Source organism: Garra rufa, chromosome 6 (assembly GCF_049309525.1).
Source record: "Garra rufa chromosome 6, GarRuf1.0, whole genome shotgun sequence".
Classification (NCBI taxonomy): Eukaryota; Metazoa; Chordata; class Actinopteri; order Cypriniformes; family Cyprinidae; genus Garra; species Garra rufa.
This window is the reverse complement of record NC_133366.1, coordinates 9,782,798-9,854,886: the sequence shown is the minus strand read 5'-3', so window position 1 is coordinate 9,854,886 and position 72,089 is coordinate 9,782,798. Positions and strand designations below refer to the sequence as shown.

General features: G+C 35.6%; 4 protein-coding genes across 4 annotated transcripts in view; 3 read left to right on the top strand and 1 right to left on the bottom strand.

Annotated features, from left to right (window-relative positions):
- nfixa (nuclear factor I/Xa) overlaps positions 1-40,387 on the top strand; it is a 98,905-nt gene extending 58,518 nt beyond the window's left edge. The window contains exons 3-11 of the mRNA XM_073842841.1: positions 12,975-13,037; positions 13,255-13,329; positions 14,756-14,876; positions 15,017-15,052; positions 15,163-15,290; positions 22,071-22,202; positions 26,150-26,319; positions 31,536-31,627; positions 35,760-40,387. Of these exons, the coding sequence (XP_073698942.1) occupies positions 12,975-13,037; positions 13,255-13,329; positions 14,756-14,876; positions 15,017-15,052; positions 15,163-15,290; positions 22,071-22,202; positions 26,150-26,319; positions 31,536-31,607 (797 nt within the window). The 3' untranslated portion in view covers positions 31,608-31,627; positions 35,760-40,387. The remainder of the gene's footprint in view (positions 1-12,974; positions 13,038-13,254; positions 13,330-14,755; positions 14,877-15,016; positions 15,053-15,162; positions 15,291-22,070; positions 22,203-26,149; positions 26,320-31,535; positions 31,628-35,759) is intronic.
- Positions 40,388-43,073: 2,686 nt separating this feature from the next.
- On the bottom strand, positions 43,074-50,959 carry rad23aa (RAD23 homolog A, nucleotide excision repair protein a). Its single transcript, XM_073842840.1, has 9 exons — positions 50,728-50,959; positions 50,189-50,350; positions 49,923-50,107; positions 48,919-48,965; positions 48,669-48,796; positions 48,451-48,526; positions 46,895-47,025; positions 46,628-46,801; positions 43,074-44,702 (listed from the first exon to the last, which is right to left on the bottom strand). The coding sequence occupies exons 1-9, from the start codon at positions 50,791-50,793 to the stop codon at positions 44,589-44,591; spliced, it is 1,083 nt and encodes a 360-aa protein (XP_073698941.1). The 5' UTR covers positions 50,794-50,959; the 3' UTR covers positions 43,074-44,588.
- A 2,396-nt stretch (positions 50,960-53,355) lies between these two features.
- On the top strand, positions 53,356-58,909 carry rnf11a (ring finger protein 11a). The gene is made up of 3 exons (XM_073842470.1): positions 53,356-53,799; positions 56,676-56,845; positions 56,930-58,909. The coding sequence occupies exons 1-3, from the start codon at positions 53,701-53,703 to the stop codon at positions 57,099-57,101; spliced, it is 441 nt and encodes a 146-aa protein (XP_073698571.1). The 5' UTR covers positions 53,356-53,700; the 3' UTR covers positions 57,102-58,909.
- Positions 58,910-59,238: 329 nt separating this feature from the next.
- get3 (guided entry of tail-anchored proteins factor 3, ATPase) lies at positions 59,239-66,482 on the top strand. Its single transcript, XM_073842472.1, has 7 exons — positions 59,239-59,404; positions 60,029-60,176; positions 60,501-60,649; positions 62,588-62,738; positions 62,889-62,996; positions 63,079-63,276; positions 64,930-66,482. Exons 1-7 carry the CDS (start codon positions 59,262-59,264, stop codon positions 65,056-65,058), a joined length of 1,026 nt encoding a protein of 341 aa, XP_073698573.1. The 5' UTR covers positions 59,239-59,261; the 3' UTR covers positions 65,059-66,482.
- The last annotated feature ends 5,607 nt before the right edge of the window (positions 66,483-72,089 follow it).

Genomic DNA, 72,089 nt, shown 5'->3' with positions numbered 1-72,089 from the left:
GCGGCTGTCCATGCTACAATGCTAAAGTTGGGCAAATCCCCCACCTCGTCCCTCCTCATCCAGAAAACAATCACTGTAGTCCAATGGAGCTGTTCATTGTAGTTCTTGTAAAGGGACTTTTTATCTCCCTTTGGAGTTGACTTTGAGATTTGTAACTTTGTATATGTTTTTTTATGCCCAGACATACACACCACACACAATTCAAAAAGTGAAAAAGCATAATAGGACCCCTTTAAACATTTAAAAAAATCTTCCAGACTGCAAACTTGAATGGTGGTGTAGCAATAAAGGATAAGACAAGTCAATAAATAAGCTTGACACTTGACCATCGCAACCTCTCACGAGCCTCAGAGAGACCCTGTGTTGCTCTCTGTCTCTCCATCTGATTTCACTTATCTGGCAGTTTCAGTCTGAAAGGATACTGATGGCCTAATAATCCCACTTTCCTGCAATTATCTCTTATTTTCCCTCTCATTCCATCTTCAGTCCCTCCCTCTCTCCCTCTGTCGACACCCCTGATGAAAAGGGGGAAGCGAGTGGGACGCTCTTCTGTAACAGTGAAGTGTGTGACAGAATTCCTGCGCTCTCTGTGAGAATCTGCAGATGTCGGTGTGGCCGACAAAAATACTAGTCCATGAAAAGAACAGCGGATGGAAAAGGAGAGGAAGAAAAGGAGGGAAAACCCAGCGTCTCGGCCGCAGGGTATGTGCGCGCGCTGCCAGCGAGGTGAACGCCACCCAACTAAAACAGAAAACTAAATCACTAAGCAAATGTTTAGATGTCTGAGCTGCATCTGGAGTTGCGAGCCGAAAGGTTGGACTGCTGCTGCTAGTAGCTGAAAAGAAATCAAATCGCATAGATCAGATCAAATTAAGGAATACAACTGAACTCTGGCAGCATTAAGGGAATAGTTCATCCAAAAAAAGGAAAGCTTGGTCATTATCTGCACCCTCGTGTTGTTACAAATCTGTAAGCTATTAAAAGGAGAATTTTTTTAATGACCTCATCTGTCAAAAAGTATTCATTGGTACATTCAAAAGTCTGCTCACCAAGTCTTGACTAAAAATACAATAAAAACAGTAATATTAGGAAATTCTGTTTTCTATTTGAATATATTTTAATATGTAATTTATTCCTGAGATGCAAATCTGGATTTTCAGCAGCATTACTCCAGTCTTCAGTGTCACATGATTCTTCAGAAATCACTTTAATGTGCTGATTTGCTACTCAAGAAAATAGTTTTTTAAACACAAAAAGACATAGTAAAAGTAAACTACACACTGCCTGCATTCTGTTACCAACGAGCCGTTTTTTAGAAAGTCGTCATGCTCTGGAAAGCGATGTGTAATGATATATAGCGCTGGCAGTGCATGACATCTGGCCTTGTAGGTGTTTCTGAGAGGCGGTCTGTCCCGCTCAACCCCGAGGGCTGCTGAGGGCGGGAATAGAGCCGGTTCATTTGAGGTTATTGTGATTCGCTTCATGCCAGATGATAGACAGCACCTGCCTCCCAGCTGTGCTCTACTGGCCCGAGAGTCACAGAGTTGATGCATCTGTGGCCTGTTCCTGGACAGAGCAGATGTCTTCTCCTCTATTCCTCACGTTGAACATGAACCTCACTTCCTGCTCGCTTCTGGAAAAAAAAAAAGAAATAAATAGAAAAAGCACAAATTAGTTGAGCAATTAAAATCTGGAAATAGCATTAAAATATAGACTGTTTCTGACTTTTGTTAGTTCAAAAGTTTGAAAGTCTTTTCTGCTCACCAAGGCTGCATTTATTTGATCAGAAATGCAGTAAAAATGGTAACATTGTTAAATATTATTACAATTTAAAATCTATGTGAATGTATTTTAAAATGTAATTTATTTTTGTGATGCAACGTTGAATTTTCAGCATCATTACTCCAGTCTTCACTGTCACATGATCCTTCAGAAATAATTCTGATTTGCTGCTAATATTATTTATTGTATTATGATAATATGTGACCCTGGACCACAATTATTTGAAATTATCTGGAATCTGAGGGTGCAAAAAAGTTAAAATATTGGGAAAATCACCTTTAAAATTGTCCAAATGAAGTTCTTAGCAATGCATATTACTAATCAAAAATTACATTTTGATACATTTGCGGTAGGAAATGTACAAAATATCTTCATGGAACATCATCTTGATTGCAGTGATTTTTGACAAAAGAAAAATTGATAATTTTGACCCATACAATGTATTTTTGGCTATTTTTGCAAATATACCCATGCTACTCAAGACTGGTTTCATGGTCCAGAGTGACATATTATAAATTAATTTACTTTCATTTTCAATTAATTTGATGCATGCTTGCAGAATAAAAAATCAAAAGCACATCAGATGTGTCTCCTTTCTTTTGGGAGTGATGCAAATGGCTGAAAATAATCCATTGGCCTTGATTCATTCACAAATTCTGGTGCAAATCCCAGCAGGTTAAACCACTTGCATCAGTGTTCCTTGTGCACTATGGCAATCACTTTGTCAGCTATTGCTTCAGGATTGATTTTTGCATCCGACACACACGCGTACTGAAAACTTCAGGGATTCACTCCAGCTTTTAAATACAGTTATCACACCAAAACTTTGCAGTGTGTACGTGGCCTTTGTTTCTGACTGCAGACTCCCTCTGATTCAGCCTCTCTCTCTCTCTTTCTCCCTCTTCCAACGTTTCCCCTTTTTTCCACATAAAGCTGTTTTTCATAAACTAGCCTGGAATAGCAGTCCCTGAGGCCGAGGCCTGAAACACTAGCTCTCTCTGAGCTTTCTCTATGTGTGTGTGTGGAGGCTGAAACACTAGACTTTTCTGAGCCGCTGCCAAACAGATGCAGTCACTTGCAGTTCCACTAGAGAAACCTTCATGGCTCTTTCTCTCTCGTTCTCTTCATTTCTCTGCATCTCGAACTCCCATTCTCACATCAGCCTCTGTTTGTGGCAGATTTTGAAAGACTACCAGTTTGCTGTTTTATGATCACTCTACAGCTCCCTAAATATCGGTCGTTCATACAAAATGATTTGGACACAAAATTGCACAATGACTTTGGAATTGATTTGTGGTGTTTGCTTAGGCAATCTTCGTATCTTTCATCAAACTGCAATAATTTGCTGCTATTCAGAAAATACTTTTTTCTAGCTGATGTCACCAAGTCCTTATAATGTTTAACCCCTTCCATCCCACACTTTTTATGATCCAATCAATTATAAAGGATTTTTTGTTGTTGTTATTGTTTGTCAAATATAGTCGTGATTCCATAATATTATAGTCATAATATGTTAGGTATCCCAGGTATATTTGCAGCAATACAAATACATTGTGGATTTTTCTTTTATGCCCAAAATCATTAGGATATTAAGTAAAGATCATGTTCCATCAAGATATTTTGTAAATTTTCTACTAAAAATATATCAAACCCAAATTTTGATGAATAATTTGCATTTGCAAGAACTTCATTTGGACAACCTTAAAAGCGATTTTCTCAGTATTTTTTGTTCACCCTCAGATTGCAGATTTTTAAGTTTAATTTTAATTTAAGACTTTTGAGTTTAATTTTTTGATGTAGACCTGGCAACCGTGTAGTATCCCTCTAAACATCAGAAAACTTTAAAAAAAAAAAAAAAAAAAAAAGGGCTGCATGATTTCAGTCTTGACCACAATTTCTCCTCTCAATTAATTAAATCACATTTTCTGTGATATTGGCCTGAATTTTTTTTCAAAGGATTTTGTCTTGCATTATAATTTGGGTTGCCAGATGATGCCAAGAGTTTAAATCTTAAATGCATGCATTTTTTTCAGTCTTTAATTCATCTTCCTAACCTGGCCTGCAATCACCCAAATACACTATAGCATTGTGGTGCCATGTTTTTGCATGGGAAAACACTACTCATATTTTGTTCAAATTTAATTTAGCATGTTTGCTTTTGGTTTCAGTTGAGTTTCTAACATTTGAAAGGCCTCCTCTGAAGCCTGGGACCGTCCTACATCCACGTTCCTCAGACTGGCTGCCTCGTGTCAGGCAGCGTCTAAGAAGAGAAGGCCCCAGATCAGATGAACAGCGTGAATCTAGACGGGACAAGCTCCTCCTCAAGCTCCTTATCTCATTTAATAAGATAAAAGCCAAACCATGCATGCACACGCATACACACACACTGAGATCAGGTCAGCACAGAACAGCTGGTCGTTAGACTCTGACCTGCACTTCCTCGTCAAGATGTTTATTGTATTGTGTACGTTTACACTCGGATGTTTGCTTTTTTTTTTATTTTGGATTACGTAGGATTCTGGTAAAAGCTTACAGGATACTGTAATCATGTACTGAGGTTTATTAGTGCGGTAGCACTAAAGGATCATAGCGATAAGCGCATAAACACACGCATGCATGCATTTTGCTCCAATTTCTAGTGGATAAACTTCTGCGAGGCCTGTGTATCCATGCATGAAAGTTTCTTCTCGCGCCCAGCTGTCACGATTGACAGTTCGCTAACCCTCTGTGACCTCAGATGACCATCCGACCCGCTGCACAACACGCACTCATGACATCATTGAGCATCTGTGTGCTCCAACTACACAATACACAAAGAACAGCAAGACAGGCAGCTCAGGGAGGCGGGGTTTGGATCGGAACCCCCATATGTCATTGGCCCGTGCGTTCGGTTTCCAGCTCAGGGATTGGCTGGCAAAGGAACCCCACCTTCCACATGCAAGCATGTTAGGTTTCTGGCTCTGTGACTGGGGGTCAAAGTGTATGTGTGTTCATGTATCAGTGTGTGTCTTCTGTCTGTTATTCTGTTTGTTCTCCTCCTCTATTAGTTGTCTGTTCGCTCTGTTCTCTTTGTCTAGATGTATGTTGTGTACTCCTCTCTTCTCTTCACTTTCCTTGGCAACAGATCCCGTCTGCCTTCCCCCTCCTAATTCTCTCTCCCGGCTTTTTTGGCAGAACCCTCTGTTCCCAGACCTCCTTCAGGCTCTTTCTCTTTGTATCACTTTCTTTCTCTTTCTGTGGCACAAAGTGCCATTTTTACATCATATGATCAGTTCGGTGGATCTCTGTGGCACTGTCCAAAAAGATCTGCACATTTTTTAACGATCAAGAGTGCTGGCCTGTGCAAAACTCACTGCTTTGATGATAGGATGTTTTTAGCACTGAAAAATTTTGAGGACAGTTTGATTCATCAAGGATGCATTAAATTAATCAAAAGTGACATTTTGAATGTTAGAAAAGAGTTCTATTTCAGATAAATGTGTTTTAGTGAAAAATTTCATTGATGAATCCTAAATAAAATCCCAGTTTATACAAAAATATTAAGCAACACAACAGTTTTCAACATTTATAATAAAAATAAATGTTTCTTGAGCAGCAAATCAGCATATTAGACTGATTTCTGACAGATCATGTGACACCGAAGACTGGAGTAATGATGCAGAAAATTCAGCTTTGATCACAGGAATAAATTACATTTTAAAATATATTCAAATAGACAAAAGTTATTTTGTATTCTAAAAATATTTCACAATATTTACTGTATTTTTGTTTAAATAAACAGCCTTGGTGAGCAGAAGAGACTTCTTTGAAAAACAAACAAACAAAATCCTACAGACTCCAAATTATTTTTGAAGTGTAATACTAAGGGTTAGGTGTTTGTTCAAATCACTAACTTTGAGTGTGCAATACTTATAGCAATGCTTAAACACAGAAAGCAGCTCTGAAATCAACAAACATATGTATAAACTCTGTTTATCATGCAAACTGTAAACAACCTCTACAAAAAGACAATAAATATGCTGTAAATGTTGAAATTTAGGTCAATATGCCAATGTATGTGTGAGTGAGCAATTGTGTTTTATACCTGGTATCCTGTACAACCCTTCACACACTGAACTATTGTGAAGCCTGTTTAACAGTCACATCCTGTCTGGGTCACGGGGTGTTCTGAGGACACACACACTCGCACACATACACACAAATGGATGTACATCCTGCCCTATCTCGCCAGATTTAGCATTAGATAGTAAATCTGAGAAGCATTATCAGTGTGTTTCTCTGTGTGCATTGCGTAAGAGTGTGTTCATGATATTTATTGGGCTTGCGCTTGCACTGTGCAGGGAGAGACAACTGCAGCGATCAAACCACAAGTGTCAACAAACTGTGTTTATTTTTATTGACACTGAAAGGTGATGTTTGTTGATGTGAAATTGCACACCTGTGACTGCCCTGAAATGGCCCAAATCGCATCACCTGCTGTCTCCAAAGCTCTAGGGCTTTTCTCTCTGCTGTTTACACGTCTGACTTCCTCACTGCCCTGAGGAGCCCCCTACTGGCCAGAAGTGGAACAGACTTAAAAAGCCTGTGATGGGTAAACCTCACAAAATCAAGTCTAGGTTGCAAATTGAATGCAAAAACAAACAAAAAATGCAAAATTTAGGATTTTATATTTATATTTTTTGCATCATTGTAGGTTTTTACATAACTTAAGATTTAGTATTCTACATATATGTGACCCTGGACCACAAAACCAGTAATAAGGGTCAGTTTTTTTAATTGAGATTTATACATCATCTGAAAGCTGAATAAATAAGCTTTTCATTGATGTATGTTTGTTAGAATAGGACAATCTTTGGCCGAGATACAACTATTTGAAAATCTGCAATCTGAGAGTGCAAAAAATCAAAATATTGAGAAAATTGCCTTTAAAGTTGTCCAAATGAAGTTCTTAGCAATCCATATTGCTAATCAAAAATTAATTTTGTTATATTTACAGTAGGAAATGTACAAAATATCTTCATGGAACATGATATTTACTAAATATCATAATGATTTTTAGCATAAAAGAAAAATTGATAATTGTACCCATGCAATGTATTATTAGCTATTGTTACAAATATACAAATATACCCGCGCAACTTTTGTGGTGCAGTGTCAAATATTGCATAAATCTAATTCTCATGAGTAAAATGTCACAATGTATAATCAGTGTTAAAATTATTGTTAAAAATAAGAAAATATTAATGTTTCTTGCACTCTGTAATTCAAAAATGTGGGGGACTGTAAGATTTTTAATGTTACTTTAAATGAAATCTTCTTTAAACCATTTTCTACAAAAATACAGGAATGACAGTAATATTGCAAAATATTATTACAATTTAAAATTTGAATTTGAATATTTTTGAATATATTTTAAAATGTAATTTATTCCTGTGATCAAAGCTGAATTTTCAGCATCATTACTCCACTCTTCAGTGTCACATGATCCTTTAGAAATCATTCTCATGAAACATTTATCATAATTATTATCAGTGTTGCGGAAATCATGATAATTTTTTATTTTCAGGTTTCTTTTATGAATAAAAAATGCAATTATAAATGTATTTACTGTCACCTTTTTAATCAATTAAGTTTCTTTCTTTGAAACTATTTGAACAGTATTGCACATAATTCACTTTCCTTGAATATGAGGTAAAAATGTGACCTTGACAGGCTTTTAAAAAAGATTGAAGTAAAATAGAACAAGTGATTAATTTCACTTCTGTAGTGATTTGAGTCACACAGTGTGATTATTATTCCTACTTCTCTTTCTTTCTGTCCACCCATCCCTCATTCTGTCTTTGTGGACGAGGGTCCTCCTGGGGTTCCTTTGAGATCTGATGTGCCCATCTAATCAAAAGCTTGTAAAGAGCCCAAATCACATGTCGTCTTTAGCCAGGGTGCCGCGCGCTGGTGTGAGTGTGTGTTAAAGCTATTTATGTCAGCACACTGATGGAGACGCTTGGATTCATGTGTGAAAGATGCATCTTTATTTTTTTCTGCTCTCTTCTCTTGTCATTCTGCCTGTGTGTGTCTCTTTCTCTATTCTCTCTCTCTCTCTTTGTGTGTGTGTGTGTGTGTGTGTGTGTGTGTGTGTGTGTGTGTGTGTGTTGGCAGACTCTGGCTGCAGACGGGCACACAGATGGGTGACAGGCTGTGCCGAAACCACTCTCACACACCTGCTCCTTCATACACAGACTTACACATGCATACATAGAAAAATGTACACACACAAATGCACATTGAAAAACAGCTTGCTTTTAATGAAATAACCTCACAAATGAGTTTACGTTTGCTGAGCTGCTCCCCAAAGCTCTTCATGTGTAAGTGCAGACAGATGTTTGTCTCGGCTGACTCTGTAACTCCCTAGCATCCGTAATCCACCGCGCTCGCAGTCGAACGGCTCCGGTGCCGCACATATATATACACGGATGTCCTCCGGCTATGAGATATTTCTCATCGTGACACTGAGCTCGGGATGAGAAATAAATAATTAGAGCCGAAAGAAAGCCGGAGAATGATGACTATTGGCTGATAAATGAGTGCGGAGAGCCGCGGAGTGAGAAGGCGGAGAGGATTAGGGCGCTTTGGAACACTTTAAGAGCATTATGGATTAAAAAAAGGTCAGAATGTTTAGCAACATAATGCTAAACCTCTTAAGCGAAACCCAACTGCATGCTGATAAATGGGGACAGAGGGAGGGGGCGACGGAAAAGAGGCTGTATGGGGTTTAACATCTGTTTGGGTCAGAAAAAGAGAGAGACGTGTTTAAAAGACAGAGAGAGTCGGTTTATAGGCACAGACATACACGTACCTAAAGTCATTATAAATTATAATAAAAAGGACATGTATGGACATCTACTCACACGTAGTCATTAAACTTGATGCGACGTACATCAAATTTCATTTGACAGCTGCAGCGGATGGAGAGGCTTTTAGTGAATAATGCCATTTTGAATAAATGTAAAAAGATTTAGACTTAAGTTTTGGCCTGTTTCTCATACAAAACTGTCGTTATGACTTTAGAAGTACAGTCAAATCCAAATTCATTCAGACACCTTCAACATTTCTCACATTATCACAGTTTAGAAAGTGGTAATCAAATATGACAAGAACTCAAGAGTTAAACTGTGTCAGAATAAATTCATCTTGATAAAGTCAGATAACTTTGATAGAAAGGTATGTAATGGATTATAATCAACCAAAAAACAACTGTTAGTATGACAATATATCAATACTTGTCAACCAATTACCAAGCAAAGCTTAATTTTGTTCAGTCTGTGGTGTAAAAAGAGAGCATTAGCAATTAAAGAAAAAACACTTAAGCAAAACATTGTCAGGTCAAAGTATCTGAATAATTTTTGGTCCCAGATTTGTATCAATTTTACTTGTAGTCCACTGTATGAAGAATTTTTGGGTATAATACGTCACAAAAAATAAAAAAATAATATCTGGTGTGTAATAATTTTTGGTTTAACTGTAAATGTAGGTTACAGTTTATATGGCCCACTTTTATAAAACCTATAAACTAGAAAGTTTATTAAATGTCCTAAGACAAAGTGAAAGAGACGACATGGACACTTTAACATGAGGGTGAGTAAATAATATTCACTGGAGTTGACCAGTTTTGGAAATTCTGTTATTCTAAACTTTTTTTCTATGGAACAAATGTCTATAAAATGAAAATGCATGAGAATAACTGGCTGTGAAGTTTAATAGCAGATTTGTTTGGTTTACGCTACTGTTCAAAAGTTTAGGTTCTATTCTGTTCTTTTCTGCTCTATTCTGTCGTAAAAGCATATAAGTAAAATAATTTTTGCATAAAGAAAATTATACTAACTACTGTTCAAAAATATGGGGGTCATTTTTTTTTAAAGAAATTTTTTAATACTTTCATTCAGCAAGGAAATATTAGATTGATCACTGATCAGTAACGGCAATAATAATGTTGCGAAAGATTTATATTTCAAATAAATGTTGTTTCTCTGAGATTCTTGTAAAGAAAAAGTATCATTGTTCTCAACAGTGATAATAAGCAGCGAATCAGCATATTAGAATGATTTCTGAACAACCATGGAGTAATGATATTGAAAATTCAGCTTTGCATCACAGGAATAAGTTACGTTTTAAAATGTATTTACATAGGAAAGAGTTATTTTTATCTAGCACATGTTAAAATAGTTTAAAAAGTAGTAAAAATGGTAACTCTTTAATTTTAATTGCAAAAAAGGCATATAATAGTAGTATTGTTTCTTGTTACTAGTCAAAATATCTAAAAATTCTCAAACCAAGATGTATTTACTAGAAGTACAATTTTCTGCCAGTGGGGTAAGAAAAATAATCTTGTTTAAGAGTTTTTTTTTTTTAATACTCCACTGGCTAATCATTGTACTTGTTTTAAGCAAAATTTCACTTAATTCAGATTTTTCTCCCCAGGAAAGTAGACCAAATATCTTACATCATTTTGCTTATCTAGTAAATGCATCCTTGAATTTTTAGATATTTTGACTTGAAACACGACAAAAATACTAAGTAAAATAAGCCTTTTTTTGCAGTGTTGGTTGTGTCTTTTCTCAACTACTACTCACAATGCCATAGAAGAACCTTTTTTGTTTAAATAGTTCTATAAGGAACCTTTAACATCTGAAGAAGGTTCTTTGTGGCGAAAAAAGGTTCTTCAGTTTATAAAAAAGGTAAGAAATAGATGGTTCTTTAAAGAACATTTGACTGAATGGTTCCTTGTGGAACAAAAAATGGTGGGAATCTTTTAAAGCACCTTTATTTTTAAGAGTGTAGGAGGGTCAGGACTGCCAGTGATGGTAATTCAGAACAATATGAGCATGAAGCTGTTCTAGATTAACAGTACATACTCAGGGTATCCGCGGGGTTTTAAAAAGTATTAAAAAGTGATAAATCAAAATTGTCAAATTTAAGGCCTTTAAAAGTATTAAATGTGGTCTCAAAGATATTATTTTTTCCAAATTAGGTATTATTTTTTCAGACTATCAGGTGTCCTATTCTGATTGAAATTCTATCTGCGTTCGCGTTAGTTCGTTTAAATATGGACCTCCTCTGCGACTGTCAATCATTCTCCATTCAGTAACGTTATCACTGATCATGACCAGTGAACGTTATTCAAACAGCGCGCGCACCTCTTCCGGTTACAGCAGGATGCACGGTAAAACTCTCCAATATGATATATTCACATTAAAATGCTTGATCTGTAGAGAAAAGGCTGTGGATTTGCATAAAATGACTTTATTTTGTTGGAGTTTGTTGCTGTTTTAAACGACTCGCTACCGTGTGCCTGTCACAAACACACAAGGACTATGAATCGGCATCAAACGCACAATAACTGGAATTTAAAACTCTTGAAGAAACAATTGATAAATAAACTGTTGGACAGATATACACTAGGATTTGTGCGCTCGACATTTCTTCGCTTCGTGCCGTGAACTTTTAAATGCGCACTGGCTGTGTCTCCATGTTGCTTTGAGCACATCATTCTGCAGCCGCGATGCGCATATGCGCTTTGTGCGCTCTGTTTTGAAGCGTTTCATATTATCATGGTTTTGCGCACTGAAAGATGCACAGCCTTTTCTCTACAGATCAAGCATTTTAATGTGAATATATCATAATGGAGAATCAGCAACTTGCAGTGAATGCCAGCCAGTGTGCTGGAACTATCCATTCTCTCCATTGCACATTTTATGTAGTTTGTTTTATTTTTATTTACTAAGTGAAATAAATATGTGCAATATGTTGTCAACGTCAGTCTCTAAATCTATTCTTTTTTTGTATGTTATATATGTCAAAATCTGTGTAAATAATGGAAAGGTCGCTGATTAACACTTGGAATTCAGTGTCGTGATGGTTTTAAAAAAAATTCTGAAGGTAGTAAAAAAGGTATTAAAAAGTAGTAAATTTAACTTAAGGATTGCTGTATATACCCTGATACTGTAGAATATGTTTTTGGGGATTTGTTTGTGGCTGAAATTATTTGTAGTGTTTACAGTCTGCATGTGTTTGTGTAACTTTTGACACTCAACACTCTTAAAAATAAAGGTGCTTTAAAAGGTTCTTCACAGCGATGCCACAGAAGAACCATTTAGTCAAAAGTTCTTTAAAGAACCATCTCTTTCTTACCTTTTTAGAATCTGAAGAACCTTCTTTCGCCACAAAGAACCTTCCATGAAGCAAAAAGGTTATTCTATAGCATCGTGAAGCACCTTTATTTTTAAGAGTGAAGTCATTACAAACAAATGACTTTCTTCCCTACATGAAGCACAAAAGGAGACATTTTGAAAAACATTGCATCTGCACTGTTCTCCAAGCTCCAAAATGACAAAAACGTGATTCTTTTGAAATAGCAACACCAGCCTGGGCTTCTTTCATAATCATAGTGAATTCAAACGGTAGCTGTTGCTCATCTCGCCGGGAATCTCCAACACTCTTCGAGACTGAAAGACTTGTGGACATGAGAGCACTTTTGCTCGTCGGTGAGCTCAAACAGGACTTGGGATGCTGCACGCCATGTGAAACACAACCTACTGTACACATTTTCCAGCCTTGTTCATGGGTTTGGGCCTATGTTTATCCTGTGTGTGTATGTGTGTGTCGTCAGCTAGCAGGAATGTGTGTGCACCGCCAATACTAAGATGGCTGCCAAAGACTAAAATGGCTGCCAGGACTCCAGAAAAAGAGAAAGAGAGAGGGAGAGAGAGGGAGAGATGCAGACAACACACTAAACGTAGAGAAAAAAGAAACCGTCTTGCTCTTTCTCCTCCGTTTAGACTGCTGCTCTTTTGTTTGTGCGAGTGTATTTGTCCTAATCTCTACACACTCTATCAAATCATGCTGGCATGAGCCAGTGTGTTCCCTTATCACCTACAGCCGCCCGATAAACACCTCCACAAACACACATGCACATGCAGCCTGCCATAAACTGGGCTGATAACGCACACTTTCATGCATATGTACTCGTTTCTCTTTTTCTCTCTCTCTCGTGTTCACACGGCTCGACGATATCTGCTCGCAGCGTTGTTGTTTCCAAGTGCCTAAACATCACTGAACAAACCAATTCGAACAGTAGTCATTGAACGTGAGCCATTTTCTGCCATTTATATGCATCTTTTCTCTGTGTCTCAATGCAGAATCTGGGCAATCAGACAATTCCAATCAACAAGGAGAACCGGACATCAAACCCCCACCAAACGGTGAGAAAAATAAATCACACGGACTTATAAACTATTACACTGCTCAAAAGTCTTTTGCCTGAACTCAAGTTACTTGATATTAACATTTTTGTATAAATTATGCATTATATTTTGATCCTCGATGCATGTGGTACTGGTCTCTTATCACAGAGTCCGGGTTCCAGTTGGGTGAGGATAGTGTTTAGTTTAGGAGTGTGAATTTGTTTTGTTTCTGCAGGACATCTGAGTTTTCAGGACTGCTTTGTGACTTCAGGGGTGTGGAACGTAGCCGAGCTGGTACGAGTGTCACAGAGTAAGTGCCAGTGTTTTCTTGAATCATCAACCCACTGCAAAAAATATCGTTTGTGTTGCCCAGTTCAAGAACAAATTGCTTATTAATGAATCAGTGGAATGTTTGGGAAACAGACTGAATCAAACAGAGGAGTCAGATAATGGTCACTGCATCATTTCAGATGACTCGCCTGCAATTATGTCTGACTCAAACTGCAAATGTGTTGCCTAATTTGTTAGGTTAGTGTATCTTAATCAATTTTGGAGTTATGTTGTAATGGTGTTCAACAAAAAGGTGACTCTGGACCACAAAACCAGTCTTAAGTCTCACGGGTATATTTGTAGCAATAGCCAAAAATACATTGTATTGGTCAAAATTATCGATTTTTCTTTAATGGCAAAAATCATTAGGATATTAAGTAAAGACCATGTTCCATGAAGATATTTAGTACATTTTCTACCGTAAATATATCAAGCTTAATTTTTGATTAGTAATATGCATGGCTAAGAACTTAATTTTGGACAGCTTTAAAGGCGATTTTCTCAATATTTAGATTTTTTTTCACCCTCAGATTCCAGATTTTGTAATATGTCAGCCAAATATTGTCCTATCGCAATAAACAATACACCAATGGAAAGCTTATTTATTCATTTTTTTTCAACATTTTTTTTAATAGTTGTAGTTTTAGTTATAGTTAATGTTAATAACCCTGCATAATAATAAAAAAGTAATACTGTTGTTTAGCAAGCTGTAAAGCTATAAAACCTAGAAAACACTAGTAAACACATATGACATTCATTTAGTATAGATTTAAATCATTGCTTAGTCCATAATTGTATGGGCTGAGTGTGATTTTTTTTTTTTTTAGCAAATTATCATTTTTGGGTGAACTGCTCCTTTAAAAAGTCTTAATTGTCATTTAAGAGGTCTTAAATTTGGGGACAGAAAAACAAAAACCGTGCGCAGCTGGTGTAGTAAATATACCAGCTGGTAAATCAGACATTTCGAAATTAGAGTCCCAGTTGTTTTGGCTATTGTTAATGTACTATTATAGATTTTATTCATATTTTAAAATTAGTTTGTATTTTATTTTGAATGTTATTTTATTTATTTTAGTTTACGTTGAAGTTAAACTAAACAAAAATGAGAAATGTTATTATTTCAGTTAATGTTTGTTTGATTTCAGGTAATGAATTTTTTTTAATGGTTGTAGTTTTAGTTTTAGTAAACGATAACCCTGGATCATAATAAAAAAGTGATACTGTTGTATAGCAAGTTATAATACCTAGGTTTGGCATTGATAGTCTGCAAAAAGAAAAAAAACTTTAGAAAACACTAGTTAACACATCTAACATTCATTTAGCATAGATTCAGTCAACTTCTTTCTCTCTGTCTTTGCATTTTATGTTTAAAATTTCAGTCTTCAACATGTTTCTCTCTTCCGCAGCCCCTGTTGCGACAGCATCAGGTCCTAATTTCTCTCTTGCGGATCTGGAAAGTCCCGGTTACTACAATATCAACCAAGTAGCACTCGGCAGACGTTCGCTTGCCTCTCCTCCATCCACAAGGTGAACAAACACACACACACATATATTCCTGCTCTTTGTGCCTGTTTCAGTCTCTCTTCAGTGGAAATCTGATCTGTCTTGCTCTCCTTTTTGTCCTTCCTCCTGTTTCCCTTTTGTCTGTCATTCTTCTTGCGCTGTAGGTCTGAGGTGGAGCTGTACGCCAGTCTTCCTCGGAGGTACTAAGTCTGTCAGAGTCGTCTGTATCTCTGCACTTTTTCTCTGTTTCTCTCTCAATCTGTCTACAGGGATATTGATTAACCCCCGGTCTCTCTGTCTCTCTCTGTAGCTCAAATAAGCGTAAGTCTATAGATGACAGTGAGATGGAGAGTCCTGTCGATGATGTTTTCTACACCAGTCGTTCTCCAGCCGGCACCAGCTCCCAGTCCAGCGGCTGGCCGAATGATGTCGATGCAGGTGAGCATCACATATACACACAAATACGCCTTTTACACTGAAATGGTGCTGATACCAAAGTCTGGACTGTCTCACTGTAGCGGTCATCTTTGAGAACTTACCTTCATTTCCACTGACTTGAGAGATGATTGAGGACTTCAGTGACTGTGCCTACAAACAAACGTAGTGTCCAAAATAGGGTTCACCCAACATATGTGACCCTGGACCACAAAAGCAGTCTTAAGCAGCACAGGTATATTGGTAGCAATAGCCAAGAATACATTGTATGGGTCAAAATTATAGATTTTTCTTTTATGCCAAAAATCATTAGGATATTACGTAAAGATCATGTTCCATGTTGATATTTTGTACATTTCCTGCTGTAAATATATCAAAACTTAATTTTTGTTCAGTGTTATGCTTTGCTAAGAACTTTAAGACAACTTTAAAGGTTTAATTTTAGATTTTTTGTTTGCTCCCTCAGTTGTATCTCAACCAAATATTGTCCTGTCCTAACAGACCAAACGTCAATGGAAAGCTTATTTATTCAGTGTAAATCTCAATAAAAAAAATTTACCCTTATGACTGGTTTTGTGGTCCAGGGTCACATATTGTATGTGAAAATCTGCATGTTTGCAAGAAAGAAATCTTATCATTAATGTTTTTTTTAATTATTTTTAATGTTACCAAAATATGAGTCCATAATTAGATGGACTGAGCTTAAATTTTCAGCGAATTATCTGTCCTAAATGGTATAAAAAAAACATCTTAATTGTAGAGGTCTTAAATTTGGGGACAGAAAAACAGAAACCATGAGCAGCTGGTTTAGTAAATATACTAGCTAGTAAATCATAGACATTTCAAAATAAAAGTGATGTATTTTGTGCCAGTTAATAATTAAAAGTCATGCGTTATGGATAACATCTGTTTGTTTTTTTATTTAGTGTAAACTTGACCGCAGGACGAAGTAAGAACAGGTTTTGAAAGTCTTAAGTTTAAAAGCTTTGCAAGAACTGTTATTGGAACAAAATGTGATGAAATAATTTAATTCTAATATTAAATATGTCAAACGAATAAATAAAAGAGATTAATTATACTGTAATAGGAGTGATTTGGCCTGACATGCTAGTGGCTTCTGATATGTGACCCTGGACCACAAAAACAGTCATAAGGGTACATTTTTAATCTGTTAGGATAGGACAATATTTGGCTGAGATGCAACTATTTAAAAATTTGGAATCTGAGGTTGCAGAAAAATCTAAATATTGACAAAATTGCCTTTAAAGTTGTCCAAAAGTTCTTAGCAATGCATTTTAACTAATCAAAAATTAAGTTTTGTATGATAATTTTGACCCATACAATTTATTGTTGGCTATTGCTACAAATGTTACCAGTGCTACTTAAGACTGGTTTTGTGGTCCAGGGTCACATATAAGACCTTCGAGAAGTGTAAGAAGGTTTTTGAGCCTAAAATTGAGCCTAATATCAGTTTCGTCAGAGGGAATGTGTGTATTGGGGCCAGACTTGGCATCAGTGTCATATCATTGCAAAAGGGATAAATTGCACAATGTTCATGATCTCAACAAAATGTTTTCCCCTTCTTCCTCTCTCCTCTCGTGTTAATGATTCCCTTCTCCAGTTGCAGTGCAGCACCATTTGACGAGTGTTCAAGAGAGGAAGATAAAACATGAGAATGATGGTGTGCAGTTTCCTTACCATGGTTAGAATACATACTACACACACTTACACATGTACACAAGTAGTGGGAGTAGACAGGTTAGCGCCAGAACAGTAGGGTCAGATGTCGACCTTGAAGCTTAACATCGTTTGTTGAAATTACATTTAATGATACTTTTCAGTGTTATTTAGAATAATATGAGAGGTTTACTGTCAACAGTGGGTGCTTTAACCTTTGGCAGTATGTTAGACACTAAACTAAATAATCGCTGTGGTCACAATCAGCTTAGAGTGTTGGAAGAGCCCAGATGGGACAGTCGAAGTCAGAGCAACATACACGCAAACAAACACTGAGAAAATGCACTACACAGGTGCACCTTCTGTCCACGCATTAGCCACACATATACACACATGTACACACACACACTCTCAGTCTGTGTTCTGGTCCCAGATGGCGCTTCCGTGTATCTACAGTAGTGAGAGACATCTGCTCTGCGTTTGTGTGTGAATGTCATAATCTGAAAGCAATGCTTTTCATTTCAAACCTTTGAGCGTTTTTAAGAAAAGGGCTTTTTAAAAACATTTTTTTCTTATGATGTCTATTTTATGAAAGTTTCAAGCACCGAAATTATTATTTCCTTGTGCACAATCATTTTTCAGCCTCTTTCTGACCCTTACACCAATGGGTCAAATGAAAACATTTCCTATGTTACAAAAGTTTCTATTTAAAAAAATGCCGTTCTTTTGAATTGAAAAGGTATCAAAAGTATCACAGTTTACATTTGTAATAATAAGAAATGTTTCTTGAGCAGCACATCAGCATATTATAGTGATCTCTGAAGGATCATGTGACACTGAAAGCTGGCGTAATGACGCTGAAAATTCAGCTTTGTGTCACATGAATAAATTACATTTTAAAATATATTCAAGTAGAAAATTTTGAATTTAAACTGTAATAATATTTCACAAAATTGCTGTTTTTACTATATTTTTGAGCAATTAAATGCAGCCTTGGTGAGCAGAAGAGACTTTTTTTTTTAAATAGAATTAAAAAATCTTACCAAAACAAATTTTAACAGGAATCTAAGTGCATTATTAAAGGAGCAGTTCACTTCCAGAACAAAAATTGACAGTAGAAAACGTGCTCACCCCCTGGTCATCCCATGTCTTTCTTTCTTCAGTCTTAAAGAAATAGTTTTTTGAGGAAAACATTTAAGGATTTCTCTCCATATAGTGGATATCTATGGTGGTGTTTGAAAATCCAAAATGCAGTTTAAATGATTGGTTATTTTCCAAAAAATAAAAATAAAAATTACACACAATTACATACTTTTTAACATCAAACACTCATCTTGTCCAGGTCTGCGTGAACTGTTTTTTCCGGTTCAAGACAGGGTATGTCGAAAAACTCCCATCTCATTTTCCTACATCGCTGTTTTACCTTTTTTTGTAAAGGGTGTTTGACTTTCTTTGCATGTTCACTTTGTAAAACTGGGTCGGTACATCTGCAGTGATTTAGGATGATTTTGAAGTTGGAGGAGAAAATGAGATGGGAGTTTTTTAACATACCCTAACTGTCTTAAACCAGAAAAACTGAGTTCACGCAGACCTAGACATGACGAGAGTTTGAGGTTAAAAAGTATATAAATTGTAATTTAAAAAATAAATAACCGATCCTTTTGCTAGATAAGACCCTTCTTGGGTGGGATCATTTAGAGCCCTTTGAAGCTGCATTTAAACTGCATTTTGGAAGTTCACACTCAGGGGCACCATAGAAGTCCATTATATGGAGTGGAATCCTAAAATGTTTTCCTCAAAAAACAAAATTCCTTTCACGACTGAAGAAAGAATGACATAAATATCTCTGATGGCAAGGGGCTGAGTACATTATCTGTACATTTTCGTTCTCGAAGTGAACTACTCCTTTAATTTCAAACATGCTGGATGTTGTCAGAGGGTCCCAAACGTCTGTAACTGTACTGTAAGTTAAGCTTAAAACTTTTGAAAATGCTTAAAAAGCTTTAAAAATGAACTAACTGGCATTCATAAAAGTTTTCGTAAATGTTTTGCACTGAGAATCTTTGAATGCATTATTTTTATAGTACATCAAATTGGTATTTCAAAAGAAGCAGGAGGCGAGAGTGTGTTGTGTGCATGTGTACACGTTTTGTGATAAATATACATATACAGACTTAACACTTTCACACGCATTTGCACACTCCCACACACACGGGTGTTCTCTCTGGCACACACGCACATACACACATGCGAGAACAAACGCACTCGAAAGTGAACTGAGAAAGGGGAATTAAGCTGAAATGGGATTTAATGCCTTGTAATGTAGAGAGGAAAAAATAGCATCAAACTGAAGTGAAGTTTAACTGTGTGTGTGTGTATGAGAAACACTGAGCAATGGGTGCCAGGAGGAGACTCTATCTGTGTGTGTGTGTTTTGGTTATCTTCCAATTATGAGCCATCCCTGCTCTGTTATCACTTTCTCCTGCAATTTCTCACCTTTTCATGTTATTTTCATCTCTCTTTCATCTTTCTGGTGATGGATTGATCCAGTTGAGGTGTTGCTAATTTAATAGTTAAGGAACACTTACAGAAGACTACAGCCGGGTGGTATGATGCTATACACATTGTGCCACGGTAGAAATGTGTCAACGTTTGTACAGCTACAGGCTATATTTGCATGGCTATTTGTGGACAGGACTGCTTTACGTTATTTACACATTAAGGGCGGCAAAGAAACATGGAGGAATGTGAAAATGCAAAGCAGAATGTGACCTAAACAAGTCAAGACGAGGAATAACTTGATTTGAGTTGTGAAGCTGAGTTTAGTTGTTTACGCTTGGCAAGCAATGTTGCAATCCGCTCACAGGTGTGTGAATATTGGATATTTCACAATGCGGTTCATCCAGTCAGATTTTAGAGTCAGAACTCACTTTTTTAATAGGAATTACACTGTTTGTAGACTTTCAATTCAAGTGTTTTGTAATGTGAAGCTGTTTTTGCACAGATAAAACTTTAAACTAAAAATCTTAGTTATATTATTTAGCTTTTAATATTCAAAATATATGACCCTGGACCGCAAAACCAGTTATAAGGGTCAATTTTTTGAAATTGAGATTTATACATCATCTTTGTTAGGATAGGACAATTTTTGGCTGAGATACAACTATTTGAAAATCTAGAATCTTAGGGTGAAAAAAAAAAAATCTAAATATTGAGAAAATTGCCGTTGAAGTTGTCCAGATGAAGTTCTTAGCAATGCATATTACTAATCAAAAATTAAGTTTTGATATATTTATGGTAGGAAATTTACAAAATATCTAAATGAAACATAATCTTTACTGAATATCCTAATGATTTTTGACAATTTTGACCCATACAATGTATTTTTGCCTATTGCTACAAATATACCCATGCTGCTTATGACTGGTTTTGTGGTCCAGGGTCACATATTAGAAATTGTCAATGAAATTCCAAATAAATAGCTAAAATAATTAAATATGGTTAAGTATCTTTGATTTCATTCACTCGAATATCCAAAAATACACATGACCAAAAAGTTATTGTTAAATTATTTTCAAAAGTTACAATTATATATAAAAAATAATAATATCACAACTTGTTGATTAAGTTCCAAAGAAATTGAGAAACACAATCAACTATGAACTTTCGTTTATTTAATTCACTAGATTATGCAGAAATTATCAAATACACTCTTAAAAATAAAGGTGCTTCACAATGCCATAGAAGAACCTTTTTTGTCTAAACGGTTCCATAAAGAACCTTTAAGTTTCACAAAAGGCTCTTTGTTGTGAAAGAAGGTTCTTCAGATTATTAAAAAGGTAAGAAAGAGATGGTTCTTTAAAGAACCTTTGACTGAATGGTTCTTTGTGGAACCAAAAATGGTTCTTCTATGGCATCACTGTGAAGAAGCTTTTAAAGCACCTTTATTTTTAAGAGTGTACAGTGGAGTTTAAAGGAGAAGTCCGGTGTGATATTGACCTAAAGTGTAATGAATCATGATACCGAGTGTGAACTTACCTTTCATAGCTCATCTCGGGTTGTCCCCTGCACTCCGAAATCTGGCACTAGTTAGCCGATGCTAACAACAGGTTGTCGTTGAGGGTGCCTCGGGCATCGGACTAGCCATGTAAATAAATCACTGTTTTACACCATTTACGAGGCACAAAGTAGCTCCACACTTCATTGGTAGACTTCCAAGGGCCCTGACATTTAAAACGAGACATTGAGAACTTTGAAAAAGCACTGGTAGTTTATTTACAAGAAGATTTATACAGACAGTACCTTGAGGAAATTTACAGTTCGCCGCCATCTTGAATTTAGTCACGATAAGTCGAGTGACGAGCAGGAAGGAAACTACAACCTGATAAGTCACGTGAGTACTCGCGTTACTTTTGGACTGGAGTTAGTGCAGACAGTTGGCAATTGCAAGGATGTTGGACGATGAAGCTACTGAGTTTTATGAAGTAGTAGTTTAGTTTCCTTCCTGCTCGTCACTCGACTTATCGTGACTAAATTCAAGATGGCGGCGAGCGGTAAATTTCCTCAAGGTACTGTCTGCATAAATCTTCTTGTAAATATTCTCAATGTCTCGTTTTAAATGTCAGGGCCCTTGGAAGTCTACCAATGAAGTGTGGAGCTACTTTGTGCCTCATAAATGGTGTGAAACAGTGATTTATTTACACGGCTAGTCCGATGCCCGAGGCACCCTCAACGACAACCTGTTGTTAGCATCGGCTAACTAGGGCCAGATTTCGGAGTGCAGGGGACAAGCCGAGATGAGCTATGAAAGGTAAGTTCACACTCGGTATCATGATTCATTACACTTTAGGTCAAAATCACACCAGACTTCTCCTTTAAAACTCTAGTTTGGGTTAAATAATCGATTCTTATCAATTCCTAAAATATAAACATTTTTGTTGTTAAAATTCTATCAAAAATGACCTGTACATATCGTATCCCTTCAAAAACCAACAATGATCATTTAAGGAGTAGTTGAGTTAGTTAGTTGATCTAGTCAGCGAGTGTTTGATTGGTGTGTGCTGTGCCCTGCTGCTGTTGTTGTTGTTGACGTGTGGTTTCTGGCAGGGCTGTCCTCTCCTGGGTCTCTAAAGAAGCCAGCGGGGAAATTCGATTTCAGCGCCCTGTCAGCACAGACGAGGTCCCCCCGAATGGCCTTCACACACCACCCGCTGCCCATGCTGGCAGGCGTGAGACCAGGTGAGACAGACACACTCCAGCAGGGAGAGAGAGAGAGAGAAAGACAGGATGGAGGGGGAAAGGAGGGATTTAAAGTATTAGATTGCAGCGTAGGCTTCTGATTGGTCCAAAAGTCCCATTATGGCACCACACTAGTCCAAAATTGCCCTCAGCGGCATTCGATTGGCTCTAAACAGTGGCGAGTTATTGATGGAGGCCTCTGATTGGCTGGGCAGAGAGACAGAGAGAGTAAGGAGCTGCCACAGTTCATGAATGACACCATCCATCCACGTTCCCTCTTGCTCTCCATCTTTTCCTCTCTTCTCTCATCATCATCATTTCATCCACACTTTTTACCTCTATGTCTCAAGTGTGTGTTTTATGGATGTTTTCTCATGTTTCTTCGATCTCATTTGAAGCAAATTATGCGTCACTGCATGTAGATATCAGATAAACGATGTTCTGTTAAGTCCTGTGCACATACACTCTTAAAAATAAAGGTGCTTCACGATGCCATAGAGGAAACTTTTTGTCTAAATGGGTCCATAAAGAACCTTTCTGTTTCACAAAGAAGAAAGAGATGGTTCTTTAAAGAACCTTTGACTGAATGGATCTTTGTGGAACCAAAAATGGTTCTTCTATGGCATCACTGTGAAGAAGCTTTTAAAGCACCTTTATTTTTAAGAGTGTACAGTGGAGTTTAAAACTCTAGTTTGGGTTAAATAATTGATACTTATCTAATTTTAAGTAGTCTTTAACAGCTGTTGAATGTGATTGTGTTTTTCCACCAGTGTGGGTGAAAACCATAGTATAATACTCTAACAGTCTTTTGCTATTAAGTGTGTACTTAGTGTAGTCCAGTTCACAAACAAATGACTTTTATGAGTTGGTTATTTTAAGTGAATCAATTATTTTGGAGCACTCAGATTTACTAAATCACAAGTTCTAAATCACTAAATCACAATCTAACTTTACGTTACACCATAGAATACTGTTGTTCTTAAGGTTTTTAGGACCATTTTTTGTTTTGTTTTATTTAATTCTTTTTCATATATGACCCTGGGCCACAAAACCAGTCAGTATTTTTTTTAAATTGAGATTTATACATCATCTGAAAGCTGGTTTGTTAGGATAGGACAGTATTTGGCCAAGATACAATGATTTGAAAATCTGGAATCTGAGGGTGCAAAAAAAATCTAAATACTGAGAAAATCGCCTTTAAAGTTGTCCAAATGATGTTCTTAGCAATGCATATTACTAATCAGAAAATAAGGTTAGATGTATTTACAATAGGAAATTTACAAAATATCTTCATGGAACATTATCTATAATTAACACCCTCATGATTTTTAGCATAAAATCTGTAAATTTGACCCGTACAGTGTATTGTTGGCTATTCCAACAAATATACCCGTGCTACTTAAGACTCTTCTCTGTGATGAACGTTGCTCATTTAACAATTAAACGACAGTGTGCAGAGACTGTCAGAAAGCTGATTCGCTCATTTTGTTCTCATTTTAAACATTCTCATTTCAACTTCCTCGTGAATTACCAGAGACTATTTGCGGTCGAAGAAAAGAGAAGGAGAGGGACGGAGACACAAACGGGGGAAGCCATGAGGGAACGTTTAGAAAGCTTCCCAATGCGTAACAGATGCGTGACCAAGAGAATCGTATAAAAACTGTACATTTCGGCTCTCTCCGTTTTTAAAATTAGCCAGCGAGCATGTTGCTTGTTATACAGACATGCTGTCATTCATATTGGCACAGGACAAAATGTGAAGGAGAGCATGTGTATGTGGGGGATGATGATCGTTGGGTGGGGTGGAGAGTGCTCTTATCGGGCTCTTCTTGGCAGGCGCATTCGGAACGCCATGAAAATCCCGTCAGTAAAACGGCGATGATATTCAGAGGCATTAAGACCGCAGTCTCGCAGGCCGCTGGAAACGTCTCCGTTCCCACCCAAAGGAGAGCGATTCAAAGCTCCCTCCTGTGTTCTCCCTGACGTCCCGGATGTTTAATCCCATCCGATGGCCCTGGGAAAAGCGCAGAATTGCTATCCGTTCGGGTCCGGCTGCAGCCGGCGAGCCCTAATCAAGTAAAGGTCAGCGGGACAGAGAGCAGCGGCTTTAAATGGATTATACGTGCGTGTGATTATGGAAGTTTTTCTCCGGCAGACGCTTCTGCTTAGAATGTTTATGTAGAGTCGAGACAGTGGAAAAAGCAAGGTTTGCGTTAGGCCGGGGGATGAGCGCAGGCTGCATGCGCATGAGAGAGACGGTCTCGCTGCCGTTTCTAATGCGTTTGTGTGAGTTATGGATGGATGTTGGCCGCTGTTGTGAAAGAGATACTGTGGTTTGCTTTTGTGAGTGATGAATAACTCTTGTGGAGATTGGGAAGATACCGTTTTTGTTTGTGTGTGTGTGTGAGGGCGTTTATGAGTGCATTTGTGTGTGTGTGTGTGTGTGTGTGTGTGTGTGTGTGTGTGTGTGTGTGTGTGTGTGTGTGTGTGTGTGTGTGTTTGTTGGCACCCCATAGCGCCTGGCTTCTGCCCAGTACCTAATGAGATTAAGAAGCACCAAAAAAAAATAGAGATTGAAGAAAAAGAGGGAGTTGGAGATAGACAAAAAAGAGGGACAGGATGAGATACAAAAAGACAAAAAAGATGATGGTGGAAATGGCATAAAAATGAAAATTGTGCTATCATTTACTCATCCTCATGTCATTCCAAACCTTTATGACTTACGTGCATCACAAAAATAGATGTTACGCAGAATGTCCAAGCTGCTCTTTTCCATACGGTAGAAGTGAGTGGGGACTAGAGCTGTCAGGGTGCCAATAAAAAAAGCACTATTAATGTAGTGAATATTTCAAAGTTTTGGGGTCCGTTTTTTAAAGAAATTAATGTTTTTATTTACGCATTAAATTGATTGAATGTCACAGTAAAATAATTTACAAAAGGTTTGTTTAAAATAAAATTGTGTTCTTTTGAACTTTCTATTCATCAAAGTATCCTGAAAAAATATATATCACTTTTCCACAAAAATATGAAGCAGCAAAACTGTAGCAGCAATAGCCAAAAGTACATTGCATGGGTCAAAATTATTGATTTTTCTTTTATGCCAAAAATCATTAGGATATTAAATAAAGATCATGTACCATGAAGATACTTTGTAAGTTTCTTACTGTAAATGCATCAAAATTTAATTTTTGATTAGTAATATGCATTGCTAAGAGCTTCATTTGGACAACTTTAAAGGCGTTTTTCTCAGTATTTAGATTTTTTTTTTTTTTTTGCACCCTCAGATTGTAGATTTTCAAAATAGTCCTTACAATGGAATGCTTATTTATTTAGCTTTCAGATGATGTATAAATCTCATTTTTTTTTTTTTTTTTTTATTGACCCTTATGACTGGTTTTGTGGTCCAGGGTCACATATTAGAATGATTTCTGAAGGATTTTGTGACACTGAATAATGATGCTAAAAATTCAGCTTTGCATCACAGGAATAAATTACATATTAAAATATATTAAAATAAAAAATGGCTATTGTAATAATATTTTACAATATTATAGCTTTTACAGTGTTTTTGATCAAATAAATGCACTCGTGGTGAGCAGAAGAGACTAATTTCAAAAACTTTATGATTAAACCATTTTTAATAAAACATGAGATTTGAGAGTTTTTAAAAGGTTTCCTTTAACAGTCAATTCCTCACAAAGCAATGGTATGATAAAATATAGCACATGGGTTCATTATATAGAAATTACCTGGGTAAATGAAGATGATTAAATGTCAAATTAATAAATGATGTCAAAATGTTACTTTTTTATTGAGCTATTCGATGAAGGTTAGGAGCGACAAAGTTGAAGAATTTAGATTTACATGAGCACACACACACATGCTAATACACCGTGTGTCTCTCACATACTTCACTCACTCTTTCTCTCTCTCTCTCTCTTTCTCAGGGAGTCCGCGTGCCTCAGCATCTGCCCTTCATTTCCCTGCTCCCTCCATCATCCAGCAGTCCAGTCCATACTTCACCCACCCCACCATCCGCTATCACCACCATCAGGACCCACTCAAAGAGTTCGTCCAGTTCGTCTGTGCTGATGGCTCAGGGCAGCCGGGGGCACAGGTAACACACACGCAGACACACACATACCATCAGGATTCACACAGCAAGAGTGGAAACACACAGACACTCACACACTGACACACATCTCTGCTAAAGTTCCTCTCTCTTTCTCCTCTCTTCCTTTTCTCTTTCTCTCCATTATCTAACAATTGACAGTCTCCGTTTTTCTTGTTTTGATTTCAGTTTCTTCGCCTCATTTGTTATACGAAGTGTCATGAAACTCTAAAACTCTTTTTTTGATTGCATGTTATATTTTTCTTCCTTTTTAAAAGGTTTAGATGTGATGTAAATCTGTTACTAACTTGAAAATGATCTGAAAAGAGGTGCAGGACACATTATGAGCCTTATCAGTTTAGACATCCATTCCGTTAAGCATTCAATTATATTATTTCCGAAAAAATAAGGGGAAACTTAATAAAAAAAAATCACAAAAAAGTATAATTAAATATTGTTTGACTTCACAAGACATATTGCAGTTGAGGTCAAAAGTTTACATGCACCTTGCAGAATCTGTAAAATGGTAATTATTTTACCAAAATAAGAGGGATCATGCAAAATGCATGTTATTTTTTTTAGTACTGACCTGAATATGATATTTCATATGAAAAACATTTACATATAGTTCACAAGAGAAAATAATAGTTGAATTTATAAAAAAGTTCAAAAGTTTACATACACTTGATTCCTAATACTGTGTTGTTACCTGTTTTTTTTTTTTGTTTGTTTAGTGATAGTTGTTCATGAGTCCCTTGTTTGTCCTGAACAGTTCTCATGAACAACTATCACTAAACAAAAAACAGCTGTGGATTTGAACAGGGTCATTTTTGTAAATTCAACCATTATTTTCTCTTGTTGACTATATGTAAACATCTTTTATGTAAAATATATATTTTATATGAAATAATCTGGTTAGTACTAAATAGAAAATAACATGCGCTTTGTATGATCCCTCATACAATTTTGCAGACCTCAACTGTATGCATGTCATATTAACTAGTATTATGATGCTTTTATGTAACAGCCCCATTATTATATGGATTATTGAAAATAAATATTTAATTCATAATAATTACATTATGAAATATTAATAATTACATTAAAATAATGATTTTAAAAATAACTCAAATTTTATTTAAAAAATATTACGTAAGTAATATTTCATAAGTAGCATGAAATTTTACGGCGAGTTTATCAAAAAGTTTTTGCATTTTTTAAAATTGATCTGATCTAAAATGGCATGTTTCATGACACTTTAGTAACTCAGTGTATCTGTTTATTAATTTTTGAATGTCTTTGTACGTTTGTAACATTCCAATCTCACCTTTTGTGATTGCACGCCTCCACATTTCTGTATCTCTGTGTGTGAGTGTGTGTGTGTGCTTCTTTCACCCCCTCACCATCTGTATGTGTGTGTGTGTGTATCTGCAGCCTAACGGGAGCGGTCAGAACAAACTGCCCGGCTCCTTCTTACTGCCACCTCCTCCTCCTCCGGTAGCGCGGCCGGTGCCGATGCCCCTTCCCCTGCCCGAGCACAAACCCAGCCACACACACCCCGAGAGCGGAGTCGGCTCCCCGGCCTCGCCCTGTAAGTGTCCGCTCAAGCACCAGACCCACCAGAGCCCTCGAAAAAGCCCCATTACCGCTGCGCTGAAAATAACTCATCAACTCTTTGAGTGATAGAAACGATTTTTTAAAGCCCACGAGGCCCAAAACATACCCTACGCAAGTACGCAGATAGTTCTAGTTGCGTTTCAAAATGTTTCAGAGCTCAAAATACCTTCTACAATTATTTTCAGTTAGTTAAACTATTGACATGTCTATAACTAGCTATCTGGATAATAAAGCAACAGCTATTTTAAGGAAACTCTCCCGCCCCCTTTATTACCGAAATTTGTTAACACACACTAATAATATGTACAAGATCATGCATTCCTGTTTGCATACTTGCGTAAAGTATATTTCTGGCTTTAGATGCCCTGCTCCTCCATCTGACTTTTTTCCTTTGTTCATTTTTCTCATTCTATTCCCTTTTCATCCTGCTTTTTCATTTATTTATCCGATTGCAATCAGTCGCCGACTCTTGCAATTGAATGGGGATGGAGACACTCCGCTGCCTCTCATTGGCTGAAACAAAGCAAGAGCACCAGCCAATCATTCCCATAGATCAGCCTCCCTCCTCATCACTCTCACTTTTCATTTTCCTTTCTTTCTTTTCTTCCTTCAAGAGATCAAATTCAGGGCAGCTGGCATGGACTCCAAACAAACAAGCAAAAAAAATGACGCCCCACATTCAGCGAGAGCGCCTTTCCATTGACACTTCAAGCTAAATACAAAAAGGAAATGTGTGTAGACGTGCAGGTGAAGGGATTTGTAATGTGTCTGGCAGTGTGTGAGAGCGGGCGGCACTGGGTTGTGGGTCTTTGCTTGGGATGTGTGTGTGTCGGGTGCTGTCAGCAGGGCGGGTGGGCAAAAGGAGGAGCCTGGTTGAGCAAACCTTTGAGAAGACCATCCCTTCCTTTTTTTCCCTTCTCACACGTGAATGTTCTTTTTTCTTTCTGTGTTTTTCTCATTCGTTCATTTCATATCTATGGAATGGTGTATCGGTCTCAACCTGTTGTATCCCTCCATTTTTTTGCCTTCCATCTTTCGGTGCTTTTACACACACAGCAGCCTTTTTTCAGTCATATTTAGACAATCACACACACGCAAACACATTCAAACACTTCTGCAAACAAATAAATGCTCCTCATTTTCCATGGAGTCCACTCCGCAAAACTGCCCTGAATTTGAATTTTGAATTTGAAAGTGAATTCAAAACTTTTGGAATTTTCAACAAGTCTGTTTTTTTTTCTTTTAGTTCAAATTCTCCTTCCCACCCCTGCACAACTGCAATGAATTTGAAATTTGAATTTAAAAAATGAATTCAAATTTTTTTTTTTTTTTTACATTTTGGCATTTTCAACTGAAAGTCTGTTTTTTTACTCTTTTTTTTTTTTTTTTTTTTTCAAATTCCCCCTTCCACTCCCTGCACAACTGCCGTGAATTTAAAATTTGAATTGAATTTTAAAATGTCAAATGTTGGCATTTTCAACTGAAAGTTTCTTTTTTCAGTTTAACTTCTCCCTCTCATTCCTGTACAACTGCCCTGAATTTAAAATTTACATTCGAAAATGAATTGAAAAATGTTAGAATTTTTTATATTTTGCCATTTTCAACTGAAAGTTTCCCGCTTCCACCCCTGCACAACTGCTCTGAATTTGAAATTTGAATTAAAAAATTTTAGAAATTTTTTTTTCAATTTAGCGATTTTCAACTGAAAGTCTGTTTTTCCCCAGTTCAAATTCTTACCCCCACCTCTGCACATCTGCCCTAAATTTGAAATTTGAATTTGAAAGTGAATTTAAAAATCTTTGAATTTTTAACATTTTGTTTTCAACTGAAAGTCTGATTTTTTTTTTAGATCAAATTCTCCCATTCCACCCCTACAAAACTGCCCTGAATTTTACATTTAAATTTTGAATTTTTAAAATGGTCATTTTCAACTAAAAGTCTGATTTGTATTTTTTTTTTTTTTTTTGCACAACTGCCCTGAATTTGACATTTGAAAGTGAATAAAAAAAAATTTGAATTTATTTTCAACTAAGTCTTTTTTTAGTTCAAATTCTTTTTGGTTTTTTATTTTATTTTATTTTTTTTACATTTTTGCATTTTCAACTGAAAGTTTTTTTCCCCAGTTCAAATTCCCTCCCACCCCTGCACAACTGCCCTGAATTTTAAATTTGAAAAAGTGACTTGAAAAATATTTACATTTTCTAAATTGTCATTTTCAACTGAAAGTTTGATTTTATTTTCCAGTTCAAAATCTCCATCCCACCCCTGCATAATTGGCTTGAATTTGAAGTGTTGAAAGTGTAAATTAATTGTAAATGTCGCAGTTTTTCACCTGAACATTTTTTCATTCAAAACTTCCCAAACTGCAGTTTAATCTTCATTAGCCATTTATTGAAACACAAAAGTGTTAGCTCATACTGAGCATGCAAATATGGTAATAAGAAAATGTAGTCAAATCAAGTCAGTTAATGCTGGTGTAGCACTTATTCCTGTTAAAGATTTCTGTGCAACCGGCAGTGCAGAACTGAATTTAAAAAATGATTTCAGACATATTTCAAGCATTCATCCTGTCTGCTGCTGGTCCAAGAAGGACTATAATACCTAGAGAAATCTATCCATTAGCATTCCCATTCATCTCAATGACAGTATTTTGGCTGGTGTGCTTGCTTATGTTTGATTATGGGTTCTTAGTGCCAAGCCTTTCAGTAGCGAATATCCTAAGCTGTGTCATTAAAGGCAGCAGAAGACATGAAGTCCATTATATGTTTCCAAAAAACATTCGGTCAACATCAAAACATCTAATATTTAAGAGTATTTGTGACATTGGACCACAAAGCAGTCATAAGGGTTGATTTGTAAAAAAAAAAGAAAAAAAAAAGAGAGATTTATACCTGAATCACCTGAAAGCTGAATAAATAAGGATAGGACCATATTTGGCTGAGATACAACTATTTGAAAATCTGGTGTCTAAGGGTGCAAAAAAATCTAAATAGTAAGAAAATCGCCTTTAAACTTGTTCAAATTAAGTTCTTAGCAATGCATATCACCAATCAGAAATTAAGTTTTAATATATTTACAGTAGGAAATTTACAAAATATCTTCATAGAACATCATAGATCTTTACTTAATGTAAGGAAAAATGGATCATTTTGACCCATACAGTATATTTTTGGCTATTGCTACAAATATACCTGTGCTGCTTAAGACTAGTTTTGTCATCCAGGGTCACATTTTTAATAATTAATACTAAATAGTAATTCCAATCTGTATGTTCCATTCCTGCTGGTTAGTTTTTAAAATACTGGCTGGTAAACTGAAATTTTTAGTATAAAAACACACAGTTTGCCCTCAAATTTGTGCAGTTTCATAATCAACCAGCGGGTACTAATTTGTCAATGCAAACCAGCCAAACCTTGACTCCTTCATTTACTCAAACAGATTGCGATCCATTTAGTGCCTCTAATGCACTCTTCACCTCTAAGTCACTTGTTTATTTTACATTTTAGTGCCAGTAATTAAACTATGAGCTTTTTATTGAAATCTTGACAATGCAAACACAAACATCACAGCTGTGAATGCTGACAGACGTGTGTGTGTCCCAGCAGCATACCCAGCGCCAGGCTCCACAGCTTCCAACAGGTTTGTCGGCATCGGATCACGGGACAACAACTTTCTGAACATCCCACAGCAGACTCAGGTACGTGCATGCACGCAGATTTACTTTAGAGACATGTGTGGCATGCTGTTGATTAGCCTACCACAGATAATGTGTGTATAAACAAATGGGAAACATGTTTACAGTAAATACAGTTTCAAGTGAAGCTTAGCAAGCAAGCCGCGGAGCATTTTGTCCATTTCGATTTCAGTCAAACACAAATGCGAGCTGCTGCACATTTTTGCGTTTGGACCCTCGGGCCTGCTTGACTGGTTGGCTTCCACTAAAAGTGTATTTACTGTAAACGCATGTCCTGTTTGTTTATACACTCTGAGGGTTGAGTCTTTGCTAATCAACATCACGCTGAAGATGCGGTGCATGGACATTAAGTTGAGAATAGCCTCGAATATTCCTTTAAATTGAAAATAGCAGCCTCTTCGGTCCGTCCATCAATCATGTGTTTTTGATCAGCGAGTATCGTGGGTCTGAGCGCTGTTAAGTGCGTGTGGTTGGTAGCAGTCAGCGGCTCTCTGGGGGTTTGCTGAGGGACACGCTGCTCATTTCAAATGGATTTTGTGGCCTTGTTCCCACTCGCACCAGCTACAAAAACCACAAGCACTAACAATAAGACCAAACACATGGAAACAATTGTTTCCTCCTCCTTCTCCTCCTCCTCTTCACTGATTCTAAAACCAAATGTCTTATGATTCATCAGATTTATTATGTAAGTAAGTAAGTATGACATTACAGTGTCCCCTTTTTTGTGTCGTAAAGTCCTGCATACACATTTACACATCCAAAATGTATTATTAATGGCATTTTTTTTTTTTTTTGAAAATCATACTAAAATCTAAATTTTAGTATGATTATTTACACTAACTTTTTAAACTTTTTAATTTTGAGGTTGGTAAGATTTTCAGTGTTTCTTAGGCACACCAGGGCTGCATTTATTTGTTAAAAAAAAATAGACATTTTTTAAATATTATTACAATTTAAAACAAGTGTTTTCTATTGAAATATACGTTAAAAATCTAATTTATTCCAGTGATGCAAAGTTGCATCAGCCGTTACTCCAGTCTTCAGTGTCACATGATCCTTCAGAAATCATTTTAATATACTGATTTAGTATTAATTTTGAGACTGTTGTGCTGCTTAATATTTTTTAGGAACCTGTGATACTTTTTTCAGGATTCTTTGATGAATAAAAAATCTAAAAGAACAGCATTTGTTCAAAAAAAGAATAACAATGCAACAATGTCTATACTATCACTTTTTTTTTTTTAGCAATTTAACACATCCTTGCTGAATAAAAATATTAACTTCTTTCAAAAAAAAAAAAGAAACAAAGAAATTTACTGATCCCCAAATTGTTAAACATTACTATTTTGAGGAAATGCTGTTCTTTTTTACTTTTTTATTCCTTAAAGAATGCTGAAAAAAACTATCACAGGTTCCAACAAAAAAATTCCAATATAGATAATGAATCAGTGTATTAGAATGATTTCTGAAGGAACATGTGACATTGAAGAATAAAGTCATGATGCTAAAAATTTAGCTTTGTATACCAAACAAATTTGTCACCTTTGATCAAACTAATGCATCCTTGTTGAATAAAAGCATTAAAAAAAAAAAAAAAAAAATCCAAGATTTTGCAAAAAATATAATGCAAATTTTTTTACCTGTAGTTTTGGAAGTATTAAATGCACAGATTAATGTGCAGCTCTTTCATATATGAGATTAGCCAGTTTCCGACTCTGGGTTAAACACCACCTGTCACAAACATGTAAAGACCCTTTGCGATTTTGTTTGTGTTCTTGTCTTGGTGGCTTATTGCAAAGAATTATTCCACATATGTGCTGCCACATGGATTTCTGGAGGAAAAAACTCTTAGATGCATCCTAGCAAACTTCTGCTTACATCTTTTCCACCGAGGGAAAAAGTTCAAAGACAAAAGTTGCTTTCTTTAGCTCACATCATTTACATCAGTGAGGGTCAGACTCGTTCGTGCTATCCTGTTCATTTTGTAACTTACTGACCGATAAGTAAACTGTTTTTACATATTCCAGATGAATGTACTGTGACAGACTGAGCATTGCTGTAGTTCACGTGTTAAAAGTAGCTTTAACATGCAGATCTATGCGAGTGAGAAAGAGAGAGAGAGAGAGAGAGAGAGAGAGAGAGAGAGAGAGAGAGAGGGTGTCACGTCCCGACTGTCTGGTTGCCCTCAGCAACCAGACATGATGTCATAGGTAGTTGAACATGAACTTCAACAGGAGAGAACTTAAGAAAAAGGATGGACACCACTATTGAGGATTACAGCCAGAAAGACACAGAAAGATAATATGAGTCCCATGGGGATCCACAGATTTTAGAACTCCTAGCGAGTCAAAACATCAGCAAACCGCTTACGTCAAGTATTTCTCTTTAGATACTATCTAAACACTGTGTTTATTCAAGCTAAAACCAGCAAGGGACAATGTTAGCTTTGTTTAACCATTCATTTTGCTGCTGGAAGCAGTGAGAAACGCAGCGATTTCTGAGCTGGTCTGTCGTAGTAGTGTGAGTGTTTATATTGTGTCCACTGTACTCTAGTGGTTATTCGGAGAACTGTCACAGTGCACTGATAATAATGTCAAATTGTCAGGAAATGTCAGGATTCTTTTGAAGTTTTTACAGTATATATACTATTCCAAAATCACATGACTTTCAGTCTGAAACATGGAAATATCAAAGAAATTTTAAAACTGAATTCCAAAAGTACACTACCAATCAAACACGTTTGGAAACTGTTTTTGAAAGAAGTCTTTTATCCTCACCAAGTCTGCATTTATTTGAGCAAAATGAAATTGTTTTGACAGTTTAACTGAGTTCTTGTCATATTTTATTACCGCTTTCTAAACTATAGCAAATAAACTGCTATGTGAGAAGTGTTGAAGGTGTCTGAATAAATTTTGGGTTGTCTGTAGTGCATCCTTGCAGAATAAAAGTATTTATTTATACTAAAAAAAAAAAAAAACTGACTGCTTTTTTAACCAAAATGACAGTAAAAATTGTGAAAAATTATTACAATTTCAAATAACTCTTTTCTATTTGAACGCATTTTAAAATGTAATTTATTCCTGTGATGCAAAGGTGAATTTTCAGAAGCATTACTCCAGTCTTTAGTGTGACTTGATCATTCAGAAATCAGTCTAATATGCGGATTTACTGCTTAGAAAATACTTATTATTATTATCAGTGTTGAAAACAGTTGGTAACCTTGTTTAACAACATTATAAAAGTCTTTACTGTCACTTTTAGTCACTTTATCATCAAACCAAAAATGATTCAGACACCAGATATAATTTTTGATATATTTTTGTACTAGTGAGTGCAGTATAGTTCAGTTACGTAAGTGAGATAGCAAAATAGCAAAACAAAGTAAACTGTGACATTTTATACCCAAAAATTCTTCATACTGTGAATTACCAGTAAAACTGATTTAAAAAAAACTGAGACCAAAAATATAGACACTTTGACCTGACCATGTTTTGCTTAAGTGTTTTTTCTTTAATTGCTAATGCGAACTTTTTACACCACAGACTGAACAAAATTAAACATTGCTTTGTAATTCGTCAACAAAATATTGATAGTTGTGTAAATATTGTCACTTTTGCAAACAGTTTTGCAAACATTATCAAGCTGCATTTGTTCTGACACAGTTTAACACTGAGTTCTTGTCATATTTTATTACCACTTTCTAAACTATAGCAAATAAACTGTGATGATGTGAGAAACTGTGAAGGTGTCTGAATAAATTTTGGTTTGACTGTAGTGCATCTTCACTGAATAAAAGTATTAATTTATACTAAAATAAGAAAAACTGACCCCAAACTTTTGAACACTTTTCTCAAAACCGTCCATTGTGTATTTCAAATCTCATGCAAGTCTGTGTATATTTACAAATTGCAATTTTTTTAACAGCAATTCAATTCTGTTAATATTTTTCAATTGAAGAGAAAAGTAAATAGAAAAGTAAATTAACAGAATTTCCATTTCTTAACGAACTGTTTCTATTTTTTTAAGATTTACTTGGACATTTAAACTGGAATGTGATTATGAAACATTAACAAAAGTTATTTTTATGAACTAATGTTATTTTAGAGTGACTCACATACATTTTCTTTTCTTGCAGTCATGGTTCCTTTGACGAGACTTTTCATGAACCACACAGACACAAATCCACAATGAAAACTGGAAATGGAGTCACAAAGCTAAGTATGGAACTTTCCCACACGCCCCCCTGTAAAGTCTCACTCACACACAGACACGCGCACAAATACACACACGATTCCCCAAACCGCTGACTCCCTCTTTGGGATGAGGGATCTGGAAGACTTCAGCATTACCCTGCCAGTCTGGACAGCTCGGAGAACCAAACTAAAGGAACGACGAACCGACGTCTTCGTCACGTTCTCGAGACTTCCAGAACAGACCAATCTCATTTACCTTCCTTGAATTTGTTCATATGCCATGGTGAGGAAAATCCATCTCTTCCCAGTCAGAAATTGAAATCATCGAAAAGGGACATTTGAAATGGACATGTGACCCGGATGATGTCGGACAAGTGTGATTGGATGGAGAGACTTGGCTGGAGCCTTCCGATTGGCTCGGGCTAACACTTCCTAATCTGGATTTGCTGATTTTTTTTGGCGACGCCCTCCAGTGCAGTGTGAACTCGGCATCCTCTCACTGTTTACCAGTTGACAAGCAATAGACTGTGAGCGAAAACAACAGATAACACTAACCGAGTGCAATTCACCTAAACGTATGCACTATGTGATTAATGATAAGGGATGACAGAAGCTTTGGCCTTAGATTTGCGATGTGGAGTCAGGCTACATGTTCGTAAGGCAAAACACACACAGATATGAGTACCAGCAGAGCAATACATACACACACACACACACACGTCAATAACAGCACTACACTGAGACGCGCATCATATAGACAGGAATGGGAAGGGTCAAGCACGAGTGACCTTGATGTCAAGCTTGTGACTCAACCATCATTTTTCATTTTGTAGTGTTTATGAATTTAAAGGCCAGTGATTTGAGTCATAAAACGGATTTGCATGACCTAACAAGGGTTTTTGGCGCATCCAGCGCATCCATCGCTGACCTCTTTGCTACCATCGATCAATCGGAGTGCTTGTGCAACAGTATCTTACAGTACACAAGGGCTTCTTCTGCTTTACTTTGTGTTTGGTTTTGCAGTACTTTTCTTTTTTTTGGTGAATGCTAAAAAACCTTTCCAGGTCATAGTACCCCAAAAACAAAATTCTAAAATTATATGTTAAAAATAAAAAAAGAAATATTATTGAATAAATATGTATTGTGAAATTTTCATGATAATGAAGTCATTTTTCACCCCTGAAAAATGTCATTACCATAATGCATTAAAAAATCTGTAAGGAAAAACATTTATTTAAAAGCTTACTTTTAAAAGTAACGCATTACAACATGGCATTACTTCAATAAAAAGTAACTAATTGCATTACTTGGTTACTTCTTATGCATTGTCACCTGGGCTGGTTTTTGCTTTTTATAACTATATATATATATATATATATATATTTGGCAACTGTAAAGGCCCTTTCACACCAAAAGTGAATTTAATAAGCCTCAATTTGAAGTAAAGCATTACCTATTTTGTGACCCTGGACCACAAAACCAGTCTTAAGTAGCACAGGTAAATTTGTAGCAATAGCCTATCAACATACATACATTGTATGGGTTGAAAAGATTGATTTTTCTTTTATGCCAAAAATCATTAGGATATTAAGTAAAAATCATGTTCCATGAAAATATTTTGTCAATTCCCTACCGTAAATATATCAAAACCTAAATGTTGATTAGTAATATGCATTGCTGAGAGCTTCATTTGACAACTTTAAAGGTGATTTTCTAAAAAAAAAGAATATTTTTTGCACCCCCAAATTCCAGATTTTCAAATTGTTGTATCTCAGTCAAACAATACATCAATAGAAAGCTTATTTATTCAGCTTTCAGATTATGTATAAATCTCAATTTAAAAAAATGACCCTCTAGTTTTGTGGTCCTGGGTCACATTTAAAAATGTAACTCAGAGATATTTCTTTGTAAAATTAAAATGGATGCATTACTTTACTAGTTACTTAGAAAAAGTAATTTGATTACGTAACTTGTATTATTTGTAATGCATTACCCCCAACACTGTTTATTATTCTTATCATTATTTAACAAATAATGATTAGGAATAGTTTAATAATGTGAAAGACAGATGCTCAATTGTCATAAAAATATTGTCGAAATGCAAACAATTTTAATGACCCCAAATTTTCTTTATTTCTTTTGATTTTGCGATGTGACCTGGATATGTTTTTGTGACATTCACCCATTCACTTGTGTTTGTTTTCTGGTTTTGTGCGATTTTAGTTTACATAACATTAGCCGCTTCTGTTCCAGAGGATCGGACTGCATGTGGATTTGTGCTTTCCCAGGTGTTTTTTGTTTTTAGACTAACAGCTCTCCTTCAACTAGAATGTGACTAACAAACAGACAATCTCAAGTTTTCCTTTTGGAGCTTCATTAATTAGATGTTTTGGATCGCTATTATGTCGACAGTGCTCTGCCCTTCCTGCCAATCACATTTTCCATCACTTTACAGTTTGTTCGTAACTTTTTTCCCCCACTCATCAGTTCACCGGTACAGCCTGACTCACACGACAATCTTCTCACGGCTGCCATTTCATTTAGCCTATCAGCACAGTGGTCAACTAAATACATACATGCACACGTACACAAACATTGCACTATGACACACACCCACTTCCTTAAAGGACAAAGGGAAACCTTTAAACTCAAACCCCTCTATCAAACATGATTTTACAACATGCACCCTGTTTAAATTTTAGATTAAAAAAAGAAACCACTGACCTCACTAAATAACTGGACTGCCTGGCTGTCAATCACATTGTCAGGGACTCTGATTGGCTGAGAGCTGACGATTTCATCATCCACTTGAAACACATCAAAGTGCCTCGGTGTCCCCTTTACATGCAATTCAGGGTCTTCACTTCATGTATAAGCTACAGAAAAATATGTACAATATGTATCATGGGCTTGGCGCAAACAACATATGAGCAACTGCAAACATCATATTTATAGATAGATGTTATCCAGAACATATCGTACTCATACTGTGTGTATATATATATATATGGACATATGTATAGTTCTTCCGCTGTGAAATTAGCTCTACGGCAGTCTAGTTATTTTTTGACCTTTGACCCGAGTCAGTGACGTCCAAACATATTAAAGCCACAAACGTCGGATCATCTCGTTCAGAACAGGTCAGCGCAGATCAAAAACAGGACACAAATACACCTTCAGAACAGAAACAAAAAAATCTCTTTGTTGAAAAGTGTTATTATTGAGAGAAAAAAAAAGTTATATGTGGACTGAGCCGTGTGCAATGTGTTGGGTAGATATCTGTGTTTGTCTTCAGATTTTTCAGAAAGCGAAGCAAGTGAAAAAAGACAAAAAAAAAAAAAAGTTGAAGTCTGCAAGCTCCTGGACTCTAAACACGAGGGCCACACACACAAAAAAAAGAATCCCAGTCTTTGTAAGCGTTAAAAGCGGGGAAGTTAATTTTTACTTTTCATTTATCTTTTTTTAATGTTTTATTTGTAAGCTTTTGTTTTTAAACTATTGTAGGGGTGGGGGGCCGAAGGAACGATTTTACAAAAGCAAATGTATTACGAGAAAGAAAAAAAAAGAAAATACTGGTGCTTCTGTTACTCATATGCGAATAATACCACACCAGAACGACTGTTTCTGACGAGACAAGTTTTACGAGCCTCTGTTTCTCTCTTCTTCTCTTTTGTATTTACTAAGGGGGGTTCCGATTTTTATATATATATATTTTGGTTCTGACAAAAGGCATTTTACTACAACCTTTAAGAAAGCAGTGCCCCTTCTTACTCCTTCAAATGTCTATGCATTCAAGTCACGTCGGAAAGATCGTATTTACGAGTTGAACAGGCATGCAGGTTACTTTGGATAAGAAATTCAACCCTTTTGTGGCTCTTAAATGTGTCATGATAGATCACTGTGGTGTCTCAGTTCAAGCGACACATGAACCGATCATCTCTTCCTCTTTACTAGCTATATAGACCAATTTAGAGTATGCGCATGCATAGTGGTTGCAGAAAAACACTGGTAACAAGTGGAGGTAAATGGGTAAAATCCATGGAATAAGAGGGAAAAAATGTGTCTTTTGATGTCAAAATCGGAATGCAAATAATTTTTATAGAATGCTGTCTTTAAAGACATAATTTGCCGCTAAACAGACGTTTAAACAGACATACTATGTATGAAAACTGCTGTGATTACTCTACTTTTAAAGCATAAATTCGATTTAAACAATAGGTCTACATAATATTCACACGGGGCGTATTGTATTAGCCCTACAGTTACAGCATGAAACATAATGTGAACCTATAACCGTTAACATTTTTACATAACATTTATTTATTTTATCTCACAATTCAGATTTTTTTTTTCTCGCAAATGCAAGTTTATATCTCCTAATTCAGACTTTATAACTCAATTTAACTCAAAATTGTGAAATTTCTGCCACCAAAAAAAGTCATCCCTGTTTTAGATCTCTAAGACTATCCCACTATCTAACGTCAAATAACAATGCTTATCACTGGGTGAAAAGCTCTTGTAATAAGTAGAAAACATATTGAAAATTACATCTGATCAATATAATCAATAATCTTTCATAAATATAACTATTTTGTACCATATCCGTGTAATTCTCTAGCCGTAAAAGCTATATCTCCTGTGTGTGCATCCCGAATGTTTACAAACCTAGAATTGGTCGATAGCATGAAGTAAACATTAATGAACATCAGAAGGTATCTTGTTTTGTCAATACACTCTTAAAAATAAAGGTGCTTTAAAAGGAGAAGAACCATTTTTGGTTCCACACAGAACCATTTAGTCAAAGGTTCTTTGAAGAACCATCTCTTTCTTAACTTTTTATAATCTGAAGAACCTTCTTTCGCCACAGAAAGGTTCTTCAGATGTTAAAGATTCTTTATGGAACCATTTAGACAAAAAGGTTCTTCTATGGCATCGTGAAGCACCTTTATTTTTAAGAGTGTAGACACCACTATCCAGTTCAAGTTGACCAGTGTTAATCTACCTTCTTGTCTGGCTTGTTTGTCAGACATAAATGACAGATTCCACATTGTGATTGGTCAGATCACCTGTCAATCAAACTCCATTCAGTTCACCACACCTTTGTAAATTTAATACAAACCTAAAAAAGCACAAACACACCTTAAAAGGGGGATTTAAATACACTTGGCAACCAAGCAACTCGTAAATACGAACATCCCAGGAGGACTTGAATGCACAAAAATACCGAATATGCATAAAAGTGTGTTTTGATTGAAGGAAACGGCCATGATGCAGCATCACGATTGAGAATACAGTAGAGGGTTCGTCACAAGCAATCAGATCGCATTCGCTCCAAATCTCAGCTTCATTTAGGTAAGATCGTGTCGATGTTAATGTGAGTAGGGTTTTGTTAGTCATAGTTTAGAGCACACGTGGTTCGAGACGAGAGGCAAAAACGCATCTGGGGGATAGAAAAAAAACATCAGTGCGCCACGGCCGCCCCGTATCGTCCTGGAAACACTTCTTGTATGTAAATGAGCTCCCATAGTGTTCGTGCTGTAGTGTATAGGTGAGCATTTAAAGGTTGTCCCATTCAAAGTGCCTTTTGTTCACAGACACCATCTTGTAAATGATGAACACCCGTCTTTCCTTCTTCTGAGCTTTCTCAAGCCGTATACACAGTATATAGTACTACAAGAAAAATGGATGTGATTTCGTTCTTTTTATTGTACAATGATGGAAAAAAAAAAGTTTAAAAAGGCAAAAAAAAAAAAATTTGGGTCCCTTTTTTCTCTGTACCTCTGTCTTTATCAGTCTCTCGCTCTTGGCACCGTAGATGTCTATCCTTATCTTTCCCTCTTTTGATGACAAAAAAAAAGAAAAAAAACGTTGAACCTTTTTCTCAAGCAAGATGTTGTAAACTCTAATGTTATATCCCTGTCTGTACGCTTCACATGTTTATATCATACACATCTCTCTCGCTCAAACGCAGCAGGCTCTGAGTAGAAACTGATCCGGGACCGATCCTTTTCCTACGTCTGAGACCAGCAGTGACGGTGTGTCTTGGGAAGCGGTGCGGTCCTGGATCTTTTTGGCTGTCGGTGGAGAGCGCTGGATCAGAAGATGCACAACAGATCCTGACGTGTTTGTGTTGTATTTATTTCCGTTTAGAATTAAAGCACTTTTTTAGTGGTTGAAACCAGCTGTTTAAAGAACTTGACTGATGATTTGCAAATTGCACCTTATGCACCGATTAAATCAGGAGACACAATGCACTAAGAATAATATGCCATGCATTCAGAAGTACTGATTCAATTCAATCCCTGCTAGAAATTTTAAGCTGTGCATTTTTGTAAGAAGATAATAAACCATTTTTGGAGGGAATAGAAAGAAACCAGCATATAAAATAACGATAACTGAAGTTTCAAAGCTTTCTTAAAGAGATAGTTCACCAAAAATTACTCACCCTCATGTCGTTCCAAACCTGTAAAACCTTTGTTCACCTTCGGAACACAAATTAAGATATTTGATTAAATCTGAGAGCTTTCTGACCCTGTGTAGACAGCAATGCAGCTTACATGTTCAAGGCCAAAAAGGTAGTAAGGACATCATTAAAATAAAATGTCACATCAGTGGTTCAACCGTAATGTTATAAAGCTACGCAAATACTTTTTGTGTTCTGACGTTGAACGAAGGTCTCACAGGCTTGCAACAAATTAATGACAGAATTTTCATTTTTGGGTGCACTATCCCTTTAATTCAGGGTTGCATGTGCCAGCCGAGCAACTGCCATTGAGATGCTATGCATTTTGGTCATCTAAATGAAAAGAATCCATTGATAATTAAATGAACTAACTTTTTGTTTTTTACATGCATACTATGCGTGATTAAGGTTAGGTTTACGTAGCATTAAAATCAGTATTAATCATTCACATTGGCTTGTCAGAATTATTCAACTTTAGTTGCACTTATTCATTCAAAATCTACCCCAATTTATGCATATGTACGCATTTTTAAATATCGACCCTGATTGTGTCTCTCCTGCCGATGTTTTTAATTGGCTTGTTTTGGTACAGAAGCATCTCTGATCCAGCGCTCTCCGTTCACAGAGCCTTTGGCAATCTGCATGTGTTATTTACAGATTCTTTTCCATTATAAAAAACTAAAATGTTTGTAAAGAGCAGCACCTGATTGAATAAATGATGTTCTTGACTGTACAAAAATCCTCGTTTTTTTTCCTAAGGTGAGAAACTGACGCCACTCTGTACTTTTTTTTGCAATAATATTTTATTGATCCCAGGGGAGTTCAAGCTATAGTAAATCAAATGATTAATTACTAACAAACAGGCCTACATGGAATCTGCATCCACAAAGCTCTGCTGGTGTTAATACATTAAGAATTTAATAATACATTGCAACAAAATTGTGCATTTTGTTCTTCAAAAATCCACTAAGGGAATCTGCATCCACAAAGCTCTGCTGATGTTAATACATTAAGAATTTAATAATACATTGCAACAAAATTGTGCATTTTGTTCTTCAAAAATCCACTAAGGCAGACTTCATGTAGGCCTGCTGGTAAGTAAAGAAAAGTCTACTGTCTGGCAGTTTGGCTACTACATTATAAAGGAGCATTTCTTTGCTATGAGCGAAAACAACGTAAAGGTGAATCGCTGCCGAAGGCTCTCTCCATTACTTTACTTTCAAGACGTGAACAGAGGAACCCATTGTCAGCTTCACACCAATATGATTCAGGAAAATCTCTCTGTGACAGGACTTAATCTGGCGGCACAAAGTATCATCATGCTGTAACAGGTCTCTTCTGAAATGCAGTGAGCTCTAGTGTGCCAAAAACCTCTTTGTTGCTGTTTAACACACAGGTTGGTCCTCTTGTATTAATATAAGCAGAACTAATGATCCTTATATTTGTGATCTTTTGTTTTGCTCTAACAGTCAATGGAAATCAAAAGACGCTTTTAAAGTCAACATGAAACATGAAAAGCATGTATGCATGTTAATGCAAGATTTGTAAATGCAGATTAACATTTTTAAAAAGTGCAATCTTTGATGAAAATAATAAGGAAGAAATTCCTCATTTTTGAGTCCCGTTCTAAAACTTACAGAAGTTAAAAAGCTTGCGACTGCCATTTCATTTCAAGTGGACCTGTTTCCCATTTAAACCAGTAACGATCATCACTTCAATTATGATATTTCACACGATATGGATTTGTTCAGAAAACAGAATCAATTTAAGTCAGTTGTTTTGCTTGAGAATGTTATATAAACGCTGTCTTTTGCACTAATTGTTTAATATTTCAATGCTGTTGTCACATTCATCATAGGTGTGCGCTGGGAGAAATACAGAAATATCTCTGCTCTTAGAGAAATATATAAAATCCTCCATTAGACATAAATTATGAACTTTTCCAGACTAAAAACAAACAAGCAAATGCGTATGCCCACTTCTAACCTCCTCCTCCGAGCCCATATTACTACTAGAGAGCGTTTGCTTTCAATTGATGCCGATTTAGTCAAATATTCCCTAAGGGAACACGCATACACACGTGCAAGCACACTTCTTCAACATGCTAGAGTGCATTCAACCCAAATGCCGTCAATTCCATTGGAATTTGTTCACCGAGTGATTGCATCCGCCCCGTCCCCAACCAGTCTGCGAGTCTCCCCTTGACTTGTAAACTCAAAGAAATAATGGGGGGAAACCGGTGTCCCGAGTAGATGCAGTGCTTGTGTGGTGGCGGGGGGGAAGGGGCACGCGGGGCTCTCCACGACTCTCATTCGTCCTCGAAATTCTGATTAAGCAGGAAGTTTGCGGCCAGGTTCTCGTTCTTCTCGCAGGCGAAGTAGGCCTGGACCACCAGAGCTTCTGAAAACCCTAGAGCTTTTAACTGAGAGAGAAAGACGGACAGGTTAGATTAGTCGTTTTCTATTTGTGCGATGCAAGATTATTATAGTTAAGGGGATAGTTTGCCCAAACATTTTATTCTGTCATTAATTACTCACCCTAATGTTGACCTGTCATCTTCAAAACACAGATTAGATACTACTGATGAAATCCGAGAGCTTTCTGACCCTGCATAGACACGTTCAAGGCTCAGAAAGGTAGTAAGGACATTATTAAAATAGTCCATGTGACATCAGTGGTTCAACTGTAATCATACGAAGCTATGAGAATACTTTTTGTGTGTAAAGTGAAAACTAAAATAACAACTTTATTCAACAATTTGAATAAAATAAAAGTAGCACCACACACATTGCGGTACTCTCCTGAATGATCGGCAACAAAGTCATTATTTTTCTTTTCTTTGTGCAAAAAAAGTATTCTTGTAGCTTCATAAAATTATGGTCGAACCACTGATGTCACATGGACTATTTTATCGATGTCTTTACTACCTTTCTAGGCCTTGAACGGGTCTTACAGGTTTGGAATGACATGAGTAATTCGGTGAGTAATAAAAAAATTATATTAAAAAATGTATTACAAACTTGCTTAATTTCATCTGGTTGAAATGAAACATTTCTCATTTTCATTTAGTCTAGCTTGATGTACTCAAATATATAAAACTAAAACTGAAAAAAGTTAATGCATAAAACTTTACTACTGGTCTAAAGTTTGGAATAATTAAGATTTTTAAAGTATTTTAAATATTATTGAAAGCATTCTCGCAAAGGCTGCATTTATTTGATCTCAAATGTAGTAAAACAATAATATTCTTAAATATAATTTTAAATAACTATTTTTAAATTTATTTCTGCGATCCAGTCTTCAGTGTCACATGATCCTTCAGAAATCATTCTAATTGGTTGATTTTATACTCAAGAAACATTTCTTATTATCAATGTTGAAAACAGTTCACAGTTTTGTAAAAACAGTGATGCACTACCATTCAAAGGTATGGTGTAAGATTAAAAAAAGCAATTATTAGTTTTATTCAGCAAGGATGCATTAAAATGAACAAAAGTGACAGTAAACACTTTAAAATCTTACTAAAAGATTTTGAATTTTCTATTCATCAAAAAATCTGTAAACAGTTTCCACACAATTATTAAGCAGCAAAAAGTATTTTCAAACTGAGAAAATATACAAAGAAAAGCTACATAAAAACTACAAAAGTGCCCTAACAATATCTAAACAACGTATCATAAACTAGGCTGCAAAAATGGTTGGAAGTTAATCTATTAAGGTTTTTTTCTGAGGAACTGCATTCTAACTAACTGTCAGTAAACACAAAAATGGTTCAAAATGGTGCAAGTAACTAGAGGTGCTCACGGGTCCACTTGGATCTGAAAACCCGAGCAGGTTAAGGTCCAAAACATCTACGAGTCCCTCTGACACGGGTGGGGTTCGGTATAAGCGGCTTTAGGTTTTGGGAAATTAAAATAAACGTGCTTTTTCTGAATGGACCTGATAAGACCTGGAATCTTTTAAACTATACAAAATTCCTTTTGCGTTCATGTTAAGTTTTTGAGAAATCAATGTCATTTTTATTAAACTATTACGTTTATTTTTCAAATCCACTGGTCACAATTGAATGCCGCACTTAAATAACATGCAGCTATCATGCAGGCAAAAATATAAAGTAATAATTAATAAGCAAGCAAATAAATGAAATTAATGGAAAGTAATGTTTATGTTTCAGTCGAGTCAGGTTCGAAATAGCCTAAATGCCATCAGGCCAGGTCTTTCTTGGGTTGGGTTACTCTTTACAAAATAATTTATGCAAGTCTGTTTTAGGTAGGAAGTAATTTGGGTAGGGTACACATTTTAGGACCCAATAAGACCTCTACAAGGAACTCAGTGGTGTTCACTCACCCTCTCGATGGCTTCTTTCTCCTGTTGCGTCACTTGGATGTAACTCCCAGGTGCCGCTTCGTCACCTATAGCACCTAGATCTGCAAACTCTCCTCCTTCTCCACCCTCACCTTCACCCTCACCCACCGGTGCGTTCAACATCTGGATAAAGAGCTCCTGATGCTGGCTGATTTGCTGCCAATGTCAATGAAACATGATCACACGGTGAGTAACAGGCTTTCAGACAAACAGACTCTGTGAGGCTTAATGCATGAGATGTCTGATCACCTGCAGTAGTTCGGGGTTCTCCTGTCCCAGCTGCTGCAGGAGGGCCGGCAGTAAGGACGGGTTCTGCTGGATCACCTGCCTCATGCTCTGGAACTGTGGCTGAGAGCGCAGGAACTCCAGAGGATTCTCACCTTAACACAACATCAAACACTCTGTCAGCTCACCAGTCTGTCTTTATGGTAGGGACGTGGAGCTTACTGAATGCTGACAGTATATATTTGTAATGACTGTAATATTGCAGTGATTTAAAAGGGTATGTTATATGATTAAAATCATTAAATGCCCATTAAAAGTTGATTGGATGTAAACAAACAAGAGATTATGGATATATGTGACCCTGGACCACAAAACCAGTCATAAGGTTAAATTTTACAAAACTGAGATGTATACATCATATGAAAGCACAATAAATAAGCTTTCTATTGATGTATAGTTTGTTAGGATAGGACAATATTTGGCCGAGATACATCTATTTGAAAATCTGGAATCTGAGGGTGCAAAAAAATCAAAATACTGAGAAAATCACCTTTAAAGTTGTCCAAATTAGGTTCTTAATGCATATTACTTATCAAAAGTTACATTTTAATAGGTTTACAGTGGGAATTTTACAAAAAAATCTTAATGTAACATGATCTTTACTTCATTTCCTAATGATTTTTGACATAAAAGAAAAATCAATAATTTTGACCCATACTATGTATTTTTGGCTATTGCTACAAATATACCCCAGCGACTTAAGACTGGTTTTGTGGTCCAGGGTCACATATTGCATTATGGTAGTAAAAATAAATCATTTTCAACATTGATTCAAACATATGAATGCTCATGAAAGTCTCAGTGTAGATTTTTTTTAATCTTATTTTTTAGAAAGTTGAAAAAACGTATCATTACACACAAATTATTACATTTTTTGCGCTAAACAGTGTAGAAATGTGACTTTTTTTGCTTCAAAATATAGACCAACATTCAAAAGTTTGGGGTTAGTAAGATTTTTTTTTGAAAGAAATTAAAATGTTTATTTAGGAAGGATGTACTAAAATGGATCAAAAGTGACAGTACTGGCGTCTATAATGTTACAAAAAATATATTTTAAATAAACGCCATTGTTTTTAACTTGCTATTTCATAAACGAATCCTAAAGAAAAAAGTATTCTGTTTTTTAATCACAATTTTCAAGCAGCAGAAGCTTTTTCAGCATTGATAATAAAAACAAATATTTATTAAGCAGCAAATCAGCATATTAGAATGACTTCTGAAGCATCATGTGACACTGAAGACTGGAGTAATGATGCTGAAAATTCAGTTTTGCATCACAGGAATAAATTACAGTTTACTATATATATTCAAATAGAAAACTGTTACTTTAATTTGTAATAATATTTCACAATATTACTGTCTTTACTAAATTTCTGATCAAATAAATACATCCTTGGTGAGCGGAAGACACATCCTATAAACTCCAAACTTTGGAACGGTAGTGTAGATTGCTCAAATGATCATTTCTCTCTTGGAAATAAACACCTTTTTAAGCACATTTATTTCAAGCTTTATCTCACCTTCTGCGGGCTGTGCGTCTGTGGGGAGCTGAGCTGGAGCAGGACTGGTTTCCTGCACTGGGACAGTCGGGATCCCCTGAGACAGGACACAACAGTACATCAGATACACATGCATGCATAAAAACACACACACGATTAATAAAAAATTAGCAAGTGTGAAATGTAAATTAATTTCAAAGAGCATTCAGAGCACGTGTTTGTACGACAGCCACACTCACATTGAGCAGGTACTCCACAGCGCGGTGAGGGTTGTTATAACTGGCCTTGAGTGCTGCCACCACTTTATCTCTCTCATAGCCCATAGACATGATATTTGTGAGCATGGCGTCGTACTCCTGACCTGTGACTGCAAAACACACATGCATGGACATCGGAGAGACGAAAACCAACATGTTTGTTAATGAGGCTCTTACACATTTACTGCCAATTAACCATTAAGTCAATTTCTCGGCATGATTTTCTCATTACCTAATGTTGAAGATGCATCTTCGCCATCAGCCCCGAGACCTGAGCCACTGCAAAGCAAACGTACATTATGATCGATTTATTTTTGTAAAGTACAAAAGCTCTGTGACAATCTTTAGCTAGTTTTGCGGGTGACTTTAAATCATGGAAAGCAGTATATATTAAAATGAAATTAAAAATAAATATTTTTGTTTAAATTTTTCCAATTTAAATGTATCTACACTACCAGTCAAAAGTTTTTGAACGGTAAGATTTTTAATGTTGATAAAGAAGTCTCTTCTGCTCACCAAGCCTGCTTTTTTTGGATTTAAAGTACAGCGAAAACAGTCATATTTAAATTACGGCAGCAAACTTCCTTGACTATTACGCCGGAATGGAAGTGTAGTTCCTAATCTTATCAGCCTAGAAACTCGCAGCTTTGCATTTCCGCTGGTCTTAGTACACGATATAACTACAGAAGAGTCAAGTTTTAAATAGGACAAATACCGAAACTCGTTGGTCATTTTTGAACGTGATGCTATTGGTCTAATAGGATTCAATGATCTATGCTAAGCTATGCTAAAAGTGATATCACCAGAACAGGAGAACGGCTGAATGGATTTCAAAACGGTAAAAATCAACTTATTAACTCGGGGGGAGTTGGAGAATGAGCCAATTTCCAAAAAAAGTGGAGTGTTCCTTTAACCGTTTACCACAAAACCAGTCATAAGTAGCATGGGTATATTTGTAGCAATAGCCAACAATACATTGTATGGATCAAAATTATCGATTTTTTATTGTATGCCAAAAATCATTAGGTAGATAAAGATCATGTTCCATTTGGATATTTTGTAAATTTACTACCATAAATATATCAAAGGCGACTTTCTCAATATTTAGATTTTTTTGCACCCTCAGATTCCAGATTTTCAAATAGCTGTATCTTAAAAAATTGACCCTTATGAGTGGTTCTGTGGTCCAGGGTCACAAATATTCAATTTCTTAAAGGAATCCTGGTTGAGTCTCACCCGTCCGGGCTCTGTACAGGCGAGACGGTTGCAGGAGGGTCGTTTGAACCCTCATCTATGGAGATGGGCATGGCTGCAGGGGCCGGAACAGGAGGAAGAGAGGAGGAGGAGGAGGAGGAAGAGGAAGGTGTAGCGACAGGTTTGGGTGGTTCTGAGGGTGGAGCAGGCGGTCCTGGTGCTTTTGTCTGGATTGGAGAAAACATTTTTAGACCTTTTGATCTTTACTTTAATTCAGACAATCAGTGATTAGATCTCTGAACTCTGACCTTTGACACCATCACCACCACAAAGTTCTTCTCGTCGATTTTGTACTCCTTGATGGGCGTATCATCCTGCAGGATTTTCCCAGCGTAGATCAACTTCTGTCCCGCTACCGGAAAACTTTCTCGGCCCTTCTCAGCCTCAATCTTCTCCTTCAGTGCTTTCACCTGAGCCAAAACCAAAGTTATTAATAAATTAATTATTTCTATCATCATTCACATCATTAAAAGTAAAATAATAAAGGTTTTTGTAAGCAACCAGACATGCTTTGACTGCTATTTCAAGCATGACTTGTAATAACAATGTTACAATCTTTAAATATAATCTGTAACTCTATATTATTCTATAGCACACAAACCTATCTATAGACTATCGCGATCTATTTAACGTTATCTATCGCCTTACACGCCCAGTTGATCCCCAATGACTCATAAACGCCACTTAAATCGCTCGAAATGTGTTTCTGTCGTCAATAGTTATTCGCTCGGAGTTACTTCTACTTGTTGTTATCGTATTAAACGATCGTAAATAAGCGCGTAAATACCGTCTGGTCATCATCGATGTCTATTTGAATGGTCTGCTGCTGCAAAGTCTTCAGTGTGATCTGCATGGCTGCTCTGCCTTGGTTTTCTCCTTTCTTCTTGATTCGGGACCTTTGAGTACTTTTATATCCAGTGGAAATTTTCACTTTGAAAGCGAGGGACCGTTATTAAGCGTTTAAAGATGTAGCTCTCTAGCTAACAGGCTAAAAACACGCCTGTCAGGTGCGCTGCGACATTTTCTTCGGCGGTGGCGGAGCGGAGGAAGGAGTTCTGATACACTGACATCCTGCGGAAATGAGGGGAATGACCGTTTGAATTCGTGTTTTGGAATAATGTAGGAAGCCGAAAATAAAAATGGTATTTTTTTATTATAGAAATGGCCTCAGAGATAATATAGACATTTTTCAATCATGGTCAAATTTCTTTTTAATTTTCATTTCAATCATTATTTATTTATTTATTTTTGTCTTAGTTTTTTTAATTTTTTTTTTTTATTAAAGTGTAAATAACTTGTACAAGCTTATTTAGGCTTCCTTATGTATTTTACCCCTCATTTATTTATTTATTTACACTAAAGACATTAAAAAGAATTTACATATTTTTTAAATATCGAAACAAAGAATAACACTCTAATACAGAGGGTTTACAAAATAAATAAATAGAAAAAGATCAAATAAAATTTAAAGTTTTACTTTTCAATGGTCTGTTATTTGGTGATACACTACCAGTCAAAAGTTTTTGAACAGTAATGTTTTAATGTTTTTTTTAAAGAACATTCTGCTCACCATGCCTGCAACTATTTTATCCAAAATACAGCAAAAACAGTAAAGTATATATATATATATATATATATATATATATATATATATATATATATATATATATATATATATATATATACTATTTAATATAACTGTTTTCTATTTGAATATATTTTATTTCAAAGTGCTTTCAATATACTGTGATTTCAAAGATAATTTTTTTGCATCATTACCCCAGTTCACATGTTCCTTCAGAAATCATTCTAATATTCTGATTTGCTGTTTAAAAAATATTTGTTATTATTATTATGTTGAAAACAACTGTGTAAAATTTGTATCAGTACACTTAGGAGAGTCAATAAACATAAAATTCAACCAATAATTATCTTAATAATTATCATTCATTTAGAATGACTCCTTTTGGTTTTGTGTTTGTGACCAAATATAATAATAAGATTCACCATGAAAATTAATTATATTAAATATATTAACTCTATTTTTGATTCAAAGCATATAAAACATCTTTTCACGTTATGTCAAAATTACAGATTAAAAAAAAAATGAAAATTTTGTGTACATAATATGTGTATATTTATTATGTATATTTAAATACAAACACATGCATGTATATATTTAAGAAAAACTAAATATTTTTATATATTAAATATAGTCATATATAATATAACTGTAAATACATTTATATATATATATATATACTGTATGTGTGTGTCTTTATCTATACATAATAAATATACACACTACACATATATTATACAAACAAAAACTTTTATTTTGTATTTTGGATGCAATGTAATCGTTGCAAAGCACTAGAAATGACCGACAAATAAATCTTTTTTTTTTTTCCTTTCCTTTTTTTATGTTATTGTATTTCTATGCAATGTTTTATGGAGTGATGTGACCAAACTGGAACTTTTTGGATGTATGGATCAGAGGTACATCTGGTGCAAAAAAGACAAAGCTTATAAGCAGAAGAACACTATCTCCATCATCAAACATGGAGGTGGGCCAGTCCTGTTCTGGGGTTGTTTTACTGTAGCAGGAAGTGGAAAACATGACCATACAAAGGATATCATTGATTTATTAAAGTATCAGACCATTTTGGCAAACGTTGTGATGCCTTTTGTGCTAAGTCTGAAGCTAATAATCAATGGACTTTCCTGCAGGACAATTATCCCAAAGTATACGTACAAATCTACTTGCGCTTGGTTTAGGAATCTGTCATAGAATGTTTTTAAGTGGCCTGTTCAGTTTCCAGATGTAATTCTCATTGAAAATACATGGCTGAATTTGAAGCAAGCAGTGGCAAAGTAAAAACCAAAGATTATCAGTGATCTGAAAGCTTTTTCAGGGGAGGAATGGCCCAAGATTGCAGCAGAAAGGTGACAGAAGCATCTAAGCACTTCCAGGCAGTGTTTATTGGTGGTTTTAAAGAACAAAAGATTCTACACCAAATTCACTTTCAGGGGTTGAATAATTTTGAACATAAATGGTTAGAGCCAATTTGTTTTTTTGTTTTTCATTATTCATCAACTTACGTTCTCAGAATTACTCAAGTGTATTAATAAACTTTCTTTAATAGTTTACTGATGCCTTTGTTGAATTGTTTTCACAAAATGTTGTTCTCTGCAGCAAAATATCTTGCAGGTCAAGGGCGTTGAATGATTTCGATTGCAACTGTATATATTTATAAAGTTTAAATTATATGTTGTGAAGAGTTTAAACGATTTCTCAAATAGTGTTAGATATACAAAAGAGAAATGTGTTGTTTCGGTATTTGCGTCACCTTTCAGTACAAAAACTACATTAACCGCAATCCACAGAACAGCCCACTTCCGGTCCAAGAGTTTGTAAACAATGAAAGGAGATATGGAGTCGTCAAGAGGTCTTACCTAAAAATATTACCCTGTACAGGCCATAATAAATGCTTATTATATGTCACGAATGCCGTACACACCCGTAAGGATTAAACAAACCGGGACGTATAGGTTTTTAAGGATTCCCGCTTTTTAAAACGTCTTTTTGTGTGTGTGAAAATCGGACCGCTGACTGGCGAGGCGTTTGTTTTTCTACACACTAGACAGACATCAGACACAACGGACTGCAGAAAGGACGATCCCTAACCACAACCGAGTCTTCTAAAGGCCACCTAGACGTGATTTTGGAGGGTTTGTCGTGTCGTGCAGGGTCAGCTCAATGGGGAACTGTCTGTCTTCTCAAGGCGCTGATGATCTGTCCCTGCTGAACGAGTCCGAGGGGGCGAGTCTGCCCGGAGAGCCTCCGCCACCCTACCAGGTACCACATACAAGACCACAGCACTGTCCGACAGTCTTTCTGCTGTTTACAATACAGTCTGGACACTACAGACGAGCTCGCATTGTGTGATATATGTTACAAAAGCAATAGCAAGGGTTATGCAACTGTGTGATCTTGATCTGAAAAGGAACAGGAAAAGTTTGCTGTAGGCAGGTTTCGAAGAATGCAGTTTGTCAAAGATGTACATCTTTGGTAGATTATATTGATTGAGATATCTGACTTAAAAATAAAAGTGTACCATGGTTGGTTTGGATATGGTGCTTGAGTACTGCAATGGCATGTAATAATAAGATATTGAAAGCCTGCCATAAATTTTCAATTTTAGAAATGCTTTCTTAAATTACAATGATAACACTTTACAATAAGGTGCCGTTTGTTAACATTAGTTAATGTATTAAAGGAGTAGTTCACTTTCAGAACTTTTTTTTTTACAGAAAATGTACTCAGTACTCACCCTCTTGTCATCCAAGATGTTCATGTCTTTCTTTCTTCAGTCGTAAGGAAATTATGTTTTTTGAGTAAAACATTTCAGGATTTCTCTCCATATAATGGACTTCTATGGTGCCCCCGAGTTTGAACTTCCAAAATGCAGCTTCAAAGGGCTCTAAATGATCACAGCCGAGGAAAAAAGGTCTTATCTAACAAAAACGATAGGCTATTTTCTAAAATAAAATACAATTTATATACTTTTTAACCTCAAATGCTCGTCTTGTCTAGCTCGGCAAGATGAGCATTTGAGGTTGAAAAGTATATAAGTTGTAAATGTTTTTAGAAAATAACCAATCGTTTTGCTAGATAAGACCCTCCTTCTTTGGCTGGGATCATTTAGAGCCCTTTGAAGCTGCATTTTGGAAGTTCAAACTCGGGGGCACCATAGAAGTCCATTATATGGAGATTGGAGAGGAATCCTGAAATGTTTTCCTCAAAAAACACCATTTCTTTACGACTGAAGAAAGAAAGACATGAACATCTTGGATGACAAGGGGGTGAGTGCATTATTTGTAAATTCTTGTTCTGAAAGTGAACTACTCCTTTAACTAAGAATAATGAACAATACATTTATTACACTATTTACTCATCTTTGTTAATGTACAAATACAAATGCAGTTGTTTATTGTTTGTTCATGTTAGTTCACAGTGGATTAACTAATGTTAACAAACACAACTTGCACTTTTATTAATGCATTAGTAAATGCTGAAATAAACATTGACTAAGATTAATAAATGCTGTAAATGTATTGTTCATTCTTAGTTCATGATAACTCATGTTAACTAATGAACCTTATTGTAAAGTGTTACCATTACAACAAATCTTTACTCATGTCTTCGCAAATACAAAACCGCAGCATAACAGTTTATTTTATTGTTTTAGCAATAAAGTACAGTAAATTATTTAACAGTTCAGAGAATGTGATATAAAAAACAAAACAAACAAAAAAAAACTATTGTGATAAAACTGAATACCTGGACTTGTAAATGCAAAATTTTACTAAAACAATTAAAAGTAGAATGAAGTAGAAATATTAGGGCTCTAAATTTAAAGAAATTATTTTTTCCCTATAATTTCCATATAAAAACAATCTAAAATGAGAGAAAGGTAAATAATTTTTTTTTTTTAAATCTTTACAAATGTCAATTAATTAAAAAAAACATTGATGTTCAACTGATATGTTGCTGAAGTATGGATATATCTAGTAATAGCTGGATTTAAAGGATAACGTCAATTAATATTTTTTGTCATTTCTATTATTTACTTACACTGTACACTTTTAAAAAATAAAGTTTTGAAAAGAGTGTTTTTTCCATGATGCTATAAAATAAAAAAAAATTGCTTCCCTGAAGACGTTCTCAATGCTGGAGTTCATGTGTAGAGACCCAGGCGATACTTCGAGCAAAGTTTCATGGTGTGTCGAGCCTTCTTAGTGTTGCAAAAATATCGATTTTGATGCGCTCAAATGTATGCCCCTAGTACTCCCATTCAACGGCCACTGACCACAAAACGAAATCACGGTCAATCTCAAAAACGTCTCGTTTGTCGTAATTATGCTTTTAGATATAGGTTTGTCTCGTTTACAGTAAAAAAAAAACAGCACAGGTTGCATTTTGGCAATAGTTATCCTTTAAGTGTTTCTTTTATAGCACTTTATCTATTTGTGTCAATAGATTTCAATTACAATACATATTTTTAAAGGCAGTTTTTTCAAAATGAGTTTTTCTCCTACACTGAGCCAAAAATCTCCACTTCAGTAGCGCTTACACACACCAAACTTTACATTTTTATTCCTGTCTATATCCTGAAGGCTTTTACAGAGGGATTTGCTCATATATAATTTGTTTGATTTTATACATTTTATTCCCCCCAAAATTGTAAAAAAAAAAAAAATAGTTTTCTGCCTGTTCTAAGTATTTTCTGAATTATGGAGTGGCAAAATGAGATAAACAAAATTCCTTCTATAAAAACATTTGACTCTAAAAAAAAATTAAACAACTGACTTCATCCAGTGTTTAGATTTTTCTACTAGAAATGTATGCAAATGTGTGGTGCATATTTCATTAAACAATCATCTGAATATTAAAACTTAACATTTTAGAAAACTTGTAATACAAAAAATATTTTTAATTATCAATGTATTCAATTAACTGAGTAAGTTAGGGGATAACTATTCGTTTTTTTTACCCTATTCACCTGCAGTGTCTCGCCTAAGCCATAGTGATAATACCCAGGGTTCCCTTTAAAAGTGTAGAGTCAAAGGCATGTCCCGATGCATTTCTCCTGTTTCTAATAACCCCTTCTGTGTGTTTGCCACATGTGACTTGCATTAATTATGTGTGATCAAACACTCTTGTGACCCCAGGAGCGTGCGCAGGTGCCAGTATACCATCCCACACCAAGTCAGACACGGCTGGCCACTCAGCTGACGGAGGAGGAGCAGGTCCGTATCGCTCAGCGCATCGGCCTCATCCAACACCTGCCCCGTGGGATCTTCGACCCGGGCTCGGAGCCATCCGACAAGAAGATCAAAGAGTGCGTGATATCCAGACAACATGTGAAAACCCCTTTCTAATTTAATTGATTGCAACTAAAAACCTTTACCACCTCCCCCCACAGGTGTGTGATCTGCATGATGGACTTTGAGTACGGCGACCCGATCCGGTTCCTGCCCTGCATGCACATCTATCACGTGGACTGCATTGACGCCTGGCTCATGCGCTCCTTCACTTGCCCTTCCTGTATGGAGCCCGTCGACGCTGCGCTGCTGTCTTCCTACGAGACAAACTGAGAGTGCCTGCGCATGCCAAGAGTCGTGCCAATGAGTCTGCCAAGAGCTCCCGAAACGCTCGGGACAGTAGATTGAACAAATGAAGGTGGTGTGACTGTCTGTGTGTGTGTGTGCGCGCGTGTGTGCGTGTGTGTTCAGAGACTGTAAAACAGGATCCAGTGTTAGACCGCAGAAAGGATGTTTAAAACCTCTCACTTGCATGTCAAAGTGCTTTTTGAAAACATATACATGTAAATGATATAAAAGTGAAGTTTCAGCAAGATGGAAAAATCGCAGAAGCATCTCTAATGAAGACAGAGTGTTTCAAAGGCAGAGTAATGAGTAAATTAGGGTGAAATGAATGAATTGTAGACTTTTTTTCCTTTTCGTTCTAACCAAATTGATGAAATGTGCAATATATATATATGAGAGGGACTCGAGTCTATCTGATTGGATATGGAACCCGCCCATCTCCAAAATTCCGCCAATGAGATTGTCCGCCTCTGAATTTGAGAATCCGGTGGGCGGAGTTTGACTCCTCCAGGCTGTGAATGTGCCTTTTATGGCTCGCAATTAGAATGCTGAAAACCTTCATTACATGAGAGAACCTAATTTACAAGAAAACGTGCCATGGTAATGTTTTACTTGCAATCTCGTGATGCACTAACTGGTGTTTGAGGTGGTAGTTTTACATACTTTTTCTATCATTTTCTTTCCTCGATCGCTACGGATGGGTGCATCCACATCTAAATGGCTTAATAAATGCGTCGTGATATGTGGTTTTGTGTTTAATCGTAATGGGGGTCGGTGATGAGGTTGTTTAGTGGTAGACTCGTCAGCTGCTGTTTTCCAGGTTCTGGGATGTAAGTTGCCTTTTTACACTGGTTTTGGAAAGTTTTCCCCTTAAATGCTTGTTTTTGGTGTTACATGTTGGATCCTGTATGTCCCCACTTAGCTTTGCCTTGCCTTGTCTGTTTGGATAGAACTGTGGGGGCTGTGTTTAGTAGTTTTCTTTATTTTTGAAGAGGATAATAAAGATACAATCACCAAACCTTGTGCACCTTTCAAATCTTGTTGACTTAAAGTCAGCCTTTACAGTGGAAGCTTTAAAGTTATTCCTTGTTGTTTTACTGATTAATGCAAAGTTTTTTTTGTTTTGAACATGAAAAAATGAAATGGAAAAAAAGTACATGCTTCAGTCAGTTTTGATACTGTTCGTATTGTCTTTGAGTCTTTTCCGTATGTTAAGCTGAATATATGATCTTATACCTGTCACAGTTTGATCTGCTTGTGCAAAAGGAAGATTTTCACCTTTGTTGTTTTGTTTGCTCAGTTATTGTGCTGGATTACTCATGCTAATCGGACTGAACTGTGTTAAGTGCCCCATGTTTAGCCTTGAAACTGTATTCATAAAATATTTCATCCTGCTCAAGCTTTCCTCTGTATCTCTGTACTGAACCATCATGACTTAAAATGTGATTGAATACCAAGAACAGTGTCTGAAAATCTCAAAATCAACCTGTTATTGCTCTTAGGTATAATATTGGATGAGTTACTTAATTTTCTATTAATGATTCAGAACTCAAATGTAGCTCTAGCACAACACAAATGTAAAAATAAATGTAATAACTCTGTGACGTACAATCATCACAACATTTTCTTTCGAAATTAATTTTTTTTAAAAGAGTCGCTTGTTGGTGCCATATAAATGTAAGTTTGCCAACAAAAACCTTATCAGACTTACTATTGAAATGATGTGTTTTGTTTATGTGCAATAATGGCACAAGAATAGGATTATAACACAATAAAGGTTGCCAAATTCTTCCATATCTACGTTTTGTGTGATTCTGTCTTCCAGTTATACAAATGAACAATGCTCGAGGGAAACACTTAACTCTTTATCCACCACACACCCAACATGTGTGTTTACACTTCAAACTAATGAGAAATAAAATTCAAACAATCACTTCTGGAATGTTCTCGTTCAATGAAAGTAGTTGGTACAGTCCGGCTGAGTCATCAGCGTAATCAACACACTTCCGTTTGCAACTGGCCACCCTAGACGGGCCATTTTGGATCTAATTTCTCTCCATTCCAGTGCGGTGTTTCTGCTGTGACGGAGCCAAAATGGCGGAGAGTGCAGCTGCCGCTTTGGTGTATTCCAACTGACTTGAGCGCAAGATGGCAGCTTCAGTGGAAGACGAGTTTGAAGATGCGCCTGATGTAGAGCCTTTAGAGCCAACATTAAAGAATATTATAGAGCAGAAATCACTCAAATGGATATTTGTCGGTGGTAAAGGCGGCGTGGGTAAGACAACATGCAGGTGGGTGAATAAACGTCGGGGTTTTACAGCTAAGAGGCTGTTAGCTGTCAGTGCTGCTTTAGCAACACAACATAGATTAGTCATTCATACATAATTGCTCTAGTACTTTATTAAAATACGGGTTTAAACATTCCGAAACTCATCGTGTCTCTTCAAATGTATGTTTAAAAACGAACAAATGACAATTTCTTAATATAATCTGCTAGCGAACCTGACTGTCCAGATGGTAATTTATTATGTTTCATAGAAATACCAACGTGTGGCTAGTTTTTTTTAAATCCCTTAACTTGTGAATAACAATAATTTTTGGCAATAATTCATTAATTATTTGTTCAAATATTACAGAAAGACAAGCACATAAATGAAATCTGGTGATATTAATCATCTAAGCATCTCATATTTACATTTAAGTCATAAAACCTGCCATCTATATAGCCTCTTTGATATAAACAATAATAATAATGTTATTTTTATCGCAACAGGTGTATTTTTCTTACATGATGTCAATAACAAGTGCTGTTTAAAAGCAGATGTCCTCTCTTGATGTGAATTATTCTATCTAGAAATTTTTATTTATTTATTATGTTTTTATTAAATATGTATTTTTGGCTTGTTATGTTGCAGCTGCAGTCTGGCGGTTCAGTTAGCGGCGGTGCGAGAGAGCGTCCTCATCATATCCACAGATCCAGCACACAACATCTCAGATGCCTTCGACCAGAAGTTCTCCAAGGTGCCCACCAAAGTCAAGGGCTACGACAACCTTTTTGCCATGGTACGTTATCAGCGGCACACACTAATAGCTATGTGTACACTAGAAACACAATGACATTCAATGACAATATAGTTGTATATAGTCAATATAGTAAATATAGTCTTTAAAGGCAACTTGTGCTGTTCTTGCCAGAAATATAAATCACATCCTCTTCTGCTATGACTGTGAAGATATTGCAAGAAAAAGGGAAGGGGAAGATAAAACTTGTACAAACAATGTATTACAATCTGGATTATTATCTAAGATGGTGTTTTATATATCCACGTTTAGGTAATGAAATCCACGAGGTAAGACTCAATTCTCCATGGTTTTGTCTCTCTGTAGGAGATCGACCCTAGTCTGGGTGTGGCAGAGCTTCCCGATGAGTTCTTTGAGGAGGACAACATGCTCAGTATGGGGAAGAAAATGATGCAAGAAGCCATGAGTGCTTTTCCTGGTATCGACGAGGCCATGAGCTACGCAGAGGTCATGAGGTCAGGCTCACACTGCAGCTTCTGTTGCACTATAATAGTCTGATAATGCACTGGTTCTGTCTAAATTGCACCGTTTTGCAAAGCATTTGTCCTGGGGGTCTTTAGACCAGATGTGGTTTCAGCCTTCATCAGCATTTCAAACACTTCTTTTATAAAGAGTTTTAAGTCAGGAATGAAACAAATCGGCTTCAAAATGAATCACCGCATTAGAAACTTCCCTTCAAAGCACAACAGAACATCTGACAAAAGACAAAGGTAAAAATGTGCATTTGTTGTCTTTTGTAAGGGAATGGAGTACTATGAATTACATAATTCAATAAAAAAAACTTCTACAATATAAATCTTGGCCTTTTAATGCAGTAACACTGTTCCACATCTAGATGGCAAACCACCCACAGTCACTGTTCACACAATACATTTAGTGAAACCTTTTTGTTGTTTGTTTACAAATATGAGTGAAATATGTGTGGTGTATATACTCAGTAATTCATACATTTATTTCAGTCCTTCAAAAATAATTTGAATAATCTTATTTAATATTTGATAATTTATCTCATTCACAAATATTGCATTATGTATTATTATAATAATTAATAATAATAATGAAGTACTATTAATTAAATGCAATTATATATATATATATATATGTGTGTGTGTGTGACCCTGGACCACAAAACCAGTCATAAGTGTAAATTTGTCGAGATTGAGATTCTTACGTCATCTGAAAGCTGGGTAAATAAGCTTTCCATTGATATATTGTTTGGACAATGTTTGTCTGAGATACAACTATTTGAAAACCTGGAATCTGAGGGTGCAAAAAAATCGAAATATTGAGAAAATCGCCTTAAAAGTTGTCCAAATGAAGTTCTTAGCAATGCATATTACTAATCAAAAATCAAGTTTGTATATATTTATGGTAGAAAATTTACAAAATATCTTTATGGCACATGATATTTACTTAATATGCTAATGATTTTTGGCATAAAAGAAAAATCGATAATTTTGACCCATATAATGTATTTTTGGCTATTGCTACAAATATACCCGTGCTACTTAAGGCTGGTTTTGTGGTCCAGGGTCACATATATATATATGTGTGTGTATGTGTATGTATGTCCCTCATTTGATCAAAAATTTAAAATAATTATTTTCTATTTAAATCTAATTTAAAATGTAATTTATTCCTGTGATATCAAAGCCTTGGTAAGCATAAAAAATGTCTTTCAAAATATTCCATGTTATTATTATTATGTATTTATTAATATAATTATTATATATTAATAAATTATAGAAATATATATAAAATATACACACTCACACACACATTTGGACATTTTTTAATGAAATAAGTCCTTAATTTGATCAAAAACTAATATTGTGAGTTAAAAAAAAACTTCTATTTGAATCTTTTTAAAAATTTATTTCAGTGATATCAAAGCCTTGGTGAGCATAAACTTCTGTCAAAAATGTCCCATGTTGTTATTATTTATTTATTTATTAATATAATTATTATGATGTAAATAATTTAATTATATAAATAAATTCATACATTTCATTCCTTCAGAAATCATTTAAATATGCTTATTTAAGATGAGTTAATTCATCTCATTCACAAATATTAAAATATTTAATTTATTATAATAATTAATAATAATAATAATAAAGTACTATTAATTAATCAGTAATATTGTGAGGGTTTTTAAAATAAGTGTTTTCTATTTGAATCTATTTTAAAATGTAATTTATTCTAGTTATATCAAAGCCTTGGTGAGCATAAAAACTTATTTCAAAAATCTTAATTATTGACCTCCAGTGTCAAAGATATATAATATATACACAAATATGTAATATAAACAATAATATTAATATATTAAAATAAAATGTATCAATTATTTTATTAGTAATAAAATAATTCCGTTCTCATCACTTCTTTTGTAGGTTAGTGAAAGGCATGAATTTTTCAGTGGTGGTGTTTGACACGGCGCCTACGGGACACACTCTGCGTCTGCTCAACTTCCCCACCATCGTGGAGAGAGGACTGGGCCGCCTCATGCAGATCAAGAACCAGATCAGCCCCTTCATCTCACAGGTATCAGCACTGCATTCTGAATCTTGCTGTATTTGTAAAAGATCACTGGAAAGTAGTGGAATATATTAGAGAAATGTATAGAAGTTTCTAGAAAAATCTGAATGTTAATTAAATATTAGTTTTATGTGTATTTCTGTCAAACTGTTGTAGATGTGTAACATGTTGGGCCTGGGAGACATGAATGCAGATCAGCTGGCGTCTAAACTGGAAGAGACGCTCCCCGTCATCCGCTCAGTCAGCGAGCAGTTTAAGGACCCGGTGAGTGTCACGCCACAGTAGTCCCTGTTAATGCCTGATCAGAAAGATGAGTTCCTGATTGTTGATTGGTTTTTGCATACAGGAGCAGACGACGTTTATCTGCGTGTGCATCGCAGAGTTCCTGTCTCTGTACGAGACGGAGCGTTTGATTCAGGAGCTGGCCAAGTGTCGCATCGACACGCATAACATTATCGTCAACCAACTGGTTTTCCCTGACATCGATCGGCCCTGCAAGATGTGTGAAGCCCGACACAAGATTCAGTCCAAGTACCTGGACCAGGTGTGTTTTTGTGATGAATTATTATAATTATACTTTATAGAAACCTGTGACAGGAATTCTGTTCTTAATTGAATGGAAAGTGTCTGTCAGAACATACTTTACTTTAGTTACAGTTTACTGTGCAGGAATTTAAAAATTAAATCTCATTTCTTGAACCTTTTTTTCCTGTTCAATTTCTTCTTTTACTTTTTCCACTTCATGTTTTCTTTTTCCTCTTCCTTTTGTTCTTTATAGATTTTTTTCTGTCTTACCTTTTCCTACTCATTCCTTTTCCTTTCCATGTTCTCTTTGCTTGTCCTCTTTTTTTCGTTTTACGTTTTCATTACATTTTTCCCCCTACTTTCTATTTTTTCCTTTTACCCTACCTTTTTTGTTCTCTTTCCTTTCTTGTTCCTTCCCACTTTTTCTTTCTCTTCTTCATCCTTTGTACTTTTACTTTCTTTCTTTATCCTTCTTTTTAATATTCTCTTTTCTTCCACATTTCTTTTCTCTTTTTCTTTGTTTTCTTCTTTTATTTCTTTTTCTTGTTTCCTTTCGTTTCGTCACTTTTTTCTTTCCATCTTTTTCTTTTCTCCTTTCATTTAATCTTTTTTTTCCTATTTGTTTTTTCCTTTTCTGTTCATGTCTTTTTTCCTTTCCTTTCATCTTTTTTCCTTTCCTTTGCTTTCCTTTTCTGTCTTTTTTACTTTCCGTCTTTTTTCCTTTCCTTTCCTTTTATCTTTTTTCCTTTCCTGTCCTTTCTTTTCATTTCTTTTCTTTCTTTCCATCTTTTTTTCCTTTCCTTTCCTTCCGTCTTTTTCCTTTTCTTTCCTTTCCTTTCATCTTTGTTCCTTTTATTTTTTTTACTTTTCTGTTTCTTTTTTCTTTCCATTTCTTTCTTTACTTCCTTTCTTTCCACGTTTCTTTTTCTTTTCTTTCCTTTCTGTTTACCTTTCCTTGTCTTTTTTCTTTCGTTTCATATTTTTGCTTTTCCTTTTCCTTTCTTTTTGTCTGTTTTCTTTTCCTTTCCTTTTTGTCTGTTTTTCTTTATTTCGTCTTTTTTCCTTTCGTTTGCTTGCCTTTTCTTTTCCTTTCATATTTTTTTCTTTTGTTCCCCTTTTTTTTCTTTTTTCCTTTCCATCTTTTTTCCTTTCCTTTTATCTTGTCTTTTCCTTCCCTTTTGTCTTTTTTCCTTTCCCGTCCTTTCCTTTTCTTTTTTTCCTTTCCTGTCTCCTTCTTTCTTTCCATCTTTTTTCCTTTTCTTTTCTTTCCTTTCGTCTTTTTTCCTTTCCTTTTATCTTTGTTCCTTTTTAATTTTTTTTTACTTTTCTGTTCGTCTTTTTTTCTTTCCTTTCCTTTCTTTTCTTCCTTTCTTTCCATATTTTTTCTTTTCCTTTCTATTTGTTTTTCTTTTCCTTTTATCTTTTTCCCTTCCTTCCATTTTTTTATTTTCCTTTCCTCTCTTTTCTGTCCTTTCCTTTCTTTTTCTCTTTCCTTTCCTTTTCACTTTTTACCCCCATTGTTTTTCCATAATACTTAATCTTTCCACCCCCCCCCCTTTCTCTTCCTCTGCCTTTTCCTTTCTTTTCTCTTCACATTTCCTTGTTTCCTTTCCTCTTCCTTTTTGTTGTTTTTTTGTCCAACATGTGTCTTATCATGTTCTCTCTCTCTTAGATGGAGGATTTATATGAAGACTTCCACATAGTAAAGTTGCCTCTGCTGCCTCACGAGGTTCGGGGAGCGGACAAGGTCAATACTTTCTCCAAGCAGCTGCTGGAGCCCTACAGCCCGCCCAAGAAGTGACTTAAATAATTTCCTCGGATCAAACACACAGCATCGCATCCCTCGTCCCTGATACATGCATCCCTCTGGTGTTCACACACAGATACACACACACACACCCCTTCATTTTCCTCCTCTCACTGTCTCTCTACTCTCTCTGGTTTTCTGGTCATGTAATAACTGACGCCACCATTTTGATCCAGTGATCCGTTATGAATGTCGGCCGAGAGTTAAGTGGCCTGTTTAGAAACTTAAAGTCTTGATGGTTTATGTTGCTTTGTGATGATGTATTTAAGCATAAGAAACACTCATTCCTGATGTGTGTTTGAGAAATGAGATTCAAATAGATATCACCACAGGAATGTACATCTGGACTCTGATTCAACAGTTGAACAGGAGTAGAATCAGTGTAAATGTCTGTCTGTAGTTCAGTTTACCCTGGCACGTCTGATTTAGGATCAGTGAATGACACCGTAAAGTTTTGTTTAAGATTCTGGTCAATATTAATAGACTTTATTTTGGTTCCTGAACTGGTCTGTATTGTTCATTGAGAGGGTCCAAACTTGAGGAGGTGATGCATATTTAGTGAGTTAAAGGGATAGTTCACTCCAAAACAGTTCATCATTTTTTACTCACTCTCATGTTGTTGCAAACTTTGTTTTTTTAATGCAATGCAAAATTCTCCTTTTGTGTTTCATTCAAAAATTATAAACCGCATACAAGCTTGTAACAACATGGGTGAGTAAATAATGACTACGTTTTCATTTGTGTGTGAACTGTCCCTTTTAACTTTCATTTATTCGACTTTTGCAGTGAACCAAACTGTAATTACTGTGTATAAACATTGTGATGCAATTAATCTAATTAAATTTTTGCAGTTAAAGTGATGTGTTTGTATAGACTTGATTTAGGATAATTTCCGTTCAGATCTTCAGTAACATTTATTTGAGAGACGTCTGTTTCTGGTTCTGGGTTGTGAAGTATATATAGATGCGATCAGATGTCTTGTTCTTCCTCTCAACTTCTGTTCTTCTACTTATCATTTGGCAGTAATGTCTGCATGCATGAAAACACAGGAACACACACCTTACAAGGATATCAGATGCTCGTTTAAACTCTCCGCAAAAACACTGCAACCTGTCAGCTGAGACAACTATTACACAATACTATACCGCACTGTTAAATGTGTTTCCTGCATTTATCATCCTGTGATTTTATGGTGTGAAGCAGTGGGCTCTTTAGTTCATGAAAACCAGGGACAAGAACTCACAAACCTTATGGTATATCAGACAGAAAGATTTGATTCTTTTATCAGTTATTAGTCAGTTTTGTTAAAAGTTTCTTCGTTCTCTTATAACTTGTTACTGCCTTTCCAAATTTGGCTTCTTTTTGTAGAAGCACACCAAGTTTCAAAGCAAATAAAATACTATCCTCCATCTACTGCAGCAGGTGTTTCTGTTCAGTTATTTATGTGGATACAAACATTGTGTGTTTCTATGAAGGCTAAAACATTTTACATCACATCTAAACATCTTGAGTGCAAAATGCAGAACAGTTAGAGGCTCCAACGCTGCAGCAGTGTTACACTGAAAAACATAATTTAAACAATGAAGTTAAAGGTTATAAGTGGAATTTTACAGTTCAAATGTATGGAATCTGTAAGGTTTTTAGAATTCACATTATAAATGTTAGAAATGTGTTGCTGAAAACATTATTACAAAGACTGTGAACTAGTTAGACCGTAACTGTTTTTCACAGTTTTTTGGACAGTTCTGAAATCATGTCTCAAAGACACACTGGACACAATCGGCCATATGGGCGGCACTGAACGTAAACAATGCCACTTAACCGAACAAAACTCGCCAATTTTGCTGATTATTGCTGCTGAAAATGGTCAATTATTGACATGTTTTGAGCTGTACTAATCGGTCAGACCATGAAAAACATTTGGAGTATTATAGACTCCCAAAGGTTATAACAAATCAAGTAGAAGAGTGCAAAAAATTGTCTTGAGAAACGAAAGGCGCTTGTGGTTTGCCCAACTGAACCAGGATTTCCTGGGCATAAACCTTGACAACATTCATGTTTGTTCATCTTTCTGGTCAGGTAGGTTAAATATTATAATACTAATATCTTAAATATTACTGCTCATATGTATCTTTACCACCTATTATTAACTTAAAGTTTGTCAAAATATTGCACCCTTCCCTGCTTACTAAGTTCTTCTCTGTATGATTTAGCAGCTTCAACACATTTTTTCTGTGGTTTAGACATTATAAATGACCAGAATAATGTATTAACTCTGCAGTCCATGCTGTTGTTTACATCCAAGTATTGTCGATATGGCTGCGCATCCCAAGTATAGGTCTCTGCAGGAAAGTAATGGGAGTTACTAGATCGGGGCGTTTTTAGACCATGGTACCTGATTGGCTGACGTCATAGTGACGGTAGGTTTAGGGGTGGGGTTAGGTAAAGGGAATCATTTCGATATCATGATTTAGAAACACCCAGCAGTTTGAAAACACCCACAAAATTCAGAAACGCCCACGTTTGCTCTGCAGAGACCTCTTCCTCGCGCATCCGGTAACTTAACAAATCGTGACGTAAGTGCAAACCCTCTAATAACTAAACTGCAAACGCAAGTTACTGTCATTACCATTAGTTACTACAGCCTATAGCTTGTTAGCTAGCTCTCTTTGTCACCTAAATGCATTTACTTGGTTGTGATAAGTTACAAAACAGATCGGTCATTCATTCAGGTTGTAGCGGTATTTGTCAGTTGAGAAAAGCGGCAGTTCCCACGAGTGGGCGTGGCTTCAGGACCGACAGCGGACACGCCCCCAGCGGTTGAGAGCAGAGAATGAGTTTTTTTTTTTTTTTTTTTTTTTTTTTTGAAAGCTTGTTTTATTTACTTGGCGGTTTTATCATTCAAATTTGGCTGGGTGGTTAATAACACATTTTTCTAAGGTGCGACAAACTTATAACACATTTAATATTGCTTTACACAGACATTTTATGTTTTGCAAGGCTATTTATTTTAGCACAATTTAATTAATTGGTGATCACCTATTACCTCAGATTATGGAGTAATATTGTAAAATGTTGTTACAATTTTAAATAAATGTTTTATATTGTAATATACATAAAATTTTAGTCCTTCAGATATCATTCTCATGCGATGATTTGCTGCCAGTGCAAACTGCATTTATTTGAAATAGAATTTTTTTTAGGTTTCAAATATCTTTAACTAACTTTGATCAATTCAGTGTCTAAATAGAGTATTCATTTCTTATGATATAAATAAATAATAAAAAAATCTCCCTGATCATAAACTTATTTTTTTTTACAGTTTTAAAGGACCGTTTTACTCAAAATGACAATTCATGCCGTTGGAAACCAATATAATTTCTTCCATCAAGATTAAAAGGAAAGGTTTTCAAAGTAGGCCTTTTCAGTGCAGTAAACAAACAATACCGCACCATAAATGTAGTTCATGCACTATCTTCACAAACCATACATGTCAGGAACATACGATTAAGATTATGTTTTTTTTTTCTCTCCAATGTTCAAATACTAACAACATGTATTTCCTTCTGTTCCTTAAATTCACTGAACAGCTTCAAAAGACATGGAACGCACATTTATAATACTTTACAAGATTGACATCCTGATCTGCCTTTCATTACATGGAAAATAGCATCTTAGACACTCTACAAAGTAACTTATTTTTAATCCGACGTAAGAATAATAATTCACATTCTTAGAAATAATGTTTCTTTATTGATTGTTCCATTATCCATAGAACCTTTCAAATGCACAAAACGTTTCTTAAAGTAAAAAAAAAAAAGCGTGAAGCGTCTTTAAAGAACCCAAAATGGTTCTATTGCATTACAAAATCGCCCTATTGGAAACTTTTTTAAAAAGTAGTTTAATCTTGGCAGGATGTTTTCCCAGTAAGTAAGTATTTCATTCCGGAGTAAAAGGTTTGCCCCTTAGGAGTTCGGTATTAAGGCACGAGTTGGCACGTTTCTGTATTTTGCAGAGATTCAGAGGCCACCTTTCATCCGTGACCCTAACCGGGACAAACAAGACCCCCATAGCGCCGGAACAATGCCTTTATGTCACAGGTATTCTGAAGATTAGCAGAGAGAACAGATGGATTGTCTGTATCTGTTTATGATGACACCAGCAAACGTGTTACATAAAGTCAGAAGGATCGCTGACCTGCATTATGGTAAAATGAATCTATATTCTGCATTATTGCATTAGCGTTTATGGTCTTGACATTGTGCGGTTTGACTGAGGCTGTGTGAAATGCCTGACTGTCGATCTCCATCCATCAGGTCGGTGAGGCGCAGTGGGAGTCTGCACTAACGAGCACGGCTCTCCTCGCTGCACGGATTTGTCCTGCGGCTCTCGGACCACTCCACGCACCGCTGGACCAACGCAATGGACATTTACTACATCAAAGAGCGCGATGTAATTGCTGGCTTTATGCAATAGCAACACCGAAGAATATAGAGGGAGACCGGGGCTAGTTGTCACACTTTCAGTGGAGGGAATATCTAAAGAGTAGATGTGTTTTTGAAGTTTTATACTTATAGATAAATAGTTTAAAGTCTTTGCTACAAAATGAACATTTTCTCCAAGTTTCTCTAGAAGAAGGTTAATTTGAAATACGTTGATCTTTTTTGTCAACGATGTCAAAATACGTCAGATGTCTCAATCCAAACGTGCTGCTTATTGTCAATTTTTGAGAAATTTATAGCTTCCACAACGTAATTAAAATATTTTATACGTTGCAATTTTAAAATCAAATAGTTATACATTTATAACAATGGGCAAAATTTGAGTAGATATATAGATGATAGATAGATATATAGATAGATTGTATATACTGTTCAGAGGCTTTTAATTAAATGGTAAAATTACTATAAAAATTAATAACCGAATATAACAAGATAACAAAAATGTCAAACATTGGTTTGGACTGTTGTTACAAATTATATATATATTAACTTGTAAAATATTTTAAATATTTTATAGACTGTTCAGAGACCGTTAATTAAATAGTAAAATTACTATAAAAATAAATAACCAAATACAACAAGATAACAAAAATGTCAAACAATGGTTTGGACTGTTGTAACAAATAAAATTACAACATAAAAAGAACATGAAAACCTTTGACATGGAAAATAACCTTTAATTTATGATTTTTTTAATGTTTCATTGATCCAAATTATAGCAAAAATAAATTCTAAATTTATATATATTGTGAAATATTTTACAATTTAAAATAACTGTTTTTTATTTGAATATATTTTTAAATCTAATTTATTCCTGTGATACAAAGCTGAATTTTGCATTACTCCAGTCACATGATCCTTCAGATTTTTTTTATTATTATCTTAAAAACAGCAGTAGAATTTTTTCAGGTTTTTCTGATGAATAGAAAGTTCAGAAGAACAGCATTTATCTGAAAAAGAAATCGTTTGTAACATTATTTATGTCTTTATTATCACTTTTAATCAATTCAAAGCATCCTTGCTAAATAAAATTATTAATTATCTATAATTTCTCCCCCCTCAAAAATAAAATAAAATAAATAAATAAAAAATAAAAATACTCCAAGCTTAGCATATAATGTTACAAAAGCTTTTTATTTCAGATAAATGCTAATCTTGGATTTTTCTATTTATCAAGGAATCCTAAAAAACATTCACTCAACTGTTTTAAATATTGATAACAATAATAAAATAATAATAACAATAATAATAAATGTTTCTTGAATAGCAAATCAGCATATTAGAAAGATTTCTGAAGGATCATGTGACACTGAAGACTGGAGTAATGATGCTGAAAATTCAGCTTTGATCACAGGAATAAATTACATTTTAAAATATATTCAAATAGAAAACAGTTATTTTAAATAGTAAATATATATATACTTTTTTTACTGTTTTAGCTGTACTTTGGATCAAATAAATGCAGGCTTGGTGAGCAGAAGAAACTTCTATAAAAAAACCTAAGAAAAATTATACTGTTCAAAAACTTTTGACTGGTAGTGTACCAATAATATAACACTAATACTGAAAATTTCATTTTAAAGACATAATTTAAGTAAAAATGTCCTACTTTAAAACAGTTTCACCACTATCCTAAAAACTGCTAGAGTAAATACATTTGTGCAACTGAGCATCATTGTTACTAAGTCATAGCCCCTGTGACAACTTGTCCCGCCCTCCTTTGCACATTCACACATACAGTTAGATTTTTGTAAGCTGAGTTGTCTTGTAGAGAGAAGATACTGTGTGGCATTTGCTCCTAAACTTAGGTCTGGATGAGTCTGGGAGGATGCATGAAGGAGGTGCGTTTGACCCTCAAGCTCCTGGCAGAACATAATGAACGACAGAAACACACGCAGCCTGTCAGGACACATAACATGCAGCTCCTCTGGAACATCTTGTGAAATATTTTATTCTTTTGAGGCTGAGGAGAAAAGGTAAGAACAATTATAGTTACATTTAGTAATTATGTTGATAAAGTTTAAATAAATACAATAACAGGACAGTATTGCAAATATTGTTGGTTGGTTATTGAATAACAGACTATGTGAGAAATGCTTCTAAAGTTGTGTCTTGTAGTTGTTTAGAGTGCATGCGAAATCTCGTGGAAAAATAAACACCTGTGGCAGTTCAGCATGTTTTTCTGGAAGTAAGCGTATATGCCCACATTTACCTGCCGCTGTATTTTAGATGACGAAGCGCTTGTCCCATGAGATCCAGAGAAGGATATCACACACATCTTCATATATGCACTATAGTTTATGCCATCCTCAGCCAAATACATAAAAACTCACAGACATCCTAAACATGAAACTAGTTATATATTTAATTATATATATTTATTTGATTTAATATATATATTATATATATTTATATTTAATATAAACATATTATATATATTTAATATATATATGGGTCAAAGACATTACGATGTCCACATCAAAAGAAATTTACAAAAGTGATTTTATGTCCATAAGCACATTA

Coding starts and splice junctions, on each gene's coding strand:
- rad23aa (XM_073842840.1), bottom strand. CDS start 50,793: ATGCAGATCACACTGAAGACTTTGCAGCAGCAGACCATTCAAATAGAC. Junction 50,351..50,727: donor ACATCGATGATGACCAGACG/GTATTTACGCGC, acceptor GTTTTGGCTCAG/GTGAAAGCACTGAAGGAGAA. Junction 47,026..48,450: donor AGACGCACAGCCCGCAGAAG/GTGAGATAAAGC, acceptor TGTTGTGTTAAG/GTGAGAATCCTCTGGAGTTC.
- rnf11a (XM_073842470.1), top strand. CDS start 53,701: ATGGGGAACTGTCTGTCTTCTCAAGGCGCTGATGATCTGTCCCTGCTG. Junction 53,800..56,675: donor AGCCTCCGCCACCCTACCAG/GTACCACATACA, acceptor TTGTGACCCCAG/GAGCGTGCGCAGGTGCCAGT. Junction 56,846..56,929: donor TCCGACAAGAAGATCAAAGA/GTGCGTGATATC, acceptor CTCCCCCCACAG/GTGTGTGATCTGCATGATGG.
- get3 (XM_073842472.1), top strand. CDS start 59,262: ATGGCAGCTTCAGTGGAAGACGAGTTTGAAGATGCGCCTGATGTAGAG. Junction 60,177..60,500: donor ACGACAACCTTTTTGCCATG/GTACGTTATCAG, acceptor GTCTCTCTGTAG/GAGATCGACCCTAGTCTGGG. Junction 60,650..62,587: donor AGCTACGCAGAGGTCATGAG/GTCAGGCTCACA, acceptor CTTCTTTTGTAG/GTTAGTGAAAGGCATGAATT.